General features: G+C 35.7%; 4 protein-coding genes and 1 pseudogene across 5 annotated transcripts; 4 read left to right on the top strand and 1 right to left on the bottom strand.

Moving 5' to 3' along the window:
- The first annotated feature begins 27,491 nt into the window (after positions 1–27,491).
- LOC127101170 (uncharacterized) lies at positions 27,492–35,915 on the top strand. The gene is made up of 11 exons (XM_051038506.1): positions 27,492–27,725; positions 28,098–28,268; positions 28,367–28,422; positions 29,678–29,743; positions 29,913–30,020; positions 30,915–30,981; positions 31,217–31,301; positions 32,828–32,988; positions 33,857–33,958; positions 34,507–34,729; positions 35,506–35,915. Exons 1-11 carry the CDS (start codon positions 27,684–27,686, stop codon positions 35,637–35,639), a joined length of 1,215 nt encoding a protein of 404 aa, XP_050894463.1. The 5' UTR covers positions 27,492–27,683; the 3' UTR covers positions 35,640–35,915.
- A 3,006-nt stretch (positions 35,916–38,921) lies between these two features.
- On the bottom strand, positions 38,922–42,578 carry LOC127100601 (WD-40 repeat-containing protein MSI1). The gene is made up of 5 exons (XM_051037834.1): positions 41,806–42,578; positions 41,577–41,729; positions 40,120–40,244; positions 39,929–40,024; positions 38,922–39,420 (listed from the first exon to the last, which is right to left on the bottom strand). Exons 1-5 carry the CDS (start codon positions 42,481–42,483, stop codon positions 39,195–39,197), a joined length of 1,278 nt encoding a protein of 425 aa, XP_050893791.1. The 5' UTR covers positions 42,484–42,578; the 3' UTR covers positions 38,922–39,194.
- Positions 42,579–54,733: 12,155 nt separating this feature from the next.
- On the top strand, positions 54,734–58,016 carry LOC127106310 (probable splicing factor 3A subunit 1). Of its 2 annotated transcripts, XM_051043624.1 has the most exons (4): positions 54,734–54,903; positions 55,157–57,342; positions 57,482–57,780; positions 57,954–58,016. In XM_051043624.1, the coding sequence occupies exons 2-3, from the start codon at positions 55,180–55,182 to the stop codon at positions 57,749–57,751; spliced, it is 2,433 nt and encodes an 810-aa protein (XP_050899581.1). In that variant the 5' UTR covers positions 54,734–54,903; positions 55,157–55,179; the 3' UTR covers positions 57,752–57,780; positions 57,954–58,016. The 2 variants fall into 2 exon arrangements, with proteins under 2 accessions (XP_050899581.1, XP_050899579.1); XM_051043622.1 differs by having other exon boundaries at positions 57,482–58,016.
- A 274-nt stretch (positions 58,017–58,290) lies between these two features.
- LOC127102565 (uncharacterized) lies at positions 58,291–63,020 on the top strand (annotated as a pseudogene).
- Positions 63,021–64,524: 1,504 nt separating this feature from the next.
- Positions 64,525–68,866, top strand: LOC127106309 (actin cytoskeleton-regulatory complex protein PAN1). Its single transcript, XM_051043621.1, has 4 exons — positions 64,525–66,092; positions 67,145–67,336; positions 67,678–67,829; positions 67,938–68,866. Exons 1-4 carry the CDS (start codon positions 65,000–65,002, stop codon positions 68,604–68,606), a joined length of 2,106 nt encoding a protein of 701 aa, XP_050899578.1. The 5' UTR covers positions 64,525–64,999; the 3' UTR covers positions 68,607–68,866.
- The last annotated feature ends 3,223 nt before the right edge of the window (positions 68,867–72,089 follow it).

Here is a 72,089-nt window from a genome sequence, read left to right as displayed (position 1 = left end):
AGCACAAGGATACACTCAAGTTGAAGGAGTTGACTTTGATGAAACATTTGCTCCTGTAGCTCGCCTGGAGTCCATTAGATTATTGCTAGGAGTGGCATGTATTTTGAAGTTTAAACTGTTCCAAATGGATGTGAAAAGTGCCTTCTTAAATGGCTACTTGAATGAGGAAGTATATGTTGAACAACCAAAGGGATTCACAGACCCAAATCTTCCAAAGCATGTGTATAAGTTGAGGAAAGCTCTTTATGGGTTGAAACAAGCTCCTAGAGCTTGGTATGAGAGACTCACAGTGTTTCTCATTGACAATGGATACAGAAAAGGAGGCATTGATAAGAATTTATTTGTCAAAGATGAAGGAGGAAAGCTCATGGTTGCTCAGATCTATGTGGATGATATTGTGTTTGGTGGGATGTCAAGTAAAATGGTTCAACAAATGCAATCTGAATTTGAAATGAGCCTTGTTGGGGAACTAACCTATTTTCTTGGTCTGCAAGTCAAGCAGATGGAAGATTCTATCTTTATATCTCAAAGTAAATATGCCAAGAATATTGTTAAGAAGTTTGGCATGGAGAATGTAAGCCACAAGAGGACACCTACTCCTACTCATCTGAAAGTGTCTAAAGATGAAAATGGTGTCAGTATGGATCAAAGTCTCTACATAAGCATGATAGGAAGTTTGTTATATCTTACAGCAAGCAGACCTGACATTGCCTTCGCTGTAGGTGTTTGTGTTAGATATCAAGTTGAACCAAAGATGAACCATATAAACCAAGTGAAAAGGATCCTGAAATATGTCAATGACACTTGCGACTATGGGATGCTATACACTCATGGATCTGAATCTGTGATGTCTGGATATTGTGATGTTGATTGGGCTGGAAGTACTGATGATAGGAAAAGCACATCAAGAGGATGCTTCTTCTTGGGGAACAATTTAATATCATGGTTTAGTAAGAAGCAAAATTGTGTTTCTCTGTCTACTGCTGAAGTTGAATACATAGCAGCTGGAAGTAGTTGCTCTCAACTGGTGTGGATGAAACAAATGCTGACTGAATACAATGTCACGCAAGATGTCATGACATTGTACTGTGACAACCTGAGTGCTATAAACATCTCAAAGAATCCTATTCAGCACAGCAGGATAAAACATATTGATATCCGCCACCATTTTATTAGAGAACTCGTGGAGGACAAGATTGTAGCCTTAGAGCATGTTGCTACTGAGATGCAGTTAGCTGATATTTTTACAAAGGCCTTGGATGCAAATCAGTTTGAAGTCCTGAGAGGAAAATTAGGGCTTCGCATTTATGAAGACTTGTGTAGCACCTCAAATTTGCACCCCCCCCATTTTGTACATTCATTTTCATGATAAGTCATTAACATTAACATTTTCCACTGCATAGCATTGCATTGTCCATTGCCCTAGTGCAGTTCATCAGTCAAGACTGGTCAGGAGATCCAGTTAAGCAAGCAAGCAAGTGCATTTCCTATTGAAGCAAAGCCCTAGGGTTGGTTCATTGAATTCATATGACCTAGGGATCATTTTGAAGTGGTTTGGCCAAAGGTTGGATGTTCAGAGATCATCAGTCAAGATGCAATTCATCTGAAACCCTAGAAAGTCAATCAAAGTCAACTGTGCATTCAACCATGGATTTGAAGGTGGGAGATGGTTAGAGAGGCCTCATTCATGTCCATACAAGTCTCATTTGACACTGCAAGCATCAACAATGAAGAATTTGAGGTCAGATGAAAAGTTTCCAAAAATAGTAAGTGACCTGTAATTTCAAATTGCCAAAAATGGAAAGGTCTTCTCCTCAAGATTACATGACTAAGCAAGCTTCAAATGAAATTTGGTCCAACATGAAAGTTGAAGATCTTGTTCTCCCATTTCCAAAAAGTCCAAGAACATGAATTTCTCATGTATGGTTGAAAAGTTATGGATCAATCATGGTCAAGGAAATTTGAAGTTCAAAAGGGGATAACTTTCACTCCAAAAGACCAATTGATGTGGTTCTTTTTGTAACATTTCTATTTTGACATGAGCTATCCAAAACATGCATCACATACCATGCATTTTGATCACAAAATTTTGGCATTTTTCATTTGAATTGTATGTGAATTTAGAGGGAAAATTGCAATTCAAAATTTATGCATGGTATGCACTTCCAAGCATTGCATTTGGCTTCTACATGACATTTTGAAGTGAATTGAGCACAAACTCGTGCACTGTAGCATGCATTTCATGCACATGAGGGTGAATTCCCAATTTGCCATAACACTTGCATTTCATTAATCTCTTTGGCTTGGCTTAATCTTGATTAGCAAACATGTTTAACAGATGGTATATATTGCAAATCATAACAGAAAACAGAATTAACATTTCATTCTAATCAGATCTAGATCCAATTCGCCAAGTTTCACAAATTTTTGCTCTCACTTTTTCTGCAAAATTCTTCAAATCCTTTGCTATTTCCTCGATTGAATCATCATCCACAATCATATTGGAGCTGGATTGAAGCAAGATTTCAAGGTTTGCATGCTGAATTGGAACTGTTGGAGCTTATGCACATCCATGGAGTTTGAAGATTCCATCAAGATCAGGCACGATTGAGCTGTTGTTCATCATCCTTCCATCTCTCCAAACACTGTAGAGCATCTGTTTCACCTTGCCAGGACCTGAGAAGCACGATTTCACTTCTGTTGCATCATTGAGGTCAGATTTCGTATGCTCCAATTCTTGAAATAATCATGTGCATCTTGTAGATCCTCTAATGCTGGTTATAATGAGCTTTAGATCACGGATTTTCATTGAGTATTGAGGTAGTTATGTTGATTGTAAGTTTGATGAGTGAAACTTCATGCGCATAAATCTTTTGATGTGTGTTGATTTAGATCAAATTGAGCTTGGATATGTAATGTATGTTAGAAGACGAATCCATTGATATGCATTTGGTGATTTTCTGTGCATAAGTGTTCTTGATGATGAAGAACACGATGAACTTGTTGAATGTTCTAGGGTTTTTGATTTCCAGATTCGGTTTGATCTTCTTGCGCGCATATTGCATGTGTTTTCCTGTTTGTCACCATGCACTGGTCCACCGTGTACATTGCCTGGCTATTTGATTGGTCACGATTGCTTCACATTGCCACGTACTTTTAATGAAACGAAGCGTTTCATGAAGTAGCGCCAGATTTAAATTGTAACGCGGATAGATTCCCCATTCCAGCATTTTCATATTTTGCCTTTGCATTTTTTTCACCTTATGCTTCCATGATTTTTTATTTTTTCACTCACTTACAAAATTCATAACTCACTGAATATTAATCCAAACGAGATGAGGTTTTTTTCATTGTTTTCATCATGATCTCTATTTTTTTTTTGATGATTTTTTCAGAAATTGTGCACGCATGGATTTTTATTTTGGTTAGGGATTGTGTATACATGTGTTTTCTTGACATGCCTTGCCATTTTGATTGTGAAATGATGAGATTTTATCCAACACTCTTGACATTTTGTGTGCTTAAAATAGACATCTCAATGAACATTTTGGTATATAGTTTGCATTTTTCCCATTCCTGGTTGATGAGATATGATATGTTGAATGTAGGTGTGACAATTTGTGTCACACCTTTGCTTGCTTGACTTTCTGATTTTATTTGCCATGCCATTTCAATGCCAATTAATCTGATTTTTTGCATGTTGATACTTCTGGATGTTAGGATTGCTTGTGAATTTTTGTAGAATTGTTTCGTGCATTTCCAATTTGTTTGAGATTTTACTTTATGATTGGTCATGTTTGGACTTTTTGGATAGTCATGAATTTAGATGATTTGTGAAATGCTGGTTGTGTATCCTATGAACCTGAAATTTTGCACATGTGTTCTAGACACTTTGAAGTTTGTTGTGGCTTTGGTTTGAGACATTTATCATGTATGGATTCTGTTTTAGGCTTGTGTGAACTTGATGCATCAATTTGTACATTGTTTGAGCTTGTTTGTGCATACCTTGCCTTATGGAATTTATTTGCTATGCTTAAACTTGTCCAAATGCCTTGAATTTTGGTGTGATGACCATGTGATGTGTGCTGTTTAGCCATGATTTTTCTTGAGATTTATTGAATCATTTTTGAGTTGATGTGGATTGGTTCATTCTGTTTGCTTCAATGAGCTTTAAACTTGCATGCTTTGCCTTATGTGCTTTGTGAAATAAAATTGGTTGATGCTATTGATATGAGACCACTTGGATATTGTTCTTGATTGATTAAGCTTGATTCTTGTCAATTTTCATGTTCTGTTTTGAATTATTTCTCCCTCTTTGACCCTAGGCCCTGTCCTAGTGGTTAGTGCTTATGTTTGAGTTGTGTTTTCAGGACAAGAAGCATATGGCCTTGAGGAGTTTGATTCATTTGCTCATTTGGATTGACATTTGATTGATATTGATTAACATTAAGTTGTTTTGTAGGTGGATTAGCTCCTTTGAGTCGAGCTTGTGCTTTGCTTTGGTGCATTGATGCTTGTCTGTCTGTTTATGTACAGTTGACTATTGACTTGTCTGTTTGACTTTGTTGAGTTGTGTACTAACTGAGTTAGATTTTTTTCAGGTACCTTAGTTGCTATAGTTCATTGTGAACTTGCTTTTGCTTTGCTTGATAGCTTGAGCATTGAGGTATAATGTCTCTAACTCCATGTAGTCTGGAAGACCTGGCCTGTTATTTGGTCAGGCACCTATCTGAAGTCCTCCTTAAGAGGCAATGTTTGTGATTGTTTATTTTTGTCCCCAAGCAGGAAAAGACCTTTGATAAGGCAATTGGCAGATAAAAGAGATGTGCAATCCATCTCCTGCTATTCTGTTGAGTCATCCCTTTGCTCACACACCTTGTGTTGATGCATTGTGGATAATAGCCCAAGATCTATGTTGAGTCAGTCATAAGTGTAGAAGGGTTCCAACTTTCTGAACCCACACTTTCATCTGTCTAAAAGCTCTCCCAGGCCAGGGATAAGAGCTGTGAAGTCTTATCTTCACTTCCTATTTCATCTGCTTCACCCTAACTCTCAATGTTAGGGTTAAGAGCTAACATCACCCGATTCCAGATGGCTTGTGTTTCACAGCCTAACCCTTGTGTGAGCCCACTTTGTTTGTATATAGTGTGTGTTATTTGTGTGATTGTTTGCTTTGCCTGTGCTGTATAGGATAGCTTGCTCCCTATGCAAGTTAGATAGCAACCTTAACTTAGGGATGATTTGCATGATAACATCTAGGCTCGAGTCGTAGTCTCCCTAGTTGTGTCTCCCTTTGTATCTGGTTAGGCTAGTCCTTTGTCCCTGCGTAGGGGAACTACGTCGCCCTGATCCTCATACCAGATGAGGTACGTAGGCAGGAGATGAGCAGATCTCTCCGGGCGCCTTTTTGTTTTGTTTGTGTGAGTTGTTTCTCTTTTTCTGGTTGGAGTCCGATGTAAGTCCAGCGATTGGCATTCGGTTTCCAGTTTCTTTGTTGGAGTCTGACGTAAGTCCAGCGATTGGCAGTTGGTTTCTTGCGTGTGTGCGTTTGTTGGTTCGGAGTCTGATGTAAGCCCAGCGATTGGCATTCGGTTTCCATGTTTGCCTGTTTTTGTGTGGAGTTTGACGTAAGTCCAGCGATTGGCAGTCGATTTCCTGTGTGGTTTTGTTTGGCGTGCGTGAGCCGAGCTACGAGTGCTCTGATTCTTCTTTAGTCCGAGAAGATACGTATGCATAGGATGCGACATCCTAGCGAGCATGTTTCCCTAGTCCGAACTACGTCGACTCTGATGTCTGTGCCTGACAGACTACGTAGGCTCAGGATGCGATATCCTGCCGAGTTAGTTTCATTTGTTTTCTTGTGTCTCTTTCAGCCAGTGTGTTTGTTTGTGAGCAGCGTTTAGCAACCATTTTCCTTCCTTTTGTGCGTGGATCCCGTCGAGTACGACGGATGCGTAGGGGTGCTAATACCTTCCCTTCGCATAACCTACTCCCGATCCCATTCTCTTTGGTCGCGAGACCATGTCTTTTCCAGGTTTACTTCGAGCGTTTCCTTTCCCTCTTTTGGGATAAATAACGCACGGTGGCGGCTCTGTTGTTTTGTTTTCCCGCCGGTTTTTCGCGTAATGCGACAGCTGGCGACTCTGCTGGGGACTAGAGAAGTTGACCTCTTGCTGGTCCATCTTCCCTAAGCGAGTCTCTCCTAGCGCTCTCTAGGTTAGGGTTTTGGTTGCTGTTTGCTGTTATTTATTGCATTCATTTATTCATTGTTTGCATTTATGTATGCATTAATATTTGCATTCATTCATATTCATCTGTGCTGGCTGTGCTGTGTTTCTCTGTTGGGGGTGGGAGTTACTCAAGGTAAAAGGCCCAATACCCAGGCTATGAGTGAAATCTAGGAAACCTATGAATAGAGTGATTCATGGGAAGCGGGTGGTATGCGCCACTTAGCGGAACATTGATATCACGAGCAGTTCAGACCCTGGTGGGATATTATCGTTACATACTTCGGGTGTGTATATGATGATATTCTGCGAAAGGTTATTTATGCTGCGTTTCTCTCGACCTTACCCTGGCCTAGATGACACCCGTGAGTGGGGAGGGAATGATCATTATTACAGGTACAGGTGGTGACTTGTGGTCCTGTTGATGACTTGGTTCCTCAGATTGGGTTCAGATGACTTTGGGTTTCAGATGAATTGTGGTTCCGATTTCTAGCCGAAGCTTTGATCCTGTGTTCCGAGATGCACAGCCTGCCAGTCTTGTTTGCATCATTTGCATCATAGCATGTTTATTTTCAAAAGAAATGCAAAAAAAAATGATAGAAAAAGGAAAAAGAAAAGAAAAAGCTAATATCTGCATGCATATCATTTCTCAGGTACATTCCAGAGTCTGTTCACTGATAGAGATGGCAACAGTCCCATAGCCGAAGCGGAAGACTTGTTCCTATAGCTTTCACCGTGAGCCTTTGACGTCTCTGATAGAGTTGAGCAACTTTGTGACCAGTGGTAATCAGAAGGGGTTTGTTGATCAGTATGGGGATATTCTGACACCGTTGAAGATGGTAGTTGATCCAGTGTCGTTGCAGACTCTTCTTCAGTTCTACGACCCAGAGCTCCGTTGCTTCACATTTCAGGATTATCAGTTGGCGCCTACTCTTGAGGAGTACTCCATTCTGTTGAATGTTTCTGTCCGGTATCAGGTTCCTTTCTTGGACGTGCCTAATGAGGTTGATTTCAGAGTTGTTGCTAGAGCTCTCCATTTGGGTGTCAAAGAAGTCGGTGATAGTTGGAGGTCCAGTGGGGATGTTGTAGGGTTGCCTTTGAAGTTTCTGTTGAGGATTGCCAGAGAAGAAGCAGGGAAGGGGAATTGGGAAGCTTTTCATGCTCAGTTGGCTATCATGATCTATGGGATTGTCTTGTTCCCAAGTATACCCAACTTTGTGGACTATGCTGCAGTCACCATCTTTCTTGGAGGAAATCCAGTTCCTACTCTGTTAGCTGACACTTATTATGCTATCCACAGTAGGCATGGTAAGGGTGGAGCTATCAGATGTTGTCTCCCACTATTGCTCAGATGGTTCTTGTCTCTCCTTCCAGTCAGTAGACCTTTCGTGGATGCTCAGAGCACTCTTAGGTGGACTCAGAGGGTTATGTCTCTTACTTCATATGATATCAGATGGCAGTCATATCGGATGGATGTGCGTGATGTTATTATGAGTTGTGGAGAATTCCGGAATGTGCCACTTGTGGGGACTAAGGGTTGCATCAATTACAACCCGGTTCTTTCTCTTCGCCAGTTGGGGTTCGTGATGAGTGGAAGACCACTTGAAGCTGAGATAGCTGAGAGTGTGTATTTTGAGAAGCGAAGCGACCCTATTAGATTGGAGCAAATAGGAAGAGCTTGGAAGTCTATTGGTGTTAAGAATGGATCTGTTCTAGGGAGGAAGTTTGCCATTGCTATGCCTGACTACACTGAGTGGGTTAAGAAGAGAGTGGAAACTTTGTTGTTGCCCTACGATAGGATGAATCTGTTGCAAGTGCAACCACCTTTGATCCTTGCTGATAGTGTACCCGCTGAGCAGTACAAGCAAGCCCTGATGGAGAATCGCCGTTTGAAGGAGAAAGAGCAAGATGCCCAGATAGAGTTGTACCAAGCCAAAGCTGATAGGTTGAACCTGACTCATCAACTCAAAGATATCCAGAGTGTAGATGTTGGTGGAGTAAGAAGCAAGAAGAGATCTTATGAAGAGATGGAGAACTTGCTGAATGCAGAGCACCGAGAGTGTTTGAGATTGTAGAGAGCGGAAGCCAGTTATCTGAAGAAGATCAGAGACTTGGAGAAGCAACTCAGAGACAAAGATATCCAGTTGAAGAAGGAAGTCGACCAGAGACTTGCATCAGAGAATCAACTTGGAGGAGAAGTTGTAGAGCTTAGAAGACAGTTGAAGGAGAAGATCACTCCCTTGCCAGAATGTTCGGAGTGTGACCTGTTGATAGACCAGTGTCACTACTTGAAGACGCTCATTCCTGGAAGTCGTTTGTCTTAGCTTATATTCCTGATGTTTATGTTGAGAATCACCCCCAGGCTTGTTGGGTGGGATTCATTGTTGTACTTTGGTTTACTCTGGATCTTTGTTGACATTGTTGTATGATCCATGTTGCTCATATATAGATGAGGTTGTTGGGTTTCACTCTGTACTCATTGCTCTTGTGTATGATTGTTCATGTGCTTCCTGTGTTGTTCTTGTTGCAGGTTGCCATCCTTTGAAGATGAATCAGGCTCCTTGAATGCCTGAGAAATGAACATATCATGTGCATCATATGCATTATCATCATACTCATATCATTTTGCATAACAGGTGTTCTTGTTCGCGACTTCTCACTCTGGTTCTTGTGTCAGGCAGGATAGCTGATCGAAGACCGCATCGGTATTCAACCAGACTCAATCAACAGAGAAGTATGGATCAGGTTCAGACAGAGTTGGCTGAGATGAGGGCGAACATGGCCCAGTTTATGACAATGATGCAAGGGGTTGCGCAAGGTCAAGAAGAGCTTCGAGCCTTGGTTCAGAGACAAGAGACCGTGATTTCGCAGTCCAACCGCGCGTCGCCGGTGGGTGTGCCTGTTCAGGAGAATATTAATGTTGCTGCTCCCGCCAATGACTATGTTGTGGGTGAAGAGTTAAGGGGGGTCAGAATTAACGGACAACCTCTTGCTGCAGAGACTGCCAATGCCAGAGCTACCCGGGCTCATGTTCGCCATCCAGCTCCTATTGTTGATAGACAAGAGGACATGTTCACACTGCTGAGTGAAGATGATGAAGTGGCTGGAAGAGTTGAGGATAGAGATCGTAAAGTGGACGCCCTTGCTGAGAAGATAAGAGCCATGGAATGTCAGAATTCCCTGGGTTTCGACGTTACAAATCTGGGGCTGGTAGAGGGGTTGAGGATTCCTTACAAATTCAAAGCACCTTCGTTCAACAAGTACAATGGCACTTCCTGTCCTCGCACTCATGTGCAGGCTTACTACAGAAAGATCTCTGCTTATACTGATGATGAGAAGATGTGGATGTACTTTTTCCAAGACAGTTTGTCCGGAGCATCTTTGGACTGGTACATGGATCTGAAGAAAGAATCAGTCAGAAGCTGGAAAGATCTGGGTGAAGCCTTTCTGAGGCAGTACAAGCATAACATGGACATGGCGCCGAGCCGAACCCAACTGCAGAGCTTGTGTCAGAAGACTGGTGAGAACTTCAAAGAGTACGCCTAGAGATGGCGTGAGCTAGCCGCAAGAGTACAACCTCCGATGTTGGAGAGGGAGCTGACTGACATGTTCATCGGGACCTTGCAGGGTGTGTTCATGGACCGCATGGGGAGTTGCCCGTTCAGTAGCTTTTCTGATGTTGTTGTCTGTGGGGAGAGGATTGAGGGTCTCATTAAATCAGGAAAGATACAAGACCCTGGCTCTTCAAGTTCTTCGAATTCTAAGAAGCCGTCCTCTGGGGCACCCAAAAGGGGAGAGAGTGAAACAAATGTTGTGCACCGTCGGAGGAATGTGAACAGAGGACAGTATCGTCAGGTTGCTGCTGTGACTATTCCAGCACCTCAACAACAGCAGAGAAGGCCAGCTCAGCAATATCAGCATCAACAACATCGTCCTCAGCAGCAGGCTTACCAGCCTCACAATGGTAATCAAGCCAGTACAAGTATTGAGAGGAAGAAGATCATTTTTGATCTGATCCCTATGTCATACGCAGAGTTGTATCCCTCTTTGATAAAGCGGAATTTGATTACTCCCAGAGACCCGCCGGCTATACCCGTCAACCCCCGGTGGTGGTATAGGCCTGATCAGCATTGTGTGTATCATTCGGGTGCTCCCGGTCATGATGTGGAAAGCTGCTTTCAGTTGAAGAATAAGGTGCAAGACCTTGTCAGATCAGGGATTCTGAGCTTCGAGGACTTAGGTCCCAGTGGTAATCAAGCTTGAAGATAACAAGCCCCGAGCTGGCGGTGGCTTTTCTTCTGAGGACTTCAACGAAGAGGTTTGTTCAAGAGCAGAAGCTGCTGATGCAAAGGATACTGACATTTGTCGTCCCTGGAGGGATCTGTCGCAATTGGGTCACTGTGGGCGTTCCTACAGTTGTTTATAAGTTAGAGTAATGATCACTTTGTTTAAAAACCCTTCTCCCATGCCAAAAGGAGAAGTGATGACATTGTTGGCAACATTTTGTGCAATGATATTTTCATTCAAATAAAAGCATGTTAAAACATTTGTTTTTCCATTTGTTTTCCCTTTTTGCTTTTTCGCATGAAATTGGTGATCACAAAAAACCCTAAAAACAAGAATAAAAGCAATCTTTTCATCTGCATAACGATTGTCTTGTTTGATTTCCAAAAAGCTTTTATACTCAAAATCATTATGCAGGTTGTTTCTTAAACCCATTGAACATAATGATCCGACGTCATCTCCCAATTTTGAGTTCCCTGTATTCGAAGCGGAAGAAGATGATGTTGAAGGGATTCCTGACGAGATTTCCCGACTTCTTGAGCAAGAAAAGAAGATCACTCAGCTGCATCTCGAGAATCAGCAGAACAGCCAACTGGGGCATTAAAAAAAAGAGAAAAAAAAAGAAGAGGAGGGTGCAAAATCAAAAGAAATCCAAATCAAAAGAAAGAAGAAAGAAAGAAACAAAAGAGAAATTGCACCCTCAAAGTCCCAAGTTGACTGATGCTGGATGGATTCAGAGTCGTTACGACCAAGAGAATCTGATCGAAAAGAAGAGATTAACTGTCATGTGTCATGGTCAGTTATATCAACAGAGAGTGAAGAAAGCATTCGATAAGAAGGTCAAGCCTCGTGTGTTCCGAGAAGGTGACCTTGTGCTCAAGAAAGTCTTGTCTTTCGCGCCCGATTCTAGGGGCAAGTGAACCTCAAACTATGAATGTCCATATGTTGTCAAGAGAGCCTTTTCAGGCAATGCTTTGACACTTACAACAATGGATGGAGAAGTTCACTCGTCCCGTGAATTCTGATGCAGTCAAGAAATACTTCGCCTAAAAAAAAAAGAACAAAATAGCTCGCTAAGTCGAACACCCCAAAGGGCGACTTAGGCAAAAAGGAGCGTCTCGGTGGATTGAAAACCCGGAAGGACGATCCAGGCAAAAGTTAGAGACATTGAAAAAAAGAATTTGCATCCCGCTAGATTGATCACCCCACACTGGGGCAATCTAGGCAAAAATTAGGGATTTGGCAAGTAATTGCATCCTGACAAGACTGTGCTCTACATCTGTTATCCGTCAGGGATTCTCGATTCGTCGTCGACTGAAGCTCCGGATACATCGAAATTCGGAATGGTAGAGAAAAGGTCATTATGTTCAATGTAGCCCTCTCCAATATATATCACCAATTTCAAACTTGTACAGATCTATGGAGTCTTGCCATTTGCAGACTACCATTCCATCACATCAGTTTGAGCTTTTATCCGATTATTTGCAATCTTATTTGTTTCAACTCAACAGATGTTTTGCATGTTTTAATTGATAAAGTATCATTGTTTTCAAAATAAACAAATTTTTCACAAATTGTTCTTAAACAAAGTGAACATTCACAATGATGGAAGGATACTTAGGAGATCCACAGTGCTCTCCCAAGGGTGGTATGATTACCAACAGGTAAGACATTTGTTCGTATCTCGAGCATAACTGTCTCTTTTCCTGTAGAACCTCTTATGGTTTCTCCCCAGCGAGGTTGCTCAGTGCAGTGTTGGTTGAAGTTGTTCATCTTCATGTCCTCGGCAGTGCATCATTCTTCCTCCAAGTCTCTGTTAGCCCCTATTGTGGGGCATCCCCAGTAGAGTGTTGTTTAAGCCCTATTGTGGGGCATCTGCAGCAAGGTTGCTGTTGGAATACTTTTGTGGGCCAGTTCCCAAGCAGAGTGTTTATTGAAGACTTCAACTTTCGTCTCTCCAGCAGAGCAGTCTTCTCCTCTCCCGGGCATGGGTGTTTGTCTTTGGAAGATTCGGTACTTGGTGGATTGACATCCCAGTAATCCGGCATTCCCTCAGATAGATTCCTCAGCGAAGTTGTTAGCATGATGAGCTTTATCAATGCCTATCTATCCTCATCAGAGATCTGGTTGCTTCTTGATATCTCTGATCTCCAGCATGAGTTGTTGTTGTGGCAGCGTCTGCCTGTATATTGAACTCTTTCATCCGGTTGTGATTGATGATCCCTCCGGAAGCTTCTTGTGGCCTTCCTCCCCTACAGGAAGATGTTGTTCCCTGATGTCCCAGTCTCCAGCAGGCTTTCTTTTGCTCTCTGGTGACTTTGGCGTTCCCTCTGAAAGGGTAGTACCGGATGGTTGATTCCTGGACCTATGTGTGTTGAGCATGTATGTTCGTCAGCATTCATCATACATTCATCATGCATAATGCATACATGCATAATCATAACATTCAGGTACTCATGTTGCAGCTGTTGCCGTGTATCTGTTGATGGTTGTCTCCTGCTAATTGGTGATATAGATCTCCCCAGTAGATCTTCCCCTAGCAGATGTGGGTGTGTTCGATCTCCCCATATAGAGTCGACCCCTTAGGCAGAAAGTGTCTGTCGGTTCCTTCTGCACTCCCCACTGAGTTGTATCCTCGTGGATGAGGGTTGTTTCCGTTCCCTCCCCCACACATAATGGGATGGGTTTTCCCTATTGAGTTCTTTCCTCAATAGGATGAGTCTTGATACAGTATGCCTTTTTGGGTCGATCCTAAATTGGCTTCCTTGTGGCTGTCTCTTGTGCTTCCCTGTGGTATAAGTGAATAGTTGCTCACTAACCGGCACTCATTCATCTTATCCTCAGCGGAATTTGTTGGCTTCTACCTACTACCCGGTAGTTGTAAGTCCTATCTTTGTGGTCTTCTACCTACAAACTAGTAGATGTAAACTCCATGTTCTCCCCTTTGTGGAGTCAACCTTTGTGCTCATCCTAGTCGATGATGGTTGCTTTTCCGTGGTTTTCTACCTACGAACCGGTAGATGTAATCCCCTCTTTGTGGTTATCATTATCCAGTTTCGGTATTGATATTCCTTTCACCTTGCAGATATTTGCTCCGAGTAAGCAACTTTATCCCCAGCGGGTCCTCTTTCATTCACCGTTTGCCGGTAATGTTTGTTGTTTACCCTTGTGATCGGTCATCCTTACCTACCTAGTCTCGGTATCCCGATGCCTTTCTTTGTCGGTTGATTTATCCATTTAACAACCTCTAATCCGGTTATGGATAATCTTCCATGCGAGTATGTTATCTACGTTTTGACGGCTATAGATAATATATCTCATGCACTCTTGGGTCGAAGTTTTGTCCTCCCCAGTCGAGTAAGATTCGTATTCCTTGTGGAATCGAATGTCCATCCTCTAACAAGTTTGCTTTCGCTCTCTTCAGGATGTTGAGTGTTTTGGAACACACACCAATTCACGTTTTCGGTCGATCTATCCTTTAACAACCTACAACCCGGTTAGGATAATCTTCCATGCGAGTGTATTATCTACGTTTTGACGGCTATAGATGATATATCTCATGCGCTCTTTGGCTGAACCCTTTGTTTGCTTCCCCAACTGAGTAAGATTCGTATTCCTTGTAGAATCGAATGTCCATCCTTTAACAAGATTGCTTTTCTAGCCCTCTTCAGGATGATGAGTGTTTTGGAACACAAACCAATTCGCGTTTTGGTCGGCCACCTTTTTCATGCCTACAACCCGGCATCCTTGGTGTTCCTTCCTGTCTGCTCCCTGTCGTGACCTTGATCCCCAATGAGCTACCTCTCCGTTGGTTTCGATAAACGTCGAGTTTTTCCTATGCGTCCGTTGACGTATGGTTGTACCCTTCCCCAGTGAGCTACCTCTCCGTTGGTTTCGATAAACGTCGAGTTTTTCCTAGTCGTCCATTGACGTCTAGTTGTCTCTTCCCCAGTGTTTACCTCTCCGTTGGTTTCGATAAACGTCGAGTTTTTCCTATTCGTCCGTTGGCGAATAGTTGTATCTCAGTTTTCCCACCATCCTTTGATGTATGTCTCCTTCTCCGTTGGTGTCGATAAACGTCGAGCTTCTCCCGTTCGTCCGTTGACGTCTGGTCGAGTCTTACCATTCATCCGTTGATGTCTGGTCACCTCTCCGTTGGTTTTGGTAAACGTCGAGTTTTTCCTGGTCGTCCCCAGTAGAGTACCTCTCCGTTGGTTTTGGTAAACGTTGAGTTTTTCCCATTACGTCCGCTGACGTATGGTTGTATTTCTCTCCAGTCATTCATCCGTTGATGTCTGGTCACCTCTCCGTTGGTTTCGATAAACGTCGAGTTTTTCCTAGTCGTCCGTTGACGTCTAGTTGTGATTTCTGTTCCCATTCATCGTCTTCCGATGTCTGGATGTGGCTGTACCCTTGAGAGAGAAAAAACCAAAATCCCCAGCAATAAATAGTAGATCCCCAGTTGAAGTTACTGTTGGATCCCCGCAGTTGTGCAAATTTCTACGGTTCTTGGTATTCAATCCCTGTTTACCCTGAAGGTCTGACAGTCGTTGCTCTCATCCATTCGGGTTCCCAGTTGATTGAATAGGGGCAGCTGTAGCACCTCAAATTTGCACCCCCCCCATTTTGTACATTCATTTTCATGATAGGTCATTAACATTAACATTGTCCACTGCATAGCATTGCATTGTCCATTGCCCTAGTGCAGTTCATCAATCAAGACTGGTCAGGAGATCCAGTTAAGCAAGCAAGCAAGTGCATTTCCTATTGAAGCAAAGCCCTAGGGTTGGTTCATTGAATTCATATGACTTAGGGATCATTTTGAAGTGGTTTGGCCAAAGATGTTCAGAGATCATCCGTCAAGATGCAATTCATCTGAAACCCTAGAAAGTCAATCAAAGTCAATTGTGCATTCAACCATGGATTTGAAGGTGGGAGATGGTTAGAGAGGCCTCATTCATGTCCATACAAGTCTCATTTGACATTGCAAGCATCAACAATGAAGAATTTGAGGTCAGATGAAAAGTTTCCAAAAATAGTAAGTGACCTGTAATTTCAAATTGCCAAAAATGGAAAGGTCTTCTCCTCAAGATTACATGACTAAGAAAGCTTCAAATGAAATTTGGTCCAACATGAAAGTTGAAGATCTTGTTCTCCCATTTCTAAAAAGTCCAAGAACATGAATTTCTCATGTATGGTTGAAAAGTTATGGATCAATCATGGTCAAGGAAATTTGAAGTTCAAAAGGGGATAACTTTCACTCCAAAAGGCCAATTGATGTGGTTCTTTTTGTAACATTTCTATTTTGACATGAGCTATCTAAAACATGCATCACATACCATGCATTTTGATCACAAAATTTTGGCATTTTTCATTTGAATTGTATGTGAATTTGGAGGGAAAATTGCAATTCAAAATTTATGCATGGTATGCACTTCCAAGCATTGCATTTGGCTTCTACATGACATTTTGAAGTGAATTGAGCACAAACTCGTGCACTGTAGCATGCATTTCATGCACATGAGGGTGAATCCCAATTTGCCATAACACTTGCATTTCATTAATCTCTTTGGCTTGGCTTAATCTTGATTAGCAAACATGTTTAATAGATGGTATATATTGCAAATCATAACAGAAAACAGAATTAACATTTCATTCTAATCAGATCTAGATCCAATTCGCCAAGTTTCACAAATTTTTGCTCTCACTTTTTCTGCAAAATTCTTCAAATCCTTTGCTATTTCCTCGATTGAATCATCATCCACAATCATATTGGAGCTGGATTGAAGCAAGATTTCAAGGTTTGCATGCTGAATTGGAACTGTTGGAGCTTATGCACATCCATGGCGTTTGAAGATTCCATCAAGATCAGGCACGATTGAGCTGTTGTTCATCATCCTTCCATCTCTCCAAACACTGTAGAGCATCTGTTTCACCTTGCCAGGACCTGAGAAGCACGATTTCACTTCTGTTGCATCATTGAGGTCAGATTTCGTATGCTCCAATTCTTGAAATAATCATGTGCATCTTGTAGATCCTTTAATGCTGGTTATAATGAGCTTTAGATCACGGATTTTCATTGAGTATTGAGGTAGTTATGTTGATTGTAAGTTTGATGAGTGAAACTTCATGCGCATAAATCTTTTGATGTGTGTTGATTTAGATCAAATTGAGCTTGGATATGTGATGTATGTTAGAAGACGAATCCATTGATATGCATTTGGTGATTTTCTGTGCATAAGTGTTCTTGATGATGAAGAACACGATGAACTTGTTGAATGTTCTAGGGTTTTTGATTTCCAGATTCGGTTTGATCTTCTTGCGCGCATATTGCATGTGTTTTCCTGTTTGTCACCATGCACTGGTCCACCGTGTACATTGCCTGGCTATTTGATTGGTCACGATTGCTTCACATTGCCACGTACTTTTAATGAAACGAAGCGTTTCATGAAGTAGCGCCAGATTTAAATTGTAACGCGGATAGATTCCCCATTCCAGCATTTTCATATTTTGCCTTTGCATTTTTTCACCTTATGCTTCCATGATTTTTTATTTTTTCACTCACTTACAAAATTCATAACTCACTGAATATTAATCCAAACGAGATGAGGTTTTTTTCATTGTTTTCATCATGATCTCTACTTTTTTTTGATGATTTTTTCTGAAATTGTGCACGCATGGATTTTTATTTTGGTTAGGGATTGTGTATACATGTGTTTTCTTGACATGCCTTGCCATTTTGATTGTGAAATGATGAGATTTTATCCAACACTCTTGACATTTTGTGTGCTTAAAATAGACATCTCAATGAACATTTTGGTATATAGTTTGCATTTTTCCCATTCCTGGTTGATGAGATATGATATGTTGAATGTAGGTGTGACAATTTGTGTCACACCTTTGCTTGCTTGACTTTCTGATTTTATTTGCCATGCCATTTCAATGCCAATTAATCTGATTTTTTGCATGTTGATACTTCTGGATGTTAGGATTGCTTGTGAATTTTTGTAGAATTTTTTAGTGTATTTCCAATTTGTTTGAGATTTTACTTGCTGATTGGTCATGTTTGGACTTTTTGGATAGTCATGAATTTAGATGATTTGTGAAATGCTGGTTGTGTATCCTATGAACCTGAAATTTTGCACATGTGTTCTAGACACTTTGAAGTTTGTTGTGGCTTTGGTTTGAGACATTTATCATGTATGGATTCTGTTTTAGGCTTGTGTGAACTTGATGCATCAATTTGTACATTGTTTGAGCTTGTTTGTGCATACCTTGCCTTATGGAATTTATTTGCTATGCTTAAACTTGTCCAAATGCCTTGAATTTTGGTGTGATGATCATGTGATGTGTGCTGTTTAGCCATGATTTTTCTTGAGATTTATTGAATCATTTTTGAGTTGATATGGATTGGTTCATTCTGTTTGCTTCAATGAGCTTTAAACTTGCATGCTTTGCCTTATGTGCTTTGTGAAATAAAATTGGTTGATGCTATTGATATGAGACCACTTGGATATTGTTCTTGATTGATTAAGCTTGATTCTTGTCAATTTTCATGTTCTGTTTTGAATTATTTCTCCCTCTTTGACCCTAGGCCCTGTCCTAGTGGTTAGTGCTTATGTTTGAGTTGTGTTTTCAGGACAAGAAGCATATGGCCTTGAGGAGTTTGATTCATTTGCTCATTTGGATTGATATTTGATTGATGTTGATTAACATTAAGTTGTTTTGTAGGTGGATTAGCTCCTTTGAGTCGAGCTTGTGCTTTGCTTTGGTGCATTGATGCTTGTCTGTCTGTTTATGTACAGTTGACTATTGACTTGTCTGTTTGACTTTGTTGAGTTGTGTACTAACTGAGTTAGATTGTTTTCAGGTACCTTAGTTGCTATAGTTCATTGTGAACTTGCTTTTGCTTTGCTTGATAGCTTGAGCATTGAGGTATAATGTCTCTAACTCCATGTAGTCTGGAAGACCTGGCCTGTTATTTGGTCAGGCACCTGTCTGAAGTCCTCCTTAAGAGGCAATGTTTGTGATTGTTTATTTTTGTCCCCAAGCAGGAAAAGACCTTTGATAAGGCAATTGGCAGATAAAAGAGATGTGCAATCCATCTCCTGCTATTCTGTTGAGTCATCCCTTTGCTCACACACCTTGTGTTGATGCATTGTGGATAATAGCCCAAGATCTATGTTGAGTCAGTCATAAGTGTAGAAGGGTTCCAACTTTCTGAACCCACACTTTCATCTGTCTAAAAGCTCTCCCAGGCCAGGGATAAGAGTTGTGAAGTCTTATCTTCACTTCCTATTTCATCTGCTTCACCCTAACTCTCAATGTTAGGGTTAAGAGCTAACATCACCCGATTCCAGATGGCTTGTGTTTCACAGCCTAACCCTTGTGTGAGCCCACTTTGTTTGTATATAGTGTGTGCTATTTGTGTGATTGTTTGCTTTGCCTGTGCTGTATAGGATAGCTTGCTCCCTGTGCAAGTTAGATAGCAACCTTAACTTAGGGATGATTTGCATGATAACATCTAGGCTCGAGTCGTAGTCTCCCTAGTTGTGTCTCCCTTTGTATCTGGTTAGGCTAGTCCTTTGTCCCTGCGTAGGGGAACTACGTCGCCCTGATCCTCATACCAGATGAGGTACGTAGGCAGGAGATGAGCAGATCTCTCCGGGCGCCTTTTTGTTTTGTTTGTGTGAGTTGTTTCTCTTTTTCTGGTTGGAGTCCGATGTAAGTCCAGCGATTGGCATTCGGTTTCCAGTTTCTTTGTTGGAGTCTGACGTAAGTCCAGCGATTGGCAGTTGGTTTCCTGCGTGTGTGCGTTTGTTGGTTCGGAGTCTGATGTAAGCCCAGCGATTGGCATTCGGTTTCCATGTTTGCCTGTTTTTGTGTGGAGTTTGACGTAAGTCCAGCGATTGGCAGTCGATTTCCTGTGTGGTTTTGTTTGGCGTGCGTGAGCCGAGCTACGAGTGCTCTGATTCTTCTTTAGCCCGAGAAGATACGTATGCATAGGATGCGACATCCTAGCGAGCACGTTTCCCTAGTCCAAACTTAGTCGACTCTGATGTCTGTGCCTGACAGACTACGTAGGCTCAAGATGCGATATCCTGCCGAGTTAGTTTCATTTGTTTTCTTGTGTCTCTTTCAGCCAGTGTGTTTGTTTGTGAGCAGCGTTTAGCAACCATTTTCCTTCCTTTTGTGCGTGGATCCCGTCGACTACGACGGATGCGTAGGGGTGCTAATACCTTCCCTTCGCATAACCGACTCCCGATCCCATTCTCTTTGGTCGCGAGACCATGTCTTTTCCAGGTTTACTTCGAGCGTTTCCTTTCCCTCTTTTGGGATAAATAACGCACGGTGGCGGCTCTGTTGTTTTGTTTTCCCGCCGGTTTTTCGCGTAATGCGACAACTTGTAATAATTAATATGGAGTGGGAAAGGTAGGAAAATCAGTGTCTATGTGGCTAAAATAAAGTGCCCCCATTATGGGCAACTGCATTTTTTCCACAAAAACTCCAAAATGTCACAACATCAAAATACTTCTGCTTCAAAAACTACTAAGTCTACTCGAAAGGTTAGCGCTCCTTCCATGGACATTCCCGATGATGAGATTCTGGATGTGGTTCCTCTATCAGTTATTCCCTGCGAGGCCCTTGATTTGAACCATCCCATGGATGCCTCAGCTTCTGCATGCCCCAACCAAGGTAACATCTCTAGTATCCCTTTTGGCTCAACTCCTGCCACTAATTCTAAGGAAGATATACATCACACTGATCGTGTTATAAGAAACCTAGTCACTATAATCCTTAATGAAGGGCATTCTGTAAAGAGAGTCTCTACTCCCCTGTCTAAAATGTACCCCTCTCCTGAGGTTGAACAATAGTGAGAAGGATGACGATTCCTCCAATTCTGAGAAGGACATGGCTGCTGAATGGTTGTGCTTTCTAGGGCAAACTGTGTCTGATAAAGGAAAATTTGTGGCATCTAAAACTACCAATGCTTCCCACTCTGAGAAGCATGATGATGCAAACGATGTGATTGACCTAGAGGATGATAGGTCTGATGATAAAGAGGATAACTTACTTCATCACTTAAAGCCAAGTGTGGCTAAACGCATGAAGACTCGAAAAGGAAGATCCGTGGTTGAACTTATGTCAGCTAGAAAAGCTAAGAAGACTGCTGGTAGTGGTCCCTCCAAATCTTAGAGCAAGGTTGAAGTGAAGAAGAGGAAGGTTAGAGAAGATTCTGAGTCTGAAGAGGATGTTGAGGAAGATGTCCCTAACATTTCTCCTGTGAAGAAAACCACTGTGAAAAAGTCACCAGTTAAAGTTGCTATTGTGCATTTGGATAACATCTCTTTCCATCTTGAGGATGGAGCTGCCAAGTGGAAATTTATGATTCAAAGAAGGGTGGTTGTGGAAAGGGAGTTGGGAAAGGATGTTGCTGAAGTCAAGGAGGTCATGGACCTGATAAAGGCTGTTGGGTTGTTGAAGACTGTGGTTAGGTTCTCTCAATGCTATGAGGGTTTAGTTAAGGAATTTTGCAAGGTGTTTGTGAGGGGTAAGTGTATCACATTTTCTCCCACTGTTATTAACAATTTTCTGGGAAGAAAAATTGAAGGTGCAGGTGAATTGGAAGCTACAGACAATGAGGTCTGTAGAGATATTACAGCTAGGCAGGTGAAAGGCTGGCCTATTGAAAAGCATCTTCCTGCTGGGAAGTTGACTGTCAAGTATGCAAATTAGGTGCCTACCAACCATATTTCCACCATTGCTAATACCCTTGGAAGGTTCATTTTTGCTGTTGGAACCAAAGTGAATTTTGACTATGGTAGATTTATGTTTGAACAAATCATCAAGCATGCATCTACTAATGCAGTTAAGCTGCCTATTGCCTTTCCCTCTATGATCTGTGGGATTATCTTGAATAAACACCCTGGTATTCTATGTTCTAATGACTTACCAAGTAGAAGAAAACCTGCTTTGTCTGTGCACTATAAATTGTTTGAAGGCAGTCATGTCGAAGATATTGTCATGACATCTGCCATGAAAAAGCCAACCTCAAAAGTTGGAACAATTGTTGAGCTTAAGGAGACTTGTAAAGAGCCGGGTGAAGGGATAAGGGTAGCAACAGCTAGGAAACAATTGTTGGAAGCCTTGATTGCAAGCTTGTAGCAAGCTGAAGGTGAAAATATTGAACATGCTAAGGAAGCTGAAGCCCACACCTCTAGTGAGAGGTCTGCAAACAATGATAAGACAAGTGGAAATTCTGTTTCTGGTGCTGATGAAGTTGTAAGCTCAAGCTCTACTAATTAGCTCCTTTGACTTTGGTCCCTATTGATGTGATGGTTTTTATTGATGTGATGGATTTTCTTGATTTTGGAAATTGTGTTTTGCTGTTTTGTTGGTTTGTATCTCAGCTTGCTTACAGTTGATTATGTACTTGGTTTTGTAACCCTTTAACTTTTGACATTTCCCTTAATGACTAATTAGACATTTATTTTGTCTCTTTGGTCTCTTTTGGCTAAAAAGGGGGAGAAGTAGCTATAGCTTAATGATGTTTGTCTGATACAAAGAGGGAGAACTGTCTGGTGTGTAGTCGTTTGGCACAGGGGGAGAACTCTCTGATGCTTGGTGTGGATTAGCTGAAGAGGGAGGTGGTGTGTTCTGAGCACAAACGCATGTGTGTTTACTAGTTGCTATTTTTGCTAGTAATGTGTGTATGTTTACTTCTGCTGCTGAACTGATACTTTGATTGATTTCTTGTGAACGTATGATCTGATGTATGTTTTAGCCAAAATTTGCCAATGGGGGAGTTTGTTGGTTCTATGTGTTGGCATCAATTTTAGTAAAACTTAGTGTTATCACAAGATGTCATGCGTGTTGTCTTGACATGTGATATCAACTTCCTGCAGGATGTTTAAATATGGGTGCGCAGGATTTAGTCAAGATATCAGACCCGATGTTAAGACATATGCATACAGAGCATTTAGTCTGAACGTTATGTGTTTTGTTGTTGCACTTTTCATGCAAATCTTTGTGTGCTTATGTGGAGATTGCATGCGTTATTCAAGGAGTAATTCTATTTTAAACCAGAATGTTTTATTTTCCAAAAAGGAATGATTAGATGTTGTTTCTTAGGAGATACGCAATTAAAATAGAATTAGGGTTTCATGTTTCCCAGGCCCATTCAAAAAGCTTCTATTTAAAGGCCATGTAAAACCTATTTTATACACACAAGATACGAACGATGAAGTGAGAGAGTTTTAGGGTTTTAGTCTTGTGTGAGCTTGTGAATTGTGAGCCATTCATTCATCTTGTTGATGTATGAATTGGACTGAGTTTTGTGTTGTAATTTGTCCACTCTAAGCTTTGAAGTACGAGTGTACTTGTTTACTTGGTTGAAGCTTTTAAGCAAGATCAAGTATGTGTCCTTGAAGTGTGTCTTCTTTCTTTTTGTATTTGTTCTTATATCACTGTTGTGATTGAGGGGAAGTGAGTAGGGTCTCATATCTAAGAGTTCTTAGATAGAAGCCACGCGGGTAGAGAGTAGGTGAAAAGACTGTAACTTGAAGTTGTTTACTGAGAGTCTTTGAACTAATTTTGTTTAGTGGATTTCCTTCCTGGCTTGGTAGCCCCCAGACGTAGGTGAGTTTGCACCGAACTGGGTTAACAATTGCTTGTGTCGCTGTTTAAATTGTTTCTCTGTTTTTATCCTGTTTACATTTCACTTGTTGTTCAGATATTAGTGTCGTGACATTACCTTCAACATCTCATATCTGATACCAGAATTTCAATATGGAAAAGGGGGGTGTTATTTTTTAGTACGTTGACACTAAAAGTCAACTTGCTGACATTTTTACAAAAGTGTTGTCATCGGAATCCTTCCACAAGATTTGTAGGGATTTGTAAGTCTTAGACTCTTAATGCCTTAAATAGAATGAGGATTTTGTTTTTTTTTTAATTTGATATATATGTTTTGTTATCACTAACACTAATTTGTAGCAAATTGTAACTTTTACCAAACTACAATGGTATGTCTCTATAACCCTTATATCTTTCTATGTATTTGTTATAGAGTTATGCATTAGTTTTATTATTTCCTTCATATCTTACTCATTCATCTATAGCTTATGTTTTTGATTGGTCTTATTTGAATTTAAATATTTTAAAGTGTGTTGCTAATTATGTTCATTTGAACTCTTGATTACTTACTCATGCATTATTTATGATTGTTAATGCATATCTTGATTTACAAGTTTGATCACTTTATTGTTAGTTGTTGAATGTTAGTGTTGCATGTCTATTTGCATTGTGTTGCTTGTGACATGTCTATCTTTGTTTAATATGAGACCATTGTTTTTGTATATGCTTTTTAGATATTTAGATCATATGTTAATTGGATATATCTATTAGTGGTTGTTTCCTTGTTTTTAGATGCATTTTGAACTATCTCTTTTTGATGTTATCAAAGGGAGAGAAGTTGTAATAAATCTAGAATTGTTTTATGCATTTTTATGCTTTCATTAGTTCATGTGAAATGTTTCAAGGGGAACATACATGTTATACTCCAAGGTTGGCTCAATTCCAAGTGAAAGTTTGTCAAGCATAAAAAAAGGGAGATTGCAGTTGCATGTACCTACTTCACCCAGGGGGAGCATTTATATCTGATTATTTTGTTGTTTGTCTTATCTCTTTCATCTTTTATTTTATTCCAATTTGTTGAGTATCCTTCATGATTGCACTTCTCATAATAATGTTTGAAAAGATTTGTTTTTAGCATGCATACAAATTTGGTTAGATTTTATCTTGATCATGATATTATTTGATCAATTGCATATGTAAGTGGAATGCATTGTTTTTATGTTTTTAGTTTAAGTTTGATTCAAAGTAAAATCTCAAAGTGTCTTTAAAATTTTGAAAAAAATGAGATTTTACATGTTTGATTCGAATCATTTTGTTTACACACAAATTTTTATTCTTATCAAATTGGGCAGAAGCAAAACCAGTCATTTGATTTGAATCAATATTTCCACTTGACCTGAATCATTTGCATGGTGATAAATTATGTTAGATTTGATTCGAATCAAACTTTGTACATGATTCAAATCACTTTCTTTTTCAATGTTTTCTCTGTCAGAGTTGTGGCATTTGATTCGGATCAACATCTACACATGATTCGAATCATGTAGCTCATGATTCGGATCACCCTTTTCCCTGGTTATAATCAGCTAGCATATTTTTCAAAATTTTGTTATTCTTTTATTCCACTACATTCGCTCATTTGATTCAAATCATAAATTTCTAATGATTGAATCTAATTGACTTTTTCAACCATATTGTGTCCATGATCTCAAGCACATATAAAAGCTTTTTATCATCATATTTCATTAGATCATCTATCATTCTGATCATAATTTTTAGTATGATTTTAGTGAAAAATCAATTTCCTCTATTTTGAATGTTCAATGTATTGCAATAGAATTCTTGCATCTTCTACTCCAATTGAGTTCAAATTTTGATAACAAGAGTTTTGTAATTGATTGAAGGAGGCGCGTCCTTGAAACTAATCGTAGAGGAGCTTCATTGTATGTTGATAACTAATTGTTCCTGGAAAATTAAGACAAACTTGTAAAATGAAAGGAAAATGAAACTGAGAAGAAAACTGCAAACTTGTAAAAAAGTGACATGTTAACATAAACTAGAAGTACATTGTAATCCAACAAAAAATTATCAACATACAAAAACTTGTCAACAACAACAACCAACAACAAATCATGTGAAACATGACAAGATCTTCGATCTTCATGCCTAGTTGAATTCATGTCGTTCTCAAGGTATTCATAGTTCTCAAGGTCTTTATCTGATCCATAATCAGTTGCATCCAGATTCATTAGGTCATTCATAATAGCCCATACCTTCTTCATTTTTTCAGGGTTAAGATTCTTGAAAATAATCTTCTTATAACCTGTTCCATCAGACGGTTCAACAACACTAATGTGATCCCTAACAACTTCAGCTTCCTTGGATTTGTTCAACCATAACTCTACCATATAAATACCCCTATTTATAACATAAATCTCGTAGATAAGTTTGTTGCTCTCACTATTCATGTTGAGAGAAGGATCTGAAATCTGAGAGAAAGATCTAAAATCTGAATAAAAAGAGAAACCATTTTTCAAAATAACATACAACAACATACAACAAAAAAACTCATAAACTCTCGAACAAGAAGAAAATCATGTGAAAACATACACGAAAAAGAGAGGACAAGGAAGAAGAAAAACACCTTTATGTATGAAGCGAGAGCTAATGACGAAGAAGAAGAGAAAAAATGTATGCTAGGGTTTTGTTGTGAGAGATACGACGATACTGTCAAGAAGCAGGAGCTAATTCACTTGTATATGGGTAAACAATTTCAACACGATCGTATTCAAAAATTGTGATAAAATGTAATGACTTTCACAACGGTTGACATTGACAATTATGGGGATAGGTGTTTTAATAGTAATGTATATATTATAATTATAAGGACAACACTCATTGTAATGAAAAAATAGAAAATTGTTGGAGTTGAGATTCGAACTCTGTCACTCCATAAATGTATAATCACGGTTAATTAGTTTGACCGTAATGCAATATTTTTTCGTAAATATAAAAAAATAAAGCGCGTTCAAAAATGAGGTATTACCACGGTTAATAGTCAGACCATTGTAATTTAGTGTGACGAAAGGTGTATCTTATAGTATTGTAAGAAGGAAAAATACTAATTTGCCTTTTGTTATTTAGACTAATGTTGTTAAGTTGAATATGAGGGGTTGTTTTTCACTAGTAATATTAAGAAATTTGTTGATACTAGTTTGCATTTGGATTTTTGTATTAATGGAGATTCATCGTTGTTAGAACTTTGCGTAACCTCTTGCCATGCACTTTGGATATGTAAGAATAAGGAACACTGTGATGAGAATTTGTTGAGACCTAGAATTTTATGGCAACATGTTACTAAAATCGCTCATGAGTGTTTTTTTTGTTGCTGCGGAGCTGTATAGTAGTAAGATGGAGTTGATTCGAGAGACTTAGCAAATAAGATGGTCTCCTCCTTCTTCGAATTGAGTGAGATCGAACATAAATGAGGGTAATAATAATGACTTGATAGCTGGATGTGATGATCTTATAAGAGGTTATACGAGTGAGCGATTTGGAGGCTTCACATGATATTTGAGTTCTTGTAGTGCATATATTGCTAAACTTCGGGGTGTGCTAGAAGGATTAAAATTAGCATAAAAGTTTGGGTTTCGAACTATTGAGCTTCATATAAATTCCAAAGTGATTGTTCAAAACATTTTAGATTTAAGACATGATAGTATAATTGGAATGAGATTGATACGACAAATTCAACCGTTGCTCAAACTGGATTTAAATGTTCAAATTTGTCATATTTACCATGAGTTGAATACTTGTGCAAATGCATTGGTCAACCTAGGATGTGATCTAAGTCCTAATTAATATTTTATGAGTGAATTCTTATTCAAATTTCTCTTCTTCAACCCTCTTTTCTTCTTTAAAAAATGTCAACTTAAGATTAATTTATAAAAATATTATCATAAATCTCATTTCATTTTTACTTAACAACTATATCATTTCAAAATTCATTAAGGAGTATATTTAGTTTTTATTTTTTGAAATTTTGGGTCCAACTATTAATTATAAATCAAAACAAAAAACAAAAAGATTAATCATTTTCAATATAAAAATTGTACACCGTTAATTTATCAAGATCATCCTGCTTTTATAATTAACTAGTTGTGTAAACTCTTATACTCTCTTCTCTAATAATGTATTTCAATTAAATTCAAAAATAAATTTTAAAATATTTAAAATTTAAATTGTCACGCTTTTGGGATAGTCATTATCAAATATAATCAATCAGTTATATTTTCCAACCGATAATATTTATTGGTGTACATGACGAACCAAAAAATACTTCGGAGATGTTATCGCTCAATAAACGCACGTGGCATCACACGTGATCCACTGTTTCCTTCTACCTCAACTATTGCATTCTTTATTCCTGCATTATTCATTTCTTCGCTGGCTTCACTCTCACAGCTCCGGACGGTGCTGTAACTGCCTCTTCATCCATTCTAGAGAGAGAAACAAATTTTCATCTCTCTCATCGAAATGGTCGACGAAGAACCAATGCCTACTCGCTGGTCTTTCCAGGTTATTCTCCCGATAAATTTTCCCTATACTCTTAAAATCTGATTTTTTTTCAATTTTTTTTCAATTTTTTCTTCGATTCTGTGATTACATCTAAACTGTTCTAGTAAATGTTACTCTATTTTGAATCATCGTGTGGTATTAGAATGGACTTTAGATCCTTTTTTGTTTTGTTTTTTCAGTATTCTCTTCAGCCAATTGGAGCTGTTGTTATTGTTGCTCCAAACGATTTTAGATTTCCGAATTTCTAGGAAAATTTACTTGTTGCTCTTTAATTTTTTTGGTTTAGTGATTTGGTTTGATGTGATTTTGAATCTTGATCTGGTGGATTGAATTGTTGATTTAGAGTTTAATATTTTTGGTTTGGATCTCTAGGAGTTCAAAACGTATTATGATGTTAAGCTTGGTAGGAAGAAACCGGTGGAGAATGGCGAGACTGCTGATAAAGCGGTCAGCAATGGAAATTCTTCTGGTATAACATCTAATGGCAGTTTTCATGTCAAAATAACACCAGATAAGGCTATTTATGAGCAGTTTCAGAGCCAGGTACCGTGTCTGATATATCGAATTTCCTGGCGATTCGGTTGTTACTCCTTGAAATTTCACTGATTTGTGTTATGTCATGCAAAATTTCTGTGTTTCAGGGACGGAATTCAGTGCATACAAATGGTTTTACACCAAACATTGTTAATGGAAAGCCGTATGTTTCTTTGATCCGTTACTTCTTTCTTATTATTGGGCATTGTAGTTGACACTTATTTAGTTTCTGTTCTATTGTGAGGATTAATTGAATAAAATCCGAGAAGGAAATAGTATTAGCATATTAATTGGGAATCAGGTTTATGATCGGGTAATTAAATAGGTAATCTACCCACTATCTATAAAACCATCATTTTATTGACCAATTATCTGTTTTAAGTTGATTAATTAGGTAATTGACCAGTAGCGGTGTACTGTCAGTGGGTATAAGTTTGTATTGTGCTTTAAACGTGTACGTACTTTTAGTCCTAGTAAGGAAAACAACTCTTCCTTAGGAGACTAAGACATTCTACTAGCCTAGCAGGGCTTATCCATGTACTATTCTTTGTAGCACTAATACTGATGTATCTGAAACTGATAACCTAGAAATTTTCAGATAAAACGGATTCTATATGTAACTTGACTTCCTGACCAACTGAAATATTTTTTATATCTTAATTGTGATAGTTCTAAAATAGTGGCGGATATAGCCAAGTTATTTAATTGGAATCATGCCCGTGGTGTAATTTATACTAGTTAGAGTAGTTTATTGGAGTTTTAAATGTCATTTATATCACAAACATGTAGATTATAATCCATTGTTTATTTAGCAACTAGTTCAACTATGACTAAAAATCTTGATGCTAAAAATTAGACAAGCGGGAATGCACAGTGATGGAATCCAATAATGTTTCTATTTCTTTCATTGTATTTTGAGCTTGCCTAGTTTCGTGCTTACTCTGTTTCTTTCAGGCTTTTGCCCCACCTAACAGAAAGAAAAATACAATAAGATATACACGTAAATAGTTTAACAGCCACTACTAAAATTGATCCTTTGATCTTTACTCTCATTTGTAGCAATTACTAGTATCATTATCTCACGAGTTCTCTGACTCTTAGAGGTACTGTATTGAAAATTGAGAATTTGTTTCCAACAAAAGGAAGAACCATACATATTGTACACTTGTGCATCTTTAAGATGCGCAACTGAAATTTTGATCATTTGATCTTTGTCACAATTGTAACCAATTTTTTTATTTTTTTTCATATCTGTACTTATCTGTACAAAGATCTAAAATTGTAGTTGATACTTCACAATTGTTTCCAACAAAATAATTATTATTTTTTTTTATAATTATTAGTGCACTATATGAAAGATATATTATTTCTTCATTCTCTGAAGTACTGATAATTATAATTATCCTTAACATTTACAGGCCTAAGTCTTTGCTTCCACCTTTGGAATCTGCTGAAATGCGTACTTTAGCAGAGAGCTTAAGTAGGTAAAATATCTCTTCTTTTAGTCTTGTACACACCCTTGAGTTGAGGCAACTTGCGACTGCAAGGACGCTGTCTGTTGGTCAAGGTTTTCTCATGTCTTTTTATTCTGTTAAAGTTCTATTTTCATGTATTTATTTATTTATTTATCGTTTCACATAATACCATTGGCAGGGATATTATTCGTGGGAATCCAAATGTGAAGTGGGAAAGCATCAAGGGGTTAGAGAATGCCAAGCGTTTACTGAAAGAAGCTGTAGTGATGCCGATTAAATATCCCAAGTAGGTGTCACTAATGAAAACTTGCTATGCCTAATATTCCTTCGAGCTATCGGTGCCCTTTTTGCTTAACTATTTGTCAATATGACAATATATTCTAGTATAAACTATCTTTTTTATCGATGCTGTAGCTCTACAAGTAAATAGACTTGTCTTTATAAAGCTAAGATCAAAACATTGATAAGAAGATCATTAAGATCAACTTCCTCACATTTTAGTTGAAGTGTATGATGACTTCCACACCACTTTAGTTTCGAAAGAAGTATCTTATGTTTATTTTCTTTTCCATGAACCAATATTTAATATAGAACTTGCCAAGTAATAATTTTGCATTACATATTCCATGTGGTTATAGCATCTACAGAAATTCCGATATTTGAGGTCACATATATGCTCATCTTCCTTTACTATCTTAATTCCAAGGTGAATTATACATATTTTAATTTGTTAGCAGTTTTATGGTTTTCGAAGCATCAACATATTAGTCTGAAGGAGTCCTTTGACAATATTATAGTGGCTTCTTATTGCAACTATATGTTAGATTGAAAAACTTGTCTGGTTGTTTGCAGCATTTTACGAAGGGATTGCAAGGCTTTCATGAGCAAATGCGTTTGTTTTTTGGTCTTGGTAGCTCTTAAGGATTTCTTATTTTCCTTCTGGATAAACAAACATGAGAAAACCACATCAGTCATTTAGTTATTTGTTTTAGAAATTTATTGCAATCTTGATTTGAAGCACCTAATAATGCTAAAAGCAGCTTTGTTAAAGTTTAAAGATTGTCATGAAGTGGTTGACTGGTTGATTTTCTCCACTTGCATATGTGCAAATAAAAATTTATTTGAGATGTAAGGATGATTCTTATCCTCATATTGAAGCTGATCTTTCTCATTTATCTAGGTACTTTACTGGTCTGTTATCACCATGGAAGGGCATTCTTCTTTTTGGCCCCCCAGGGACAGGAAAGGTTTGTATTGATCTTTCGCTCAGAAATATATATAAGTTGCTTTCTCAGTTAATACTAGAATATAAATATTATTTTTACTTTGTGAATAAATCTTCACATATGAAAAAATAAACTATGACGAAATGTATATCTTTTCTCTGTTCATATTTTGATGATTATGAATATGACAGTTTAATTTTAAATTTTCATTTCAAATAAATGAATAACTGTAGACTGTTTTGTTCAAATGTTGCAGACAATGCTTGCTAAGGCAGTTGCAACAGAGTGCAATACTACATTTTTTAATATTTCTGCATCGTCTGTTGTCAGCAAATGGCGAGGTATGTGACTAACAACCTTTCACTCGTCTTTTCTTGAGTACTTTTGTTTGCATAAATCTTAAAATCTTGGTATGAAACTTTGAAAGTGTTCATTGTTTCCAGAAAGTGACTTAAATCTCTTGCCATCAGACACTAGGAATACAAGATAATTTAGTTATTGGGAAGATCCTTAGTCCCACATTGATCAGAGATACAGTTTGAAAAGGTTTTATATAGAGTGACACCCCTCACCTTACAAACTGGTTTTGTAAGCCGGTTTTGTAAGGTTGAGTTAGACCAAATCCTCATACTCTAATATGGTATCAGAGTCTATTGATTTAGGTCGAGTTAGGCCCAACCCACATACTCTAATAGTAGTATAATATATATTTTTAAAAGAAGATAAAATAAAATATTTTTAGATGATGATATGACTAAATATTGTTCTTAAAAAACTTTAATGTTAACAACTACCTTAAGTTTTGTAAATTGATCATGTACTCTTTTTAATTTGGAAAAGTCATTTGTTCTTCCTCTGTTTTATTTGACCAAATAGATACAAACAGGTTTACATATATCATAGATCATATCAGAACACTGGTTATTATCGGTGAGAAGAACTTGTAGCAGTCACTTGATATATAGCATACATGACTTGGATTAAAACAATTGGTTGCACAAGTCTCTAGTTGTTGTTTTGCTGGACCTTTTGTTGTGTTCTGCTTCTCTATCATGTCGCGTTGTAAAACAGTGAAATGGAACGAAAAATGCAGAATTTACTTAATTTTATACGGCACTATTTTAACATTTATTAACCTTCACTAATTAATCTTTTGGAATGATATAAGTTATGTGTTTTTATCTTCAAATCCATTAAATTTGGTGCATGTGATTTAGATGATGAGTATTGAGGTAAAGAAGAACAGAGGATAAAAGAGATATAAGTTATAACTCTGATCAGTATGAATGTGATTCACCTTGATTTGCAATTGAAAAGTACAGCGAGTAAAGGAAATATAAAAGGTGCACAATAAGGCAGCCAAATCCTATTACACTGAATCTAATTATTTGATCAGTTAGAATTGGAGTGAAATCATCTAAACTGAAAGCTGACATGGCAATCCTCTAGACTAAATGTCTATTTCTTCTTTCTTAATAGCCATTGGATCTTTCATTTTATCAATAGCTTCAGCACTCAATTCATCTTTCAACAATGAAAGCTCCTAATTCAATTCTAAACTTTCAAAAACCTTGATTTTTGAATTTAATTATATAGTCCTTTTTGCATCTCCATAACCTTGTTCTCATGAAATACGAATTTTATCTTCGAAGTGAAATCATTTACAGTTGAAGTTTCACTGTCTAATTCTCCTTCACCCCCAAATATGCTTTCTATCAAATGCTGAAAACTCATTGCAAAAGCCGTGGTTTATTTGCTTCATTTAATTGCTGGCTTCTCTGCCTCCATTTCGTTTGCTCCTCGTTTCTCTTTGTTATAGTTGCAATTTCACGAACACGTGCAATTACAAAGCTTTTTTTTATTGCAGGTGATTCGGAGAAGTTAGTTAAGGTGTTATTTGAGCTTGCAAGGCATCATGCGCCCGCAACAATATTTCTTGATGAAATTGATGCAATCATTAGTCAGCGTGGTGAGGCACGCAGTGAACACGAAGCAAGTAGACGGTTAAAAACTGAACTACTCATTCAGGTGATGCTTGTTTCTGACATTTCATTGAGTTACATGTTGGATTATAATACTATGGTTAATCAGTTTGTTTTTATTATATTTAACTTCTATTGTTAGCTCTACCATCAACACATATTTGGGAAGTTTGTTGATTTATTTCTTAGTCTAAACTGACTTCATTGAGCTTATGCTAAACTGGAAGTGTTTTTTGGCGGTGGGGGCGGGTATAGCTATGTTATATGTGATGGGACAAATGCCCTCACTGAGTATGATGATGAAATTTTATTGAACATACATGTAATTGATTGTAAACTACCCCCATAAATCAACAGCTATGACTGTCTGAGACTTGAACAATATTATCTCTTGAAAAAAAAACAAGAAATAGTACTTTACAATTGAAGAAACCCACTACTAGTCTAAATGTAATAGCACATACGCATCTTAACTAGGCAGTAATGATAATCTTTGGAATAGTAAGAATTTCAGCATACTATTTTTCACTTTCTTCCCATTTTACTTTACACACGATCTTGCATTTTTATTTTACTTTACACACGATCTTGCATTTTTTCTAGTTCTCTTGTGGTATGACAGAAGGTCTTTAAGTTCTCATACATAACAGTAAACAAAGATTAAAGAGAGATTATGTCTCAAAAATATCCAAATAAATTGTTAAAATTTTGTGTTTGCTGTATCTTGACATGATTTATTTTAGTTAAGTTTCCATGGTGATTGGCATTTGGAATGGTGAAAGATTTTTCTTTTGACTTCAGTTTGTGCCTTCTGCAAATTCAGTCTAGTAAATATGAATTATTAATATACAACGGAGCTGTGTGTATATTCTGCCATGCTTTTTCCAAACTTAATCATTTAGGTTAGATTGCAGATGGATGGTTTAACACGGACAGATGAACTTGTCTTTGTTTTGGCGGCAACTAATCTTCCGTGGGAATTGGATGCAGCCATGCTTAGACGTCTTGAGAAGCGAGTATCCTTCCAATATAGTTTATTCTTGCTGCTTAATGTTCATGTATCATGATAACTGAGTTGGTCAAACTGTTCTAGTCTTTTAAATGACATTTTACTGATCTTGGGAAGAAATTATTAAGCATTTCCCATCACCTCATTACTTATGCTCTCTTGAGTACTGTAATTATAGTGTTTTATTGTTTAACAAATGAACTTGGTGTTATTTCTAGTTTGCTTGGTTTTTAAGTTGTCGAAATATCAGTAATTGTTGTTTTGGGGTTAAATTTCATTTGTATTTGAAGTAGGCCCCCTCACATTTATTCAAGATATTTGGGACCTACCAGAATTTTGTATCCTTTAGACCCGTTTTGTGAGATCAAAATATTGCCACTTCATTTTTACCCCCTTTGATCAGCAAATTGATGTTCATAGTCTTTTACTGCAACACAGAGGATAGATCATAGTTCAGTATTTATTTAGATGATATGTTCAGTAAACAATCTGTTGTTGTAATTGAACGCCAGTGTTAATTCTTTCTAAGGGTTATCCTTTGACCATAAATGAAAGATCCTTGTACCACTTCCAGAACCAGAAGCAAGAAGATCAATGTTTGAGGAACTCCTTCCTCGGCAGCCTGATGAGGAACTGATCCCCTATGATTTACTCGTGGACCGGACAGAAGGTTATTCAGGCTCGGATATCCGCCTACTTTGTAAAGAAACAGCAATGCAGCCATTGAGACGCTTAATGTCACAACTTGAACAGGAACAAGATGTGGTGCCTGAAGAAGGTACGTTGTTTACAAAATCTAGCCTCAATATTTATCCGTGATGTGTGCCTGCCTGCACAGGAACACATCTGTTTCTTTTAAGTTGATTTTTCAAAGAGTAAGGTTATTCCTACACCGCCAGTACTTACACTTACACGTTCACCGTATATTTATACGGTAAACAGTATTTTTTTAATAAAATAATATTAAATATTTATTTTAAATAAAATAATATTTATAAAAAATATTTTTTTTTAAATTAATTTTATAATAAAAATATGATATTTGTCATTAATCAATTTTATTATTGCATTAATCATAAAATATATATTATTAATCATATATTTTCCTCCTAATAACTTATTAACCAACTTCACTATTTCATTGATCAATAAAACACCTAATATTAACCAAGTTCTGAGATTAATTTATAATTAATTATAAATTAATGTCAGAACTTGAATAATATTATGTGTTTTATTGGTTAATAAAATAGTGAAGTTGGTTAACAAGATATCAGGAAAATATGTGGTTAATAACAAATATTTTTGTGATTAATACAATAATAAAATTGGTTAATGATAAATGTTATATTTTATTACAAAATTATTTTTTTTTTAATATTTTTTTATTTAAAATGAAATTTTAATATTATTTTATTAAACAAACACTGAGTATTTGGTGTATGAATAGCATTACTCTTTCAAATATGAGCATCTCATTAAATTTGAACAATGTTTTCTATTGTCATAAAGTTAAATTTTACTCTGAATTATAAATAATTATCATGGTCACAGAGTTGCCAAAAGTTGGGCCAGTCAGGCCTGAAGATGTCGAGGCAGCTTTGAGGAACACAAGGCCGTCGGCTCATCTCCTTGCCCACAAATACGACAAGTTTAATGCTGATTATGGTAGTCAAATACTTCAATGAAATGATATAGTTGTTACTGTCACATGGTCTATGATTTGGTTGCCATAAAATCGCTGCTGCACAACTAGGAAACATAAAATATTATGTTGGGTAGAGTGATGGTTGTTTACAGATTTTCTTTGATACGTATTTCACACTCTTCTATGAACTTTTTTCAAATGGTTGATAGTTTACATTCCTTAGTTTGTTCATTAGTTTGTGCTTCTGCAGCAGAACAAGAATATTATAACCTTTATGCAACATTATATTTGATTTTATTCATTGTTCTTTGTAGTACCAAGTTCTTTTACAAAGTTAAGTAACAAATACCACTGGTTCTGTTTCTCTTCGAAGTCTCATATTACTACTTTGATATGAATTTTTTTTGGCATATTCCCACTAGTTTAGTGTCTGCACTATCCTATAATTAGAAAATTAAGACTTGTTCAGATTCCTAATTCTTATGTCCGGAAAAAAATTGATTGGGAGAGAAGAATCAATTTTATGTGTCTAATTCCTAATTCTCAATAATTATCAAAACTTGACAAAGATTTAGACTAAGAAAATATCAAGGAACTTGCAAATTTTGGTGGAAGAATACTTTCATCATTTTTATCTTTGTTTAAACTCTTGAATTTGTCAGTTGTGTTTTACTCGATTTATGACATCTCAAAAAACATGCACTCCTGAATTTTTCCACTCAGTTTTCTTTTTAAGTTCTTAAGAAGGAATGCAAGCAAGAATCACAATCAATAAGCAAGAATTTGTCAATCGTGTTTCACTCGATTTATGACTTCTCAAAAATATGTACTCTTCAATGTTTTCACTCAAAGTTCTCTTTTCAAATTTTCATAAAGGGACTTAAGCAACAATCAACAAATTTCAAACACAGATGCAACAAATTTCAAACACAATGCAACAAATTCACAAATGCTTTCAACAAGAGAGTTCAAATAAAAAGTATTCACAAATGCTTTCAACAAGAGAGTTCAAATAAAAAGTAGTACTCCATCCATCCCAAAATATAAAGGGACTCAAGCAACAATTAACAAATTTCAAACACAATGCAACAAATTCAGAAATGTTTTCAACAAGAGAGTTCAAATAGAAAGTAGTACTTCATCCGTCCCAAAATAAGTGATTCAGTTGACAATTTTACAATGATTAAAAAAAAAGAGAGAGATAATAATATTTTTACTAAAGTATTCTTCTCATGTATTGAAAATGATGAAAATAATATTAATTAGAGGGTAAAATTAAAAAAAAATACATTAAAAATTGATATAGATTATTCATTTTGGGACACTCTTTTATTTTTAAATAGATCATTTATCATGGGGAGGGAGTATAAGATAAGGAGAATTTTCAAATAAAAAAAAGAAAGTTAAGTATAGAAAGATTCAATCAAAAGGATTTATCGTGGGGAGGGAGTATAAGATAAGGAGAATTTTCGAAAGAAAAAAAAGAGTTAAGTATAGAAAGACTCAATCAAAAGGATTATAAATACAACAAACTCAAAAAATGTCAAATATGTGAATGACACATAAGAAAAGAAATGTATTAATATCAGACTTGCATGTATTATAGATGTATCAAGATGAACAATTCTAAATATTTAAGTCTTTTTTAAATGATTTTTTTTATATGTGTTTTTGTGCATAATCACTTTTTTTAAACTATTTTTTTCAGTTTTTTTTATTATATCTATTTTTTTTAATCAATTTTGACTTTTAGATTAAGTAAATATCACATGATGGGGGAGAAGTTGCTTCCATATGTGAAAAAAGATCTAACCAAATAACTTCTTCCAATAAAGTAGTAAATTAGAGAAGAAAAATAACAAAAAAGATATAAATTTGGAGAAGATAAGGAAGACACCCACAATCTAGAAGATTGATAAGCCAATAAAAAATCACCAATATAATAAGAAAGTCATTGATAAATTTCATTTAAAATTCTAATTGAATAACATAAAAAAAGACCTAGATCATCACATTTTTTATTAAGAGAATTTTAATTCATATCAAACGATATTACAAATGTTTATATATAGTCAAACTTTTCTTAAACTTATAACTAAGACACAAACAACAACACATTATCGGCACATATTGCTACAAATAATTTTTTTAAAATAAATGTAAAGAAATAAAGACTAACTAATTCTAAATTAAAATTATTAAAACTTTAAATTTAAATTAAATAAATTATTATAAAATTGATGGATAAATATGTAAAACGATAAAGAAATAGAAGTGAATAATCAAATTGAATTCAAGTTGGATGGTTGAAATAGAGGGGCGTTAAAAAATTTATATGACATAAAAGTATCGTTGAAGTTAAAGGAAATTCTTTATCGGATTGCGGTAAGAGTTACGATGTTGTATGAGATCGAATGTTGAACGCTTAAGAATTACATCAGAGATGAAGATGTTCCATTAGATATGTGTGTGGTAAGACTAAATATAATAAGATTCCTGAATGTTGAACGCTTAAGAATTAAGAATTACTATTCTGCATAGATAAAAATGTTACATTAGCTGCGTGGTAAGACTAAATATGATAAGATTAAAAATGATAAAATTAAAGAAAATGTTGTGGTATAAGACTAAACATGATAAGATTAAAAATGATAAAATTAAAGAAAATGTTGTGGTACTACCTATGATAGAAAAGAAGGTCAGAAAATAGAAAATAGAATTAGGGGGTTTAGATAACATAGAGAAAATCAAATGAAGAGTCAAATAGCTGGCGGTAAAAAATTAGTCCATATATCCAACTCCACTTAATAAAATAAGTATTTATTGATGTTTTCTCCGAGGTTCATGATTGGAAAAAAGAGAAACACAGCGATCTCTCTATTTGGGGGAGTACAAAAAATATATATTACAAGTGTTTTTAAGGTTTTGGAAGAGTTATATAAACTATATAGATCTACTATATGTGGTTATTGCAATCTAAATAATAAAAATATATTAATAATAAGTTTTTTTCATTTTAAACAAAAAAACACCTTTTTAAAAATAATTAAAATTTTATCTAATTTTCTCTCTAATCATCTCCAAACATCCAAACAAAGTTTTAGGCTTTGAGGAGGAAGTTTGAAGTTCTGGACTTTAAATCCCGTCTCAATTGGAATCCAAGGATGCTTGATTACTCCCAATTGACAAACTATGAATCTCTTTAACTATAATGACCTAAAGATTTTGCAAAACAATGGAGATGTGTCATTTGAAAGAAAAATTGGAGATTCAAGTCCCAGAAAAGATGGTGGCTTTGACATAGAGTATGAGTGTCCAAGAATGAACAAATAGTACTAAATTAAATGAAGAGACTAGCCTCAGTTACAAGGGAATGAGAACTTTTCAAACCAAGAAAATGATCCAAGGCTATATAAACCTAGTGCCTCTGCACCTAATAAAACAAGTCATTCCCACAATTTTTCAGAATTTTCTTCAGTTATATTAATAAGACAATCATACCTCATACACCATACCGAAATACACAAATACAGATGGAAAAGCACTTGAGTCCCAAACACCGCCTATATTTCACACTAAACTGATTTCAGTTACATTAAGGGGCCTTCACTGACTGTTCTGGCATATCGTCTTCGTCATGGTAAATGTTCTCGGCCATCTGCCATATTTGAAGTATATTGTCTTCAGCCACACTAGCAACAACCCAATCTTCACATGGGTTCCAAGAGAAGTCAGATATCTTGCTCGTATGACCACCGTGAATAAAGAGCAATTCTGGTGGACCATCTTCGGCATCTTCTGCTGACTGTTCTTCATCAATCCTACATAAATGAGTGAACCAAGTTGTTATGGCAAATAGTTCCGACATATTGATTTATTAATACATGAATCAAATATTGGTATTTTTTTAATAATCATCTTAATCAGAAAATCAACCCTCAATAGCCATTTCAAATTCTGTACTCCATCAGTCTAATCTTTACAGAACCCAATATAACTCAAGAAAGACAGAAATCGATGGACGTTTAGTTCGCAAAAAAAATGGAGCTTTAATTCACACAAGAGGTTCCAAAGCTTAACAATTTAAATGTAAAAGAAATTTTAATACTGAGAAAGCTCCCCCCGCCCCATAAAAGAAGGAAACTACTGGAGTTCCCCTGTGAAATAGCAAACACTAAAATTTCAGGGGAAGGTCCAGCAACGGGGTTTATAATTTATAAACATCTCTAATGAATCACCAACATACCAAAACTCAGAAACACATTTCAGGGAAACAAATAAAATTTTGCTAAAATGTCTAGATATGATGATGCTTTCATTAAGCAATACCTGCTGAGATCCCAAACCATGAGTCTTCTACCAAGACAACAAGAAGCCAAGATAGTCTCATTCTTTGGATTCCAGCCGACCTGGAAAACCTCTTCCCTGTTAACCCAACAACAACAATCCAGATCAGTAACTAATAAATATAATTACAACTATAGAGTAATAAATTTAGAAACATCTAAGGAGAATATTACTTATGACTATCAAAGGTGTGAAGAGGACTGATGATCTTTCGCAGATCCCACAATTTCACTGTTTTATCAGTAGAACCGGTAGCAACCACCCATTCATTGAAGGGATTGAACGCCAGACAGTTAACCTAATAAGATCCAATGTATATATAGAAGAAAAGTGTTATTTGAAGTGATATTGGAAAGGAGTATCAAGATTCTGAAAACTATGGAACACTGCCAAAAGATAAAGGCAACCTAAAGCGCAATAGATTAGAGAACACGTCATAAGGAGTTGACAGATTGAAAATTAGACTAACAGTGGATATCCTATCAGCCAGGAAATTTTGAAAAGCTATATATGTCAAATATTGCCACTGCAGAACTGCAGAGTGGAGTCATGACCAGTTCTTAAATATTGGTCATGGTTACTGAATTTTCTATTATTACCCATCCCTAATTAAGTCTTTAAACACAAAAAAAAACAATGTTATCAACAGCAAATTGCAGAAAATAGCAGAACGCCAAAAATCTGATATGTGAAATAGCAAATAGAATTGCAAGCAAATAGCAAAAGGCACGCAGCAGTTGAAATAAGTTAATTATATATAAAAAAAAGAGGCACACTTCATACAAATAAAAAAGGGAATGGAGGTAGAGTACAACGAATACATTGAAAGGTTTACATATTATGTGAGTATATGAGTAATACTCACGGACTCTTCAGGTTTTCTACCGAGAAAATAGGTAGTGTTTCACACGCGAACATATCAGTAATACTCACTGACTCTTGAGATTTTCTATTGAGAAAATAGGTAATGTAGGTAATGTTTCATACACATGCAGACTTGTCAGTTCTAATCTTCAAAAACAGCCTAAAATTCACTTTTACACTACTATTGCAGATGCATCAGCTAGCAGAAACTGGAATAGCTTCCTCTATTACCCTAGTAATAGTGAAACTAGGATAGTGTCGCGGTATTCTTAGCAGATTCATCAAAATCAACCATCCTATAGCGCTGCTATTTGACAACACACTCAAAATGTTGAATCACCAACTCCCTTTAGTTCTAATATGACTAGGTTAATAGGGCTCGTTGAACCACCAATTCCCTCTCACAACGTCACATCATAAACCATATCAAGCGGTTCTGGTTTAACTTTTCCACATCTCCCTGCCAAATCAATTATACCTGGGCCATACTCATTTTGACAAATTCACTGATTCCTAACACTAATTTCCACAAAAAAAAAGTTTACTATTTTCAAAAAGCAACAGCATTGCAATTCCAACAGATGCTCTGAATAAATCAACTTTATTACACGACAAATATTGCACAACAAACAAACTCACATCAAACACATGTTCTAACAAAACCAATCACTAAACTATTAACCTTCCTTGAAAAACCAAATGTAAAGAAAGAGCTTATAACACAAACAAATTCCTAGATTTAGACAGATTATACAATACAACACACCTCGCTTGAATGAGCAATGCAAGACTGGACAGGCTTGGTAACAGAGGGTGTTCGAAGATCCCATATAAGCAAATACTGATCATCCCCAACAGAACCAAACAAATACTCATGCCTCAAATGCCAAGCCACATCCTCAACAACACCTTCATGTACCTAGGAAACAATCACACAAAACATCAAACAACAACAACAACAAAAACAATCAAACTCACTACAAATAGATGGATACCTTAAAAATCTGCATGGCATCAAGAGACTTATTCTTGGGAGTACCATTAATATCCCACAAACAAATCTGAGCATCATCAGAGCCACTAAGCAAATGCCCTTGTTTAAAAGTACTCCAAGACAAACCATACCCTTCAGTATTATGCCCTCTCAACCTCAAATCAGGGTTACAAGAACCATCAAGAGGAGGTTTAGAAGGATGTTTACTATAATCAAAAACATAAACCTCAGCACTAATAGTTTTAGTAGCAATAATAAAATTATTCTGCGGCATATACCGAGCCCTATTCACCTCACCATCATGATTAATCTGTTGAATAATCTGAACCTTACCGTTAGCACAACCGAACCCACCGACTTCAGGACGGTCATCCTCGTAATGACGAGCGTCGTTTTCGGAATCATCGAGAGGGAGTTGAACTTGCGCTAACATGAGGTAATTGGGCTCGTTTTCGGAAGTGTGGGTTCCCAAGATGAGTTTTTGAAGGGAGTAATCTTTTCCCGGTGGCTCTTGGCGGTCCGGGAGCCATTCGACGGTGAGGGAAGGCCATTCTAGGGCGTGGGTGATGACGAGATCGTAGAGAAAGGGACTGTTTTTCTTCCAGATTTTGTATTCTTCGTTGATTAATCGTTCTTCGATTTCACCTCTCATTTCTTCGTCTTCTTTACCCATCCACATCCAAAACCCTAAATAGCTCTCTTCACTCTAACCCCCCCGCTACACCACAATACCTTTCTTACCTCACTCTCAAAATACAATACTAGTTTCTTCTCTCACACTTTCCCATTTTTTATTAATTAATTAAAAGCTATAATTGTCTACAAAATAGTTTTTATTTGATTTCTATTTTAAATTTTTATCCGCGCTCAATTTTATATATATATATATATATATATATATTATATATATATAATTTTTAATAAATATAATAATATATAAAGAAAAAAATGTAATTTTGGTGTAGCCTATTTTTCTATCAATTTTATCCTTAAATTTATTTATTTAACAATTTCTAATAACTTCTATTGAAATCAGTGTTATCTTCTTTTACAAAATTTCATACTATAAACTTTTTATATAATTTTCAATTAAAATTGACATTAAATAAAACAATATCGTATATATTTTTACGTATATTTATTAAAAAAGCGGACAGACAGGCACAGAGTGTCTGTGCCTGTCTAGACGCTAGTATTTAATAAATTAAAAATAATATATTTTACAATTAAGATATGAACTATTATTTTTAATTAATCATATAGATATTTTGTTTAAAATTTAAAATAGTGAATAATTAATTTTTAGATTAAATTATTGTCTTTCTATTTTACTTCATTCACGAAATCAACTTCTATTTTATTTTTAAACAATTTTGTTGTCATATTCAAAACTGTTTAAAAATAAAATAATAGAATTTGTTCGTAAGTTGAAAAAAATTGAAAGATGAAAATTGTAATTTAGCATAATCTTTAATATGAAGAATAATATGATAAAAAAATATCATATTAGTTATTTGATCGACACGTAATATCATTATTTTATTAATTTCAATACACATTTAATAATGATATAATAAAATAAATATTAAATTTTTTAATTATATAATTACTTCTAAAAAATCATATATTTTTAATTAATTTTAAATTTTAATAAATAAATAACATTATAAAATTTTAAAATGATAAAACAAATTTATTAACATTATTAAATAATTAATTTCAAATTTTAAAAAATATAATAAGTAAATAAGCAACTCGGCTATATATGTAAGATATATCGCATAAAAAAAATATAAATGACAAATCATTGTGCAAAAACTATATTTAATTTTAAAATAATTATTTAATAAACTAGTTATTAATTTAATTGTTTTTATTTAATATTATTTTTTTTATTTATATCTTATTTAATTTTTATTTTAAGACTTTAAATTATAACTTATAAAGATAAATCCATAAAAAAAGTTCTTATCTTATTCGGCTAGTTTCTAACTTTGCTCAAACTTAATAAAAATTAAAACTATAGAGATGATATATGAGAAGAATTAGTTTATCATGTATTGATGTGTGAACAAACACGAGATGCAAGGCATTGTTGAACTAGCTTGAGCTAGCGGAAAAGATGAAAATATAAGATGTGTACGTGGAAACATATTGCAAGAGGTTGATGAAGATGGTTTTGGAGCATACGGAGCAGAGAAGAAAGCTTGGAAAAGGTTGAAATGGCGCAAACGAAGTTGATTTGAGTCACTCAGTAGTGTTGGTTGAGAGAGTTTTTGAAACCCTAGTGGACTTTAAGAGTAGTAAGATTCAACACACCAATAGACATAATAAATGGAAGACACACAATTTAGCAAAAAAAGCAATCCAAGAAAAAAAATACTTGGATAAAATGCTAAGTTCATTTGTAGAGATTGTGAAGAAAATGTGTTCATACTTCTTATATTGGTTTTGATGAAGACAATAGTTTTTCAAAGAATAAATATTAAAGTAGAAAAGTTTTAAGTAAAGTTCAAATGATCATATGAGTTGAAAATTTAAAGTAAATGGAATTGATCTAATGTATCATTTATAATCCATTATATAATACCTTAATTGCTCAGAAAATATTTCACATCTTCATCTTTAAAATTCTCAAATTATCATGCATAAATATTTAAAATAAAGCCATAAAAACTTGTTTTTTTTAAAAAGTTGTCTTCCCTTTTTAAATCAAGTCATTTGCACGTTTTAAGTCACACATGGTTAACCGATTTAAGAAACCTACTGCTTTTAAAATTTGAAAATTATTCTGCACTTGTTACATCAGGTATTCATTTAACCGACTTAAGAAGGCATGTACGTAATGCAGAATTGTGTCTTTTCATTAATCATTGTCATTCTAAACTATTGCAAACCTTCGTGAAAATGTCTCAAACTTTTGTATCAATTCATAGGTTTCTTAGGCTATGTTTGGGTTGATGGAACATAACGGAGCGGAGCGGAATAGAACATGATGGAGCAGAAAGGAGTGGAGCAGAATGGAATATAGATCCCACCCCATTGTTTGGTTACTTTATTAAAAATATCTCATTCCATCACATACACCTCAAATTGGATGGAACAAAAAATAGAGATTTGGATGGAATGGGATCCATCATGTTCCATTCCATTCCATCCATTATTTGCAAATCCAAACAATGAAATCTCGTTAGTAACCACTCCACTCCATTTCATTTCATCCTATATCACTAATCCAAACATACTTTTAGGATATATTTAAGGAAAAATACATTAGTTTTTAAATAATCTCTTTTATTTTATTAATTTTTACATCAATTCAAATAATTTCAAGTGACCATGTAAATTTGAACAATGAAACTTTGTGCATAACTTTTATATCATTCAAAGAGTTTCATTCAAACTTTTTAAACATGTATGCTTTGTTTGGATGAGAATATAAAATGAAAGGAAAGAATGTAAGAGAAAATAATGTTCAAAGAATTAAATTGAGAAGAATGTTAGAAGAAAGTGAATTTTTTAGTTGTTTGTTATGATCGAAAGTGAATAGAAAGTGAGGGGAAAGAAAAATATAATATTATGTGATGAGAAAAATAACCTTTTTATTTTTAAATTGAATAAAATTATTTTAATAACCTTAAATAATTTATTTTTATCATTGTTAAATAACATTTCTTTTATTAGTTTATATAATCTCAAATATACAATATTTCAGAAATCTATTAAATTTATTTTATCTATTTAATAACTTTATATAATTAATGATAGTGTATAAAGATCATGGGATTTTTTTATAACAATCATTCATATAAAAAATAGAACAATATTGCATTGTTTTTAGAAGAGAAAAGCGTTAAACGTGAAAAAGTAATAAAATTGCATTATCAAAAAAAATATCTTCACAAATGAGAGCGTTTTGGTCATATTAATTGTATTAGTTATTCATATTTATTTTCTTCGCAATATAGAGGGTATTGAACGTGGGATCCAACAATTTTAAACTTCCATTCCTCTTTGACACATGTACCAAATGGTGGAAGCCTGGTTTACTAAAAAATTTAAATCCTTATAACTTTTCACTCTCATAGGGAACAAACAATGTGCTAAGGTCTATGTAATTGAATAGTAATATATAGAAACACAAGATCAACTTTGATCTTGGAATTACTTCGAGAATTATTCTTATTCAAATTGTTCAAAGTATATTGTGACTTAATCACCAAAGTGTATGGTGATGAGTTTGTGTAAATAGAAAGTGGTGTATTTTTATTTTTGTGAGAATCATCATAGTGTTTGGTGATTGTTACAATGGTCCTTTGAATTGGATTATTCAAAGTCCATCATAGGTTTGGTGTTTATATTAGAAGATTTCTAAGAGAAGTCTTAGTGTGGGGCCTATACAAAGATCTAATATAATAGAAAATCTTTCAAGGTGTGAAGGAGCTAGATGTACCATTGGTTGATATGAGGAACTAAGATAAATCTTGTGTGTTTTTTACTTCCGTGCACTTTATTTTTTTTGCATTTTATTTTTTTTGCACTTTCATTCAAAGTTCATACACTTAGTTTTAGAAAAATTAAAACGGGAAGAACCGTCGCTTAAAAACGAGAAAAAATTCATAAAACTTAATCCACCCTCCTTCTAGGTTGTACTCTAAACTTACCATTGGTACTATAGTAGGTTAAGGTAATTTTCTCCGAGATTCGGGTAAAAAAGTCTTCCATTAATCTAGTTTTTGTAGATGGTGGTAGTAATAACAAGCCTTCTTGCTTCATTGGTGAACATTATGATTTTTGGAAATTTTGTATGCAAGTATCTGGAGGCACAAGACAATGATATTGGGAATATTGTTGAAAATGGTCCATAAGTTCCTAAGACGGCTATCAATAATGTAGAACAAGAAAAAGTAAAAGAATATTGGAATGATGATGATAAGAAGAAAGTTCTATTTGAAAAGAAGGCAAAGAACATGTTATAATCAATCCTACGTATGGATGAATTTTTTCGTATATGTCATTGTAAAACAACAAAGGAGACTTGAGATACTTTAGAAATCACACATGAAGGCACGATAAAAGGTAAAAGGTCTAAACTAAACACTTTATCTCAAGAATTTTAAATATTTAGAATGCAGACCAGTGAATATATTCTTGATTTACAAAAGAGATTTGTTCACTTAACAAATCATTTCAAGGCTCTTGAAAAATATTTTTAAGATGATGAATTGAATGTCAATTTCTTAGATCTTTGACAAAGGCATCACAACCAAAGTGACACTAATATAAAATAAAATAAAAAGTATTTCTAAAATATTTTTTGCATCATTGTTCGATAAATTACAAGAACATGAGATAGAACTTGAAAGATTGGAGAAGCATGAAGATGAAATAAAGAATTAAAAAAGTCTCACCTTAAATACTAAAGTAAAAAATTATGATGACAATTAAGAGGATGAGTATAACAATGATGAAGATTGTGATCTTAGCAAAAGGTTTAGAAATTTCTTAAGAAAATAAAGAAAAAATTAGATCATTCAGAAAGAAGCACCAGTAGAGAAGGTTACATGTTTTGAATATGGAAAAAGAGGACATGTTAATACTGAATGCCCTACACTTGAAGAGAAGAATAAATTCAAAAGCAAGAAGGACAAAAGGCCAAAGAAATCATATGTAGCATGAGGTTACAATGAAATAAGTTCATCTTCAGGTAAAGATCATACAAGTCAGACATTGATGACATCATATCATTCAAGTGATGAAGAACATGAGGTTAATGATTTTGAATCGATGATAGTCCTTTAAATGATGAATTACAAAATGTTTTTCATGAATTACATGAAGAATTTTTTAAACTTTCTAGACAATTCTCAAAACAAAAGAAAAATATTTTAAATCTAGAAAGTGTGGCTAATGACACAAGAGTGGATTTAGAAAAAGTATAAAATTATACATGCAATAAATGTCAAGATCATGAATCTATAATTGTTAAATTAAAATAGTGTTCAAGAAACATGAAAAATGTCAAATTGGTTTAGAAAATGTACTAAGTAGTCAAAGATGTTCAAGTTATAAATTTAGTTGGTATTTGGTGTGCTTTTAATGAGATTATTCATATTTTTATTTAATTTATTGGTATTTGATGTGCTTTTAATCAAATATGTCAATTGGGTTGTTTGTGTATGTGGGGCATTGATAGAGTGTACTGAGAGTTTTGGTGGGTGAATAGAATAATTAAAATTATTAGAAATAATTATAAATAATAGTTGTTTTTAATTAATAAAATAAATAAGAAATAATGAGAACTAGTGGAATTAAGGCTGAAATGACATGAAGGAAAATACAGGGAATAAGGAGATAGAAGATATAGTATGAGGGGAGGAAAATATAATTATTAAGAAATTTGAATAATTAGGTTTTTAGAATAAAAGAGGTTAGAGTATCCCCGTGCAGTCAATATGTAAAAGTAGAATTTAGAGAGAATGTGTAAGAATAAGGTTATGGCTTGAAGGAAGGAGGTCTCTAATCACAAACCTTTATCGATTCATAAATTTACAGGGAACATGAGGTAAGGGGATAAAGGGCTTTTATATGGATATTTAGCATGAAAGGGTAGAGAAGAAAGACACTTACTCTCATTATTATGTAATTTTGTTTTTATGTGTTGTTGTTGGGTTACAATCTGACAAATTGATGATTGATTATGTTGATTATATGTTTGTTGTGACTAAATTCATGTGTGAATCATTTTGTTTATGAATATATGATTTTGTGTCATTGTTTGAGCTACTCTTTATTTTATTTATCGATTTTATCGCACATTAGTGGTTTTAGTGCTCTGATTGTGTAACATCGGGGATAGACATTTGTTTGTTTTTGAGTTAATGTTGAATTTTGTTTAAAATTTCAATACTTTATTTATGAAGTTTAAAATGAAGTTGTTATGAAATGATTTTTCCGCTGCGTGTTGTCATATGTCTTGATGAGTTTTGGATGATGATCGTTGGTGACACCTTAAATAGTCGAAGTAATCTTTTTATATAAGTTTCGGGGTTTAAGGTGTTACATTAGTGGTATTATAGCAGGTCGGTTCATCCGACCAGGTTTTTGTCATGATGTTTATTCCCTATTATGGGACATGTGTATGAGCATTATTGATGCATGTTTCTTCTAACAGTCGTTTGTTAGTGTGCAGTGTTAGGGCTATAAGAAACGATTGTGCAATTACTGATGCTTTTGAGGGGATGACTCAGGCACTATAGGGTTAACAGAATCAGGTTGGTAATGAGATTTGTGGATTGGGGAAGTTTTAGAGAAATAATATGCTAACCTTTAAGGGCCAATATGATCCAGAGGGTGCACGTACACGTCTTAGAGAGATTGAGAATATTTTTTGAGTGATGACTTACACTGAAGTTTAGAAGGTGAAGTTCGGTACTCACATGCTAGCAAAAGAGGCCGAAAACTGGTGGAACAATTTGTGTTAGAGATTGGAGGTTGTTGGTACAAAGATTAATTGGGTTGTGTTATAGGCTGCATTTTTAGATAAGTATTTTCTAGAGGACGTGCGCAATAAGAAGGAAATCGAGTTCCTCGAGCTCAAGTAGGGAAATATGACAATTATTGAAAATGTTGCTAAGTTCGAATAACTGGTGAAGTTTTGTCCATATTACAATGGTGTGCCTATTAAGGGGTCGAAGTGCATCAAGTTTGAGAGCAGACTGCGTTTTGAGATCAAGTAAGGTATTAATTATCAAGAGATTCACCGATTTCCTATGTTGGTGAATAGGTGTAGGTTATCTGATGAGGATAGTATAACCTATTATTCTCATTATATGAATCTTATTGAGAAGAAATGGAAGAATCATATTATGGAAAATTGTATAGTGCTCCAGCTGAAAGGGAAGCATAAGGTTTCTAATGAGGAAAGGCTAAGTGAGGGAGAGACTCCGACTTATACCAAGTGCTTTAGGTGTGGGGTCATGAGTCATTATGCCAATGACTGCAAGAATTTTAAGAAGAGATGCTTCAATTGCGGAAAGATGGGACAACTTATTACTGATTGTAAGAGTAATAGCTTGACTTGCTTCAACTATGGAGAACCAGATCACATTAGTAATCATTGCGAGAAATCTAAGAAGGTTTAATTTGGAGGGAATTTTTTTTCTTTGGCTGGGTAATAGGCTACCAGCTCAGGCATATTGATTTTAGGTACGTGTTTTATTAATGGTATTCCATAGATTGTTATTATTGACATGGATGCAACATATTATTTTGTTTCACTTGATTGTGCTGAGAGGTTAGATTTAAAAATATTTGCTATGGTTGTGAGTATGGTTATTGATACCCCAACTAATGGTTCGGTGACGATGTCGTGGGTGTGTTTGAGTTGTCCACTGACTATTTATGGTAAGAGCTTTGGGATGGAATTAGTCTGTATATCGTTGAATAAACTTGATATTATCCTTATAATTAACTGGTTGGAGTTCAGCCATGTTCATATTAACTATTTCGACAAGTCAATGTCATTTTTAAAGTTTGGTGCAAGTGACGAGTTGTTTGTGTCTGTTAAGCAAGTGAATTAGTTCATTAAGGATGATGATGAGGTGTTTATGATATTAGCTTTTATAAAGGCTATAAGCAAAGCGACGATCCGTGAATTACTTGTGGTGTGTGATTTTCCAGAAGTGTTTCCAAATGATATTAGTGATTTATCGCTGAAGCGCAATGTTGAGTTTGCCATAAACTTAGTATCTAGTACTAGTCCAGTTACGATGGCTTCTTATAGGATGCCAACTTCAGAGTTGGGTGATCTGAAGAAGCAATTGGAAGATCTACCTGAGAAGAAGTTTGTTCGACCAAATGTTTCACTATGGGGAACACATGTGTTGTTGGTTAATAAAAAGGGTGATAACACGAGGTTCTGTGTTGATTACCAAAAACTGAATAAAGTTACTATCAAGAACAAGTTTCTTCTTCTGAGAATTGATGATTTGATAGATCAGTTGGTTGGTGCTTTCATATTCAGTAAGATCGGTATGCAGTCAGATTATCATCAGATTCGTGTAAAACCATAAGATATTATGAAAACATCGTTCAGAACGAGATATGGACACTATGAGTATTCAATGATGTTGTTTGGTGTGTCTAATGTGCCTGAAGTGATCACATAGTTCATGAATAAGATATTCTATTCATACTTAGATCAGTTTGTGGTCGTGTTCATCGATGACAATTTGATATATTCTAAGTCTGACGGGTAACATGTAGAGCATCTAAGAGTTGTGTTGCATATCTAGCAAGAAAATAAGTTGTATGTGAAGCTATCTAAGTGTGACTTATGGTGTCGAGAGGTAAGTTTCCTTGGGTATATAATTTATAGTGAAGGTATTTTTATGGATATGTCAAAGATATATGCAATGTTGCAGTGAGAGACTCTGAAGTCTATACTATGAAGATCATAAAATTTTTGGGTTGGTTTGTTATTACAAGAGGTTTATTAAAGGATTTTTGAAGTTGGCATCACCTTTGACGTAGGTAACTAGAAAGGGCCAAGCTTATGTATGGGACATTCATCCCGAAAAGAGTTTTCAAGAACTCAAGAAGAAGTTGATGTTTGCTCCAGTTTTGATTTTGTCAAATCCAAGTGAATCCTTTATTGTGTATTGTGATGCTTCGAAGATGGGTCTAGGTGGCGTGTTGATGCATAATAGTTGGGTTGCGGCTTATGCTTTTAAATAGTTGAAGGTTCATTAGAGGAATTATATTACACATGACTTAAAGTTGGAAGCCATGGTGTTTGTGTTAAAAATTTAGAGGCATTATCAGTTTGGTTCCATATTTAAAGTGTTAAGTGATCACAAGAGTTTGTAGTATCTATTCGATCACAAGTAGTTAAATATGAGACAAAAGAGATGGCTCAAATTTTTGAAGGACTGTGATTTTTGGCTTGAGTTACCATATGGGTAAAGCCAATGTTGTGGCTGATGCGTTGAGTATGAAGTTATTGCATATGTCAGTGTTGATGGGCCGATAATCGAAATTGATTGAGCAATTCAGAGACATGAGTTTGGTGTGTGAGGAAACTCATAACAATGTGAAATTGGATACGTTGAGGTTGACCAATGGTATTCTTGAAGAAATCAAAGAAGGTCATAAAGTCGATTTAGGATTGGTTGACTGACTAATATTAATCAATCAAGGTAAAATGTGAGACTTTAGGATTGATGAGATTCATAGACAAGGTTTGTGTACCAGATGTGTCAGAGCTTAAAAAGAGTATTCTTGAGGAAGGTCGTAGAAGTGGTATGAGTATTCATCTCGGTTCCACTAAAATGTATCAAGATTTGAAGAAAATGTTTTAATGGCCAATAATGAAAAAGGAAATAGTTGAGCTTGTTTACGCTTGTTTGACGTGCCAGAAGTTGAAGATTGAACATCAGAAGTCGTTAGGTCTTATGCAGCCGTTGAGTATTCCCAAACGGAAGTGGGATAGTATTTATATGGATTTTGTAACAAGTTTGCTGAAGACAATGAAAGGATGTGATTCCATTTGGGTTATTGTTGATAAACCGACTAAATTGGATCATTTCATTCCGATTAAGATCAATTATCCTTTGTTGAAGTTAGCTTAGTTGTATATTGAGAAAGTTGTTAGGTTGCATGGTATTCCTTGGAGCATTATTTTTTTATAGAGATCACATGTTCACGTCGAGGTTTTGGGAGAGTTTGCATGAAGCGATGGGTACTAAGTTGAAGTTGAGTTCTACTTATCATCCGCATACTGATTGCCAAACAAAGAGAACCATAAAATATTTGGAGGATCTGTTGAGGTCTTGTGTGTTAGAACAAGGAAGTGGTTGAGATACCTATTTGTTGTTGTTTGAGTTCACCTACAATAACAGTTTCCTTTATAGTATTGGAATGACACCTTTTGATGCTTTATATGGTAGAAGGTGTAAGATACCGTTGTGTTTGTATGAGTTCGGTGAGAGTGCATTTCCTGGACTTGAGATTATACAACAAACCTCTAAGAAGATCAAGATGATCCAAGAGAAAATGAAAGATTCGCAGATTCGCTAGAAGAGTTACCATGATAAAATGAGAAAAACACCTGACTTCCAAGAGGGAAATCATGTACTTTTACGAGTTACTATGGTAACTGGTGTTGATCGAGCTTTGAAGTCTTGAAAGCTCACGTCGTATTTTATTGGTCCTTATCATATTACGAAGCGAGTTAGAGAAGTATCCTAGAAAGTTACATTAATGTTGTTTATTTCGAATATTCATGACGACTTTCATGTGTCTCGGCAAAGGAAGTACATTCTTTATCCGTCTCATGTGATTCAAGTGGATGATGTGCAAGTTAGAGAGAACTTAACCGTTGAGGCATCTCCTTAAGAGTAGAGGATCACAAAGTGAAACACTTGAAAGACAAGAAGATTGCACCGATGAAGGTGATATATGGAGGATCTGCTGGCGGAAGCATGATGTAGAAGCTAGAGAGTCACATGAGGGAGTCGTATCTGACCCTGTTTCCTTCAGGTAATTTTTTAGGGTGAAAATTCTATAAGTGAGGGAGAGTTGTAACACTCCGAAATTTGATTAATTTATATAATCAGATTATCATATTTGTATTTAATTAATTGGTATTTGATGTACTTTAAATTAAATATGTATATTGAGTTGTATGCGTATGTCAGGACATTAATGGGGTGGAGTGAGAGTTTTTATGATTGAATAGAATAATTAAAATGATTATAAATAAATATAAATAATAGTTGTTTTAATTAATTAAAATAAATAAAAAATAGTGAGAATCAGTGGAATTGGAGTTGAATTAACATAAAGGAGAATAGAGGGAGCAAGGAGATAAAAGAGATAATACGAAGGGTGGAATTGGAGTTGAATTAACATAAAGGAGAATAGAGGGAGCAAGGAGATAAAAGAGATAATACGAAGGGAGGAAAATATAATTATTAAGGAATTAGAATAATTAGGTTTTTAGAATAAAAGAGGTTAGAATATCCTAGAGTAGCTAATACCTAAAATTATAGAGAAGAGACAAGAACAAGACTAGTGCTCGAATGAGAGAGATCTCTAATCGTAAAACCTTGACCAATTTAGAATTTTGCAAGGAATTTAAGATAAGAGGAGAAAGAATTTTGACATGATAGAGTAGCGAAGTAAGACCCTTACTCTCATTAGGATTGTGTAATTATGTTTTGATGTGTTGTTGTTGGGTTAACAATCTAAAAAATTGATGATTAATTATATTGATTATGTGATTGTTGTGACTGAATTCATGTGTGAATTATTATGTGTATAAATATATGATTTTTTTGTCATTGTTGGAGTTACTCTTCGTTTTATTTATCGCTTTTATCGCACATTAGTAACATTTCCTGACTTCATCATATTTGATTTTGGTAACTCCCCTTTATGACATCTCTCAACAAAAGCCCCTTACATGCTATGACTAATGGTCTTGTACCTGGAGCAACATATGCCAATAAGACTTCAGAGTCTTTCTACCGTCGTTAATAGACTTCAAACAATCACGCTCATATTAAAACATAAAAATTAAAATATCTGTCGCATGACAAGTGTTTTAAATATATAAATAACAATAGTTATCAAGAATACATAACCTCCGAAAATCACTAAAGGATGCATCTCCATAAAAACTTCAACAATGACAAAAACTAATACCATTTTTACCCTAACAACAAAAATCGCAACCCAACTCATCATATATGTCTCTAAAAACTATGTATTACGAATTATATAATACAAATATAATAAACTATTTTACCTAATACATTAATTAAAATTCAAAATAAATTAAATGAGAAACTTATTAAAAAAAAATGTTGAGGATGAATGAATTGAGAATTTAAAGGGTAAAACTCAAAAAAGAATTACTCAAGTAAGTTTATTTTGTTGTTAAGAATTTAAACCGTAAAACTTATTCAAAAAATAAAAAAAACCCTAAATCAACAAAATCTTAAAATCAATTTGAAGCTTGAAGCCGCAGCGTTCCGATTCCGCTCAAATCTCGTCGGAAAACGCAGGCTGAGTTGGTCATCGTCTGCCATAAAGAGTAAGAATTTTTTTCTCATTTCATTCCGATTTTCCTTCTACCCGGTGCTTGGATGCGATTCCGTCGCAACAATAGTTAGTTCATACTTCTTAAGGCAACGCACCTGAGGTTTTGGATTCACAACTTAGGTTTTGGTAGATGCATTTTCCAATCATCGTAAAATATGTTTCTGTGTAATTTTAGCTATTGTTTATTAAGCTTGTTTAGTAGAATTAATCTTAGCTAGTTCTAATTTCCTGTTTTCATTTTATAGGGTTTTAAGGAATTAACGTCACCATGTTAGGTTCCTTACCTATACTGCCTCTACCGGCTCCTCCTATAGATGGAAATCTTGGTCCTCTCCCAGAGGCTCAACTCACTCAGCAGGAGGCGGAGGAGAGGAATGAGAAATCCAGCATCGAGGAAGTCGCACCGACATCCATTGCCACACACACTAGAACTATTGGAATAATTCATCCCCCTCCAGATATTAGAACCATTGTTGATAAAACCTCTCAGTTCGTCGCTAAAAATGGTCTTGATTTCGAGAAAAGAATTGTTTCTAATAATGCAGGGAATGCCAAGTTTAATTTCCTCAATTCATCCGATCCTTATCATGCTTATTATCAGCATAGGCTGGCCGAGTTTCGCGCCCAGAATCAGTCTTCTACTCAACTACCTGAGGATTCGGATTTACCAGATTCAGCTACACCTGCGCCGGCTACTGATAGTAATAGTAACGATGTAGTAATGGCGGAGAAGCCTGATATTTCTGCCCAGTTTAGACCGGTAAGGAAAGTACTTGATCCCCCTGATGCTGAGCAGTATACAGTTAGGCTTCCTGAAGGAATTACCGGGGAAGAGCTTGATATAATAAAGCTTACAGCACAATTTGTCGCTCGAAATGGGAAATCCTTTTTGACAGGATTGACGAGTAGGGAAATTAATAATCCTCAATTTCATTTCATGAAACCAACCCATAGTATGTTTACATTTTTCACTTCCCTTGCCGATGCTTATTCAAAGGTTTTGATGCCTTCCAAGGGTTTGACAGAGAAGCTGAAGAAGAGTGTCCCTGACATGACAACTGTGCTTGAAAGGTGTGTCAATAGGTTGGAATGGGATCGTTCACAAGAGCAGGCTAGGCAAAAGGCTGAAGATGAGATAGAGCAAGAAAGAATACAAATGGCTATGATTGATTGGCATGATTTTGTGGTGGTTGAATCAATAGATTTTGCTGATGATGAGGATGAAGAATTACCTCCTCCAATGACCCTTGAGGAGGTTATAAGAAGAAGCAAGATGACGCCTATGGAAGAAGATATTGTTGAGCCAGGAAAGGAAGTAGAAATGGAAATGGATGAAGAAGAGGCCCAGCTTGTTGAAGAGGGAATGAGAGCTGCTAGTTTGGAAGACAATGATGGAGTGAAGAAGAATGAAGTCAGGGTTACTGAAGATCCTGAACCACCAATGAGGATTGTGAAGAACTGGAAGAGACCAGAAGACAGGCTTCCTGCAGATAAAGATTCAACCAAGTTTGTGGTTTCTCCTATCACAGGCGAACTGATTCCTATTAGTGAAATGTCGGAGCATATGCGAATTTCTCTCATTGATCCCAAGTATAAAGAACAAAAAGAAAGGATGTTTGCCAAAATTCGGGAAACCACTTTGGCACAGGATGATGAAATCTCAAGAAACATTGTTGGACTTGCTCGGACCCGTCCCGATATTTTTGGTACTACCGAGGAAGAGGTTTCCAACGCCGTCAAGGCTGAAATTGAAAAGAAAAATGATGAGCAACCTAAGCAGGTTATTTGGGATGGTCACAGTGGTAGTATCGGCCGTACTGCAAACCAAGCAATGTCACAGAATATTGGGATGGAGGATCAAAATGATGCTTCTAATAATGAATTTAAAAACCTCCCTGGTCCTGCTGCACCTCCTCCAAGACCTGGTATGCCTTCAATTCGTCCTCTTCCGCCACCACCTGGACTAGCTTTAAATCTACCCCGTGGTCCTATGAATAACATGCAGTATTCTAATCCTAACAACAGTGGCCTTCCAATGCCTCCACCAAGACCACCAGGCATGCACATGATGCAATCTCTCCGACCAGGTCCCCCTCCTCCAATGCAAATGTCCTCTGGACAGCATTCCATGATGGGTGGTCAACCACACCCAATGCATCCATCAATTCCTATGAATAACCAAGGAATTCCTATTCCTCCACCACCTGGATCTCAATTCACTCCTATTCCTGTTCCACGACCTTATGTTCCTCTCTCTCATCCTCCATCAGGGATGCCTATGATGCATCCACCACCTCCCCCTCAAGGATTACCACCACCACCGCCTCCTGAGGAAGCTCCTCCTCCGCTTCCAGAGGAACCAGAACCCAAGAGGCAGAAGCATGATGATTCTGCTCTGATCCCCGAGGATAAATTTCTGGCTCAACATCCGGTATGCAGAGTTACCAAGATAACAATCATATTTTTTTTTCTTTAATAGAAAAAACTACCAATTGTACATATATATTGCATTTTCTACCAGAGTTATACAACTATTTACACTCATCCTAACTGCCATTTATTCTCTACAGGGACCTGCTCGCATCAGTATATCTGTTCCTAATGTTGATGAAGGAAATCTCAAAGGACAAGTTCTGGAAATAACTGTTCAATCTCTGTCTGAAACTGTTGGCGGCCTGAAAGAAAAAATTGCCGGGGAGATCCAACTCCCCGCTAACAAACAGAAATTGAGTGGAAAGCCGGGCTTTCTCAAGGACAATTTGTCACTTGCACATTACAATCTCAGTGGAGGAGAAACACTCTCCCTAGCATTGAGAGAGCGTGGTGGTAGAAAGAGATGAGCATGTTATATGCATCACTGTTCAAGAAGGTTTTTGTAATATTTGCGCTGCATCACGAGGCATATTGATTCTTATACTATTGATAGACTACACAATGCCTATCTGCATGAGTTTTATGTTGAAAACCTTATATTTATTGTACTGTGATGCTTCTTGAATTTTTGTTGTTGTCTAAAAGACTGATTCTAATTCTCGAATACAGATTTTTGCTCCTCGGCGCTTGTCTCTTGAGGGATATGGCAAGTAGTGGAGTTCCAATATCTAATCTGATTATTGTTTTATTTTGCATTTCAGTTTTCCTTTTCTGAAGTTACTGATCTGTTTTTTTATTGTAGCTCCCTGTCAGGGTGGGATCATTTTTGTTTTTGTTAATTTCCGTCTTGCTACTATGAACATGAAGTTGTGATTTAGGATTGATGTCTTAAGTAAAATCTGATTCTGTTTGTTGTAATTCTGTGTCAACTAATCAAAAGAATGAACTAGAGAATACTATAATTGCTAATAATGTCAAATTAGAACAAGAAATTGTTAGGTCAAAGATGGTGGAAGAACGATCATCCAGAATTGATGTGCCTGTATGTGAGGAATCACATTCGATAGATGTTGAAGAGCCAGACGAGAAAAAGGTATCTGTTGAGGAAAATAGCAGTATCAACAGATACCTTCCTCAGCGATGGGCAATAACCGGCAACACAGGTTCAGAAACAACCGTCAGAACCATGCTCAATCCAGTCGGCACTCACTGTAATCCTCCACTTCTTTTTATTTTCTATTTACGCCACCGCTTTTCTTATTCATCTATATCCATCCTTTTAAGAGACAACGAATCTCAAAGCTGCGTCATTCAAATATTAAATATGCATGTGCCGATTTATATAAATATTGGCATATGCATGGATATATATAAAAATTAAACGCGCAAGGGCCTATTTATACCTTGTAACTGCACGAATTTGATGTTGAAGTATATCATTAACAAGATTAGATAATTGCTCTACCTTTAGCACACAGAATAAGTATTACGTAAGTAGCAATAACATTTGTTAATTTCAGATGAAAATTAAAATGGTTTTGAATGCTAGGAGTATCAACAAAGTCATAGAGTAAAATTTGTTGCATGGTATTGGTATATTACACTGGAAGTCAAGTCAAAGGCTTCCTTTTGGTTTATGTTTTACATTCTGTTACCGGAGTCATCTAAGCCTCGGAAACTACACATGAAATACTGAAAAAGAGTTAAGCACAGAAAAAAAATAGTGAAAAGGAAGAGCATATCATAATTGAGTGAGATATGAAGACGCAGTTCAAAAAGGGCTTCTTCTATTAGTTGAAAGAATTCTGTTATTTTATATGGAGGAAGCCTTTTGAGCGAAAATCTTCATGTAAAGAGAAACTTTTGCTTAAATATATGAACGGGTAGGTATCTAGAGTTTTTGTAATGCCGCAGGCCCACACATACTTTTACTGTGTCCTGGTCCATAGAGACATCATAGTATCCGTAGATACTAGATACTTCAATTGCTTGTTTTTTTAGCAATTTCTTGGGACAAATAATTTAGTGATATATTTTATATGACAAAAAACTGATGATATAAAAGGTTGGTCAATGGTTGTGTATGCTGTGAGCAGAAGCAATACTTAGTTTGTTCCTTTTTGTTGTTGATTCTATAATCTATTGAAGATATAATTACACTATCGAAAGATGCTTAATATAATATGTCGCTGGTACTAATTCTGATCTATCTTGTGCAGGAGTTACGTGTGAGTAACGGTTTTGGGGGAATTGCTTCAAGGTAGTTGGTCATAAATTATCTTTCTGTTCCCATTCTTATTAACGTTTAAGTAATAATTTTTTAAAAAGCAGAAATTTCACAGCTAGGCGAAGTGGGTGCCAAGTTGCTATCATTGTGAAGCAATGTATTCTCTTTTGACTGTGGAGTAGCTATATATAGTACTACATTGCAATTCCGCAAGTTCCTTTTTTCACTGAAAAGTAAGTATTTATTGTAATTCTGTTTTGACAGTTCTGTTGGGCAGCAATGTGTCTCAAGAGAAGATTACTCTTTAATCCAGACTAAAGGACTGGCTGTTGTGGACTGCTCATGGGCACGCTTAGATGATGTGCCTTTTGCAAAGTTGCGCTGCCCTGCTCCTCGCCTCTGTATGAACTTGTACACTGACAATAATATATTTAATTTTTATTTATTATTTATATTCTTGGTTTCACATAGTTATTTAGTTATATTCTGTTCAAAGTCAAATACTGTACTGCAAAAACTTGTCAATAGTGGATATAGCACCACTATCGCAGCGGAGTGGCTAGTGGCCGACTGGCCGCTGCCTTCTGGCAATAATGCCACGCCATGATACTTAGATTTCTTCTAGCACCATTGGATTTAATCATTTTTCCTCCTATAGGGTGGCTTCATTTATAAGGAATGTAATGATTTGTTTTTATTGCAGTGCCATGGCTTGTAGCAGCAAACCCAATAAATTATGGTCGGCCATGTCAGCTATCTTGTGTAGAGGCCTTGTCTGTTGTTTTGATTATATGGTACCAAAATGATATTATCTATGACTATGATATCTTGTGTTTTGGTTTGTTCCTACATTTCAATCCCCTGCAAATTTTGTTACTGAAATTTAGTGTACCTTATGTTTCATGTTGGCTGATTTGCTACTTGACTACCACTGCTTGCAATGTACTGTACAAGACCAATCATGCTATTACTTATGTATTTTGAAATGGAACAAAAATTTAGGCCCAATTGACTCTGCAGTTGGCACTTGGCAGCATATATATTGAATCATTCATTCTTCTTTGATGCTTGGTTGTTGAAATGAAAACATTTGGGTTAAAGTTCTTTGCTATGATCTTGCAGTGGAGAAGAAGAAACAGCAAATCTCGTGCTTGGCAAGTTTAACTAGGGTCACTCTTTTACGTCTCTGAATAAGTATGATATGACCCATTTATTTAATTTTATATTTTCACTTTCCATACAAATCATTTTCACTCATGATATTTATAAGGTCATAATGGTCTTCTTGGATCGGATCGACATATTTGGACTTATCTATTGCCATAAGCACTTGTTAGACTGTTTGAGAGAACTTATGAAAACAATTTATATTTATTTTGTCTTTTGTTATAGAAATACCATATCCATAAGGGTCTGTTTGGTTCAATCGATGGGAGGGGAGAGAGATTTTTATCAAGGGGATGTGAGGGAAAGGGTGGGGAGGGATTTTAATTACATATATGTTTGGTTCACAAGGGGATGAGAGATATTTTAAAACTAATTTACTTTTTTTATCCTTTTAATTTTACTATAAGACTTGTGATATTTACCATTTATAGTTTAAATACAAATTCGTTGACGAAATATAAGCATTCAATCAGAGAACATTATGAAGAGATTTTATAAAAACATAATGATTATAATATATAATTTTAAAAAGATTGTCGAATACAATAAAATCTAACAAAAAATATTATAAACAAAAACATTCCGATAATTAAAAAGTAACATTAAAATAAAAATAATAATTTAAACACATATAATGATAATAAGATGAAGATATAAAAATACAAGAAATATAAAAAAAATAAAATTTGTTTAGAATAGAACTTTTAACATTTTAATAAGTTAAATATATATATAAATAAATAAATATTTAAATATAATTATAATTAAAATGAAACACCTCCCATTTCCTTCAAATTCCCCCAAATCGGTGGAAGTAAAAAGTGGTTAAGGAGGAATTTTGGTCCCCACCATCTACCTCCCCCCTTTTAAAATTTGAACCAAACACATGAACCATTAAATATCCCCTCCCCTCCATTTACCCCCAACCAAAAATATCCTAAGCGGTTGTCATGATAAGCACATATGCTATAAGCTGCAAATTAAGTTGTTTATTCAAACATAGCCTAACTTCAAGCACATGCATAGCATGAATTTATCCTCACACATTAAAAGAGAAAAGCAACAGGGTGTGCGGAGCCCCTCTTGATTTCATTTAAACCCTGCAATTCATGATTATATAAACACTATCTGAAATGTAGCTTACATAGCTTTGTATGTCTATTATGAAGCATATTTTATAAGTTTGACATTGAAATAAGCTGTACTTACAGATGCGTATTGCAATAAACCATCTCTGTATGTAGCCATGATTCACTAACAGATTTTCTTGTAAAGAAATAATTTGAGACGTTCATGTTAGAGTTGATTTAGTTATGTATAAGTAACCAGGGGCTCACTAGCTGTGATTGTTAGGTTTTTAACAAGCCATTGGATTCTAATTAGTCCCCAGATTACTCTTGTATCTGATTGTTTTCGAACCATGATTGAGAGATCTAATATGTAGCCTAGCACACAATTTCACTGTCATTTTGTTTTTATGTAAAACCACTATGTATTCAAGGAGTTTATGATGATTCATATTCATTCAAGTTGTTTTTTCTCCATGAGATCCATGACTATCGTGTGATTCACTGAATTTGATTCTCAGTTACCTGGGACTTCAAAGACTTTTCTATATTAAAAACTTTCTTTTAACCAATGCAGGGAATTACTGAGGGCCTACTCTAAATGCCAAAACAGTGCTGAAATTATTTCTGTTCAAAATGATTGGCTATCAGAAGCACGGCAGTTTCCAAAGATTCCTCCTACTGATAGCAAAGGTATGTGTCTGATGTAATATATATATATATCTATTTTACACGATGGTTGGACTACATCGCATGAAGTTGTTTGATCCCTAAACCCTAAACTTTTAACCTTGTCAGTGTTGTTTTTTTGTTGTTGTATCACAGATATATAGATACCTCTAATGTGTTTTTTATTCCCTTGCTACATAGCCAGGTGTTATGCATGAAAACGAAGATAATGTTCAAAACTCTTCTGATTCTGAAGACGTTCCACCTCTTGAAAGGAATGTGAATCATTTGAACATAGACAATAGTGATGAAGAGAGTGAAGATGAGCTCACACCTCTTGAAAGGAACATGAATCGTTTGAACATAGACAACATTGATGAGGAGACAGTAGATTTGTTTTAAATTTCTGATGACACAAGATACTTCTCTAACAGTGCTGCTGTACTGGAATCAATCTGGAAATGTGCTAAAGGCAGAATTGCTTAGCAGAAAACTTTTATTTTCAGCTGAGATATGTGTATGTTTCCAGTTATTTATCTTGCTTATGAACATATTTTAAAGTAATTAAATATAAAATGTGAGGAGTGATCACACCTTTAAGCTTTACATGTATTTCCCACTTTAAAGCCTTGGTGTTTATTTCATGTTATTATGTGTAATTTTATTTAGTTTAACTTCTCCAACAACCAAACATTATTTCATCAAGTAAGGTGGGTTACATGGATTAAATGACAAGACATATTTTTTACCTTTTCTTTAAAAAAAAATATTTTCAAGGATTGTACATATATCTATTTTTCCATTTTTCTAGGATTATTATAGGTAAAAGTACAAATCTTTGAAAAAGAAATAAATTGAATAAAAATTGCAATTTCCATGAATAAAGTTGAAAATAAAAAATCAATTTGAAGTCTAGAAACAAAGCTGATACAATGGGTTCGATGCTTTGTTCAAAAATATTCAAAACTTTATTTTTAGGTTTCAATGACTTTATTTTTTATTTTTATGAATCTATAAGGTGGATCAGTTTGATCAATGATGCAACTTTCACATGATTTGATGTGAAAATCTACAAACCAGGAAATTAATAAGTAAGCCCCATTAATTTCTAATTTTATAAGGGAACCCTATTAATGTGTCTCACTAATTTATTATTTGTGTTTATCTCTTATAAATGGATACTAAATTGAAGGTAGATAAGTGAAACAAAGCAAAACTCTTACTTCACATATTAAATTTCAGAGAATAATGAAATATCTTTCTTTAAAAAACTATCTCATAGGAAAATTTTAAAATTAATTTTATACTTTAAATAAATTTAGTAACAGTTCTAAAACTAATTTTATATATTTTTAAAGTAGGTAATGCTAACACTTGCGGACAAATTAAAATAAAAGTTATATGTAAATTTTTTTTATTGAAAATAGTGCATTTGATATTATTAAAAACTTATATATATATATTTCTTTTTTCCAATAAAAACTTTCTATTAGTACTTTTTTTTTAATATTGACTTTAGGGTACATATTGACATTATTCTTTAAAGGCGTTGAATAATCTATATATTTTTAAAAATAATATTATGTTATACATATAGATTTATATTTAATTACATACTTTTTTATATATAACTATTCTTAATAATATATAGACAAATATTAACATTTTTCCTCAAGCTTGAACATATAAATCAAATGCGTTAAACTTATCACATATAATTATTTCTGAAACTTCGTAAGAATTTTATAAATATATTTTTAATTGATCATTAGAATTGACAAAACTTGTTACGATATTGTCTGATTCAATCTTTATTATATAAAGTGACAATCTCATTAAATATTAAATTTGAAATAATTTATAATTTTTGATGATTATCAGAAATAAATGTTAATAATCTCACTTATTCAATTTAGAATTCTTTAAAAAACTGATTTAACCAAATAAATTCATTTGCCATTGTCTAGCCTTGATCTAGCAAGTACATTTACATTTGTTTCTTAATTTCTATCGTAGAGCAAAACATACTAGGAGAATATGAAAATTTCAATGAGATATTTAAAAATACGTAGGACTTAAAAGCAACATACTAGGGCATTTTCGGTATGACGGAAAATTCTAACAATAACATGAGAGGGAGTGAGAGATGCACACCAGCATTACTGAAAGGAGACCCGCCTCATAATCCCCACCAGAGACCACTGTCTCACATTCCCACATTAAAAAACGACCGACGATCATGATGCACAACAAACCGTTACCAAACGCTATTCATTTTTCATCACCATTCCTTATTTCTCACTTTCCTTTAAATAACAAATCATTTGCATTTCACCGCTTTTCTGGAATGAAATAAAATCTTTCTTCTAATGCTACGTTTTCTCCTCTCAGGTTAGGGTTTCGCATTTCTCATCGATCCAAGCTTCGAAACCATAATTTCTTACTTCCGCTCTGAGTAATACTCTAATCCCATGATCTTCTTTGAATCTCGCTCTCTCGTTTTTTCAATTTTGATTTTCAACATTGTTTTTCTCCTGAATGGTTATGTGTTCTTTTGATTATTAATGCATTGATTCATTCTCTATATGTTGAATTTTGTTACTGAGGTTTCTGAGATGGATGGGAATGCTGTGAAGCAAAACAATGCATGTACTGAGATTATACTTGCTGCAGTTGTTGATACTGTTGTAAAGAAAATTTCTGAGAAGGGTAACAGTGCTGTAGTCCATCCAATTGAAACAGAAAATGAAGAAATGATTCCAGATGTTGTGAGCAATGACAGCGTAAAGAGTGACAAGCCGGTTGACGATGATCTTAATGCAGTGGTGGACCAACAAGTGGAACGTATTGACTTTGCAGCTTGTGCAGATTCTGTAAATGTGACAGACAAGTTAATTCGCTCTTCTACTAAAGAGACTGCCGTTGCAGTCACTGAGAGTGTCTTAACAGAAGCTGTAGTCAGCGATCCGGAGGGTTCAACTAGTGCAGAGCCACAGAATGGCCATGGTCCAGATTCTGTAACCAAGCAGGAGAATAAGGAGTTAAGGCACCAGCTGGAGTGCGACTTAAAGCCCCAATGTGAGCATCTCACACCCCACTCTTTGCTTCCTCAAAATCAGGTATCTGAGGTCAACCCTAGTTTAGGGTCACAAGTAAAATCTGATTCCGTTTCTTGTAATTTTGTGTCGACTAATCAAAAGAATGAACTAAAGAATACTATAATTGCTAATAATGTCAAATTAGAACAAGAAATTGTTAGGTCAAAGATGGTGGAAGAGCCATCATCCAGAATTGATGTGCCTGTATATGAGGAATCACATTCGAAGGATGTTGAAGAGGCAGACGGGAAAAAGGTATCTGTTGAGGAAAATAGCAGTATCAACAGAAGACCAAACCTGAACAAGACCAATAGCAATGAAGATGTTGGGTATCTAGAAAAGTTGTACTTGGATGGAAGTTCTGGTGATGATTCCATGGAAGAGGATATGCCGGAGAGCAAGCAATTTGATTCTAAGTCTAATGTTGGCAAACTTAGAGAGAAAGGGGAAAGTGTTGAAATAATGAATGTGAAGGAGCATGATACTGTTATGGTAAGAGATGGTCTATCCTCAGAAGGTGGTATCTACTCCAATAATGATATTCCTTCTGTTTCCCCTGTCAAGAAACACAAATTTCTGGGTATGCTTCATATGCATAATTTTTATTCTTGATTTCATTTTTCACATGGCATATTTGATTTCAGCATTGTGTACTTTGTATTACATCTTTGACCGTCTGAATATACATTGTGTATTTTCTAATCATGTTTAATTGTGATATATATCATTTGTAGCATGGGAGTTTGCTTTCATGTGGAAACTGGAAATTGGTCCACAGCTTCTAGACCTAGGGCTTTACTGTATATTATTTTTACCCAAAACAGTCTACAACATCAGCCAACAACTTACTAGAGTAACTGATAACTGATTCCAATCTCTGTTTTCACCTGTCCTGAACTAATCAGTGTGAACATCACAAACCAGAGTTAATTGTAACTGACTGAATTTACTCAGGTAGAAGTAGTTAGAGAGATGGTATTCATATAAATACCAAATTCTATGTATGCAACTGTTATCTTTTGTTCAATAAAATACAAACCCGTTTTTTCTTTGGTTTTGGGGAACTCTCTCCTTCTTTCTCCGAAGCTTAGTTTCTAATGCAAGTAAGCTTTGTCTCACTCGCAATATGAATGAAACGGTTCAATAATGCTCTTACATATGAATGAAACGGTTCAATAGTGCTCTTACATAAATCATATCTTATCCAAACCATGGATCAAAAGAGTCTCTTGAGAAAATTTCACTATGTTTCAATTTTTACTCTCACAGTTTTAGTGGCAAGTGAAAAGAGATGTGAGGCATTAATAATTCATTTTATCTGCACCTTAGTTGCATACTATAATGACAATTATGTTGATGGTTTCAGATACTTGTAAAGTTGTAATTTCAGATATTATAGTTTATAGCAGTATTTATAGTTTCAGATACTTGTATGCATTAGCTTGCTGTATTCTATTTGCAATTCCTTTGGTGCAGTCTTTCTTCTTATGGGTGATGCTTTGCTTTGGAAAAACAAGAAACTAAATGTGTAATTTATGCCATGTTTCGGCCATGCTATGCATTTGTTTTTAATGATGAGCACATTTATGTTTTTCTTCCCCCCTCTTAATTATTTGGAGAATTGTACCACAGATCAAACATCAGTTGGGAATAACAATCGTGCAAAACGACGAAGGTGGAACTCTGAAACAGTTAACGGTTCAAATACACAAAGATCAACTGTCAGACCTGCTACTGCTCCTATGGGTGAGCCAATTTCATTGAAGAGCAATTTCTCTTGGTCTGATTCCCCAACAATCGATGATGCGCTCAAAGAACGCATTGGTAAGTTAACATTTATTCTGCTTGGGGTGTAAACTATAAAGAATTGATTATCTTACCAGTGGTCTTGAATGAATATGTATCAAATTTGAATTTCTGTCTTGTAGGTCTAAATAAGAAAAAGTGGAAAATATTGACAATTCCTAAACGGTTACATATCTAATACAATAACAAAATAGTTGCTCTATTTTTTTTTAACAAATAAAAATTCATTAGTTGATTGTCCATAGTTGTACATGATAATATTTGCTAGCAAATTGCTGAATGTGTTATGGTATTCTTACTCCTTATGTTTTGTGTTTTCTTGCTTCATGTCTAATAATGTTGCTTTGTATCATTGTTAGTTCCACCATCACAATGGCCCCCAACTAATTCCCTCAAAATCGATGGTTTCCTCCGACCTTTTACCTTAAAAGCAGTGCAAGGACTTCTGGGTAAAACTGGGAATTTCACCAGTTTTTGGATGGACGAAATAAAAACCCATTGCTACGTCAGTGTAAGGCTTAGTTATTTTATCTCTGTTTTGCTGCTAGTAAGGTTCTCTTGTGATGTTGCTGTATTAATGATACATACTTCTAAGTAGTCTTCTAATGACGTGATGTAGTACACAACTGTTGAGGAAGCCGTGGAGACCCGAAATGCTGTTTATAATCTTCAATGGCCTCCAAATGTTGGACGTCTTTTAGTTGCTGAGTTTGTTGAACCCGAAGATGTGAAAATGAAGCTAGAACCTCCTCCCCCTGTTGACTTTGTCAACAATGATTCAACAGCTCCTCCAGTTCCAGTCACACTTCGTCCTCCAGCGGCTAGAGAGCGGTTTCCCCCGCCACCAGCTTTGTCAATGCTCTCACCAGCGGCTAGAGAGCGGTTTCCGCCGCCACCACCTTTGTCAATGCTCCCACCAGCAGCTACAGAACAGCTTCCGCCACCACCACCTTTGTCAGAGCTCCCGGCACCACCTAGAGAATGGCTTCCACTGGCACCACCTAAAGAATGGCTTCCACTGCCACCACCACCTAGAGAATGGCTTCCACTGCCGCCACCACCTAGAGAATGGCTTCCATTGGCACCACCATTGTCAAATCTCTCGCCAGATGTTAGAGAACGGATTCTATCGCCACCACCCCTCCCAAAGAAAGTTGACAAAACTATTGTTACAATTGATGATGTCTTTCGCAAAACCAGAGCAACTCCTCGGATCTATTATTTACCATTATCCGACGGGCAAGTTGCAGCAAAACTGGCAGCAATGGGCAGAGGCGTTAAGCAGTAGGCTGTTGTTGTTCAGTGTCTTTTCCCAATGGTTATTTTCTGGTTCTTGGTACTGTTGCATGGGTTTAGATTAAATCTATGTAGTGTAAAAACTTCACCAACTAAGAGCTACTTGACTTGAGTGTAGATTTTCCTTGACCAAAACATTCTGAACTTTGAAAATATATGATAGATAATGTACTTCTTTTGCCATGAAACCAAATTGTGGAATAACAATGTTAATTGTACTAGCTACATAAGGAAACAAATTGGTAACACAGATTCTTCGTATACAGTATCATAGCAATGGCTTCAGTTTCATGAAACCCGGCTGGTCAATCCAATGTTTGACTCGAGCTGGTCATGCTTCCTGTTGGACTGGTCGGAGCTGGTTTTTTAAAATATGGTATAGCTTCTATGTTGGATGGAATAGCTTTTATCCTGGATGGATCTTGGGATTTAGATCAGGTGTAACTCAATTTCAAAAGACTGAATTTTATGCCAATGAAGGTATATCACATTTTATGTGGGGATTTCAACATCGTAGTCATCAATGAGCATTTGGGGAATTTTTCAATTTAACCATATTACACTTCTTTTGGGGTCGAAAACCATATCACACTCAACATTATAATAGTTTCATATGCAGGATATTGACATTGATGATACTGAATTCACATATCGCCAGGAAGATTACATACACAATAGTAGAAAACCATAGAAAAAAAAGAGAAAAGAAGAGAAGAGAAAGATAACTCAAAGTGGTATAAAAAAATGGATTCTTGATTCAATTTCACATTAGGGTACAATGTTTACAATTGAATTTCAACGACACCGTTTTCTCCCTCTGATTAGGATGTATGCCATTTATAAGAAAACTAAACCCTAACTTTCAACTAACATACTAAACAATTGATCCAACAAATTGGTCCAATTCGACATGCTAACTTAAACAACAAGCTAACATATTTTGACAACATGCAAGAATAAGCTTCGACTATAACACGCACATCTTCGATTCCTGCATGATTGAACAAACTTTGACTACAACATGCACAACTCTTGTCGAAACATGAAGTTATCCCCGTAGAGACTAAAGTTCGATCCAAAATACTATAAATCTCCACCCTGAAACAAACTCTAACATTAAGGGAACAAACTAGTTTTTATCATGCAGTTTTATCAACTGCATACAATGGAAGAACTTGTTACTTGATAGTGACTTGGTGGTCATATCAACAACATTGTCATCAGTCAAATTTTTTGGCACTTGGACTTCTCCAAGCTCGATTATCTCTCTGACAAAATACAGTCTCACATCGATGTGCCTAATTCGCTCATGATAGTCTAAATTATTCGACAAATGTATTGCACTTTGACTATCACATTTAACAATGATTGCTTGACCTTGAAGTTTCAGCTCCTTAGTAAAACCTTCAAGCCACAATGCTTCTTACGCAATTTTAGTGAGGGCAATATATTCCTCTTCAGTGGTTGATAAGGCAACAACCTTCTGAAGTGTTGCTTTCCAACTGATTGTTGTGCCAAACATAATGAACATGTATCCAGAAATAGATTTTATGGAATCCATACAGCCTGCATAATTAGAGTCGACAAATCCTTCGACTTTGACTTTGCTATCATCACCACAGACTCCATAAATCAGGACTCTGCTCAGAGACCCATTTATGTACCTTAGGATCTACTTAAATGCTTGCCAGTACACCTTTCTAGGATTGGTCATATACCTGCTTATAAGGGTCATATTATGCGCTATGTCTGGCCTAATATACACCATAACATGCATTAAAGAATCTACTATACTAGCATATAGAATAGTATTCATATAGGTTCTTTCGACTTTAGTACTAGGACTTTGAGTCGTACTCAGCTTGAACTGAGGATTAGTCGGTGTTATAATAGGCTTTGAATTCGACATACCAAACTTGTCGAGAATCTTCTTCAAGCATGTCTCTTGAGATAATCATAATCTCGTCTTCTTTCTACCTCAATGGATGTCAATCCCAAAAAATTTAGAGGCATATCTTAAATCCTTTATATCGAACTTCTTATCGAGTTCAATCTTCACCTTCATAACATCCTCGACATTGTTGCTTGCTATGAGGATGTCATCCATATAAAAAATAAAATAACAAGTGAATTTCCAGGTCGAAGTCTGAAGTAAACACAATGGTCGAACTAGCTCCTAGAGAGACCTATGTGTGTCATGAGTTTGTCGAATCTCCTATTTCATTGTCGAAGAGATTGCTTCAGGCCATACAAAGACCTATCTAGCTTGCATACATAATCCACTTTTCCCTTTTCTGTATACCCTTTAGGTTTCCCCATAAGGATTATTTCATCTAGATCATCATACACGAAGGTTGTCTTCACATCCATTTGTTCAAGTTCTAGGTTGAACTTCACCACCATAGAAAGCAACATTCAAATGGATATGTGTTTTACAACAGGTGAGAACACATCATTAAAGTGGACACCTTCTTTTTAAGTGAACCCTATAGTAACCAACCTTGCCTTAAATCTCTTCGACATCATTCATTCAATTCCTTCCTTAACCTTGAAAATCCACTTACAGTTGACTAACCTGACTCATGCAGGTTTCTCGATCAGCTCCCAAGTGTGATTATCATGAAGATATTTCATCTCGTCATCCATGACTTTCAACCATTCAGTCTTGTTTCGACTAATCACAACTTCCTTGTAATATATAGGTTCTTCATCAAGGACCTCACTTGCAGAAATTAAGGCAAAAGTTATGAGATATGCATAACCAAGTCCCTGAGGTGGCTTGATGACTCTTCTCGACCCGTTTCTTTCCAGTAGGTAGTGATTATGAGTTTCCTCAAGTTCGTCAGGAAATTGTGCTTGTTCTTCGACTTCATCTGGGTCATGTAATTCAATATCACTATGCTTCACCTCAATAAGAATCTCTTCATGTTCCAGCTTCTCTCCAAAGATATGTGTACTTCGACCAACATCATCAATTTTCTTGAAATCCATCTCGACTTCATTGAAACCTATATCTTGACTTGTGATACACCTCATGTGACCTGGCTCTAGGCACCACAACCTATAAGCTTTAACTCCTTTAGGGTATCCAAGAAACATACATCTCAGAGCTCTAGGTTCGACCTTGTCTTGCCTAATATAAGTATAGGTTATACAACCAAATAATTTAAGTATGTCGAGATTAGGTGGATGTATCGAACATACTTCTTCAAATGTTTTCGTCCACAAGATAGTCGAGGGACACCTATTTATCAGATATGTTGCAATCACTGCAACCTCAACCCAAAATACCTTCCTCAATCATACACTAACCAATATGCATCTAACCTTTTCCATAATGGTTCGATTAAATATTTTAGCCAAACCATTTTGTTGGGGAGTACTTGTAGTAGTTTTGTGCCTTGCAATACCAGACACAACACAATACTTGTCGAGAGCCTCATTGCAAAATTCAAGACCATTGTCGGTCCTCAAC

Source organism: Lathyrus oleraceus, chromosome 7 (genome assembly GCF_024323335.1).
Source record: "Lathyrus oleraceus cultivar Zhongwan6 chromosome 7, CAAS_Psat_ZW6_1.0, whole genome shotgun sequence".
Lineage (NCBI taxonomy): Eukaryota > Viridiplantae > Streptophyta > Magnoliopsida > Fabales > Fabaceae > Lathyrus > Lathyrus oleraceus.
Note: the sequence above shows the minus strand (reverse complement) of the source record. Positions and strands in the feature narration are given on the sequence as shown.

Excerpts from the sequence above, each read along its gene's own strand:
- LOC127106309 (XM_051043621.1), top strand. The coding sequence starts at position 65,000 with ATGTTGAATTTTGTTACTGAGGTTTCTGAGATGGATGGGAATGCTGTG. Across the intron at positions 67,337-67,677 it reads TGCGCTCAAAGAACGCATTG|TTCCACCATCACAATGGCCC; the intron begins GTAAGTTAACAT and ends TATCATTGTTAG. Across the intron at positions 67,830-67,937 it reads AAACCCATTGCTACGTCAGT|TACACAACTGTTGAGGAAGC; the intron begins GTAAGGCTTAGT and ends GACGTGATGTAG.
- LOC127100601 (XM_051037834.1), bottom strand. The coding sequence starts at position 42,483 with ATGTGGATGGGTAAAGAAGACGAAGAAATGAGAGGTGAAATCGAAGAA. Across the intron at positions 40,245-41,576 it reads GCATTGCTCATTCAAGCGAG|GTTAACTGTCTGGCGTTCAA; the intron begins GTGTGTTGTATT and ends GGATCTTATTAG. Across the intron at positions 40,025-40,119 it reads CACACCTTTGATAGTCATAA|GGAAGAGGTTTTCCAGGTCG; the intron begins GTAATATTCTCC and ends TTGGGTTAACAG.
- LOC127101170 (XM_051038506.1), top strand. The coding sequence starts at position 27,684 with ATGGTCGACGAAGAACCAATGCCTACTCGCTGGTCTTTCCAG. Across the intron at positions 28,269-28,366 it reads ATGAGCAGTTTCAGAGCCAG|GGACGGAATTCAGTGCATAC; the intron begins GTACCGTGTCTG and ends TCTGTGTTTCAG. Across the intron at positions 33,959-34,506 it reads TTAGACGTCTTGAGAAGCGA|ATCCTTGTACCACTTCCAGA; the intron begins GTATCCTTCCAA and ends CATAAATGAAAG.
- LOC127106310 (XM_051043624.1), top strand. The coding sequence starts at position 55,180 with ATGTTAGGTTCCTTACCTATACTGCCTCTACCGGCTCCTCCTATAGAT. Across the intron at positions 57,343-57,481 it reads AATTTCTGGCTCAACATCCG|GGACCTGCTCGCATCAGTAT; the intron begins GTATGCAGAGTT and ends TATTCTCTACAG.